This window comes from Pyrgilauda ruficollis, unplaced genomic scaffold, assembly GCF_017590135.1.
Source record: "Pyrgilauda ruficollis isolate IOZ18807 unplaced genomic scaffold, ASM1759013v1 scaffold1, whole genome shotgun sequence".
Taxonomy (NCBI): Eukaryota; Metazoa; Chordata; class Aves; order Passeriformes; family Passeridae; genus Pyrgilauda; species Pyrgilauda ruficollis.
The window spans coordinates 8,796,301-8,868,389 of NW_024508100.1; the positions used below are offsets into that span (position 1 = coordinate 8,796,301).

Genomic DNA, 72,089 nt, shown 5'->3' on the forward strand with positions numbered 1-72,089 from the left:
GTGGAAAAGTAATTTGAACATGTGTCTCAGATTTTTTTTTCCCCACAAAAATCCACGAAATTCAGCATATTCTTGTATTATAGTGATTCCAGCCATGCAAGGTACTCTACTAATTAAGTTTACTTTTTAATAGATCTAGACTTGAAGCACAATTCTACAAACAGAAGTAAAACGTAACACCTGCCAGTCTCCCCTGTTACTCTTCTGGTAACTTCAGTCAGTGCTGATATCATCAGTGATGTCAGTGGGAAGACATAAAACTCTAGTGAGCTGAATCACAAAACTTCTTTCATATGATAGTGTCCCTTTAAACTACGTCTAATTATTTTAACTGTGGTAACAAGACATTATATTTTTCAAAAACAGATTTCAAAACTGAGTGCTAATACAATGTATTTTCTTTTTGCAGATGATACTGAATCTGAATCCTACTTGAATGGCATCATGTACTGCATTCACATTGTGAATAGAGAAACTAATTCCATATGAAGTACACTTACTGCAGATGCCTTCCCATTGAAACTGAGACACTCTGCATTTGCAGTTTTGTGAAATGTTCTAGTTTCAAATTAATTATAAAGGGGAACAAAGAAGTCCATCTACAGGAAAAGTAGTCCATTGTTGTGAAGACTCTCTCCAACATAGCAGCAACTCCATTTGAACAAGTAATCACTGATTCCTTTAGGGATACAGCAACTCCTGCCAAGATATGTAGCAGGACTGAAGGAAGCTGACAGGACAAACCGAAACGCAGTGGCTGTTTATATAAATAGAAAAGGATTATATAAATGCTAGTGGACATTAAATAAAGTCATGATCAGCCAATTTGTCTACACGTTAGGACACAAACTGACCACACTTGTTGGGGTTTTTTGCCCCAAGTGAAAAAACCCATAAGGCTCATTACTTTACATACAAAATCTGTGAAGTTATACTGGCATGCTCGGGACATCCCACCAGGCATCAGTGTTGATTAGTGGCTTGGTCCATGGACTGATATTCAGAGAATCCAGGTCTAAGTCCAAGATAAATTGGTGTCTTGTACAGTCATATAGCATTGTTGGCTCAGTTTCTTTTTCTTTCAAAGAGGGAAATAATACTGTTTATCTTGTACGGTACTTAAAGTATTCAGGACCCATGTGAGAAAGCAAGCTATGCATGCGGCTTTGTATTTTTATCACATCTTTGCATGCATTTTAAAGTGTGTGGGTTGTTGTTGGTTTTTTTTTTTTTTAATCAAGCCCAACATGGTAAAATACTCCCTCAGTAAGAAGGTACTTTTAAAGGATTGGGGGATTTCATCCTCCCCAAGATCCCAGCAATACAAATTGGTTATTAACATTAGACCAAGGCTGTTCTTATTTGGCATCTGATTTTCCAAATCTCAATTTGAGTAGACAGCTTATTAGCATATTGCTTCAAAGTGAGCCTTTACAACTTCTCCACTTTTGGGTCTTATGTCTTTGTTAGTCCAATTGATATTTGAAAATTGATACTCTTCAACAATCATTAATCACTTGTAACTTAAAACCTCTCATCTCCACATAAATATTTTTTTCATGATAAAGCATGGTGTGCATCTCTTGGCGTGAAAATGGGAATTCTAGAAGAATATAGTAACAATGCTAGTAAAAATAAGCTAGTTCATAATAATTTTTTTGTATTAAAAAGCAGTTCAGAATTTCAGAGATCTTTTTTGGCCTATTCTCAGACCTGCCCTGGTCTGAGAATACAAGATTCTCGCTGAGGTAGAAAGTGTTTCTTGACTCTTTGCATACCTTTGCAAAGGGATTGTGTCTCCACCTTCTCTAAATCCTTGCATTAGGCAGTAGCTGCGCATAGCAAGGAGATGTCCCCTAGGCTTTCTCTCTCTAATGCTGAAAAAACACAGCTCTTTCAGCTTCTCATAAATCACATGTTCCAACTCCCTGTCTATTTAGTGTCTTATCTCCTGTACTAGTTGCAGCATAACAACATCTTTCTTATCTCAAGTAACCCAAAACTCAATTGCAGTACTACAGATGCAGTCTCACAAGTGTCAGCTCAATGAGAATTGTCAATTCCCAGGACCTGTTGTCCACACTCTTGATAACACAATCTGATATGCAATTGAGCGTCTTCTCTGCAAGGGCAAATTTTTGTTCCATTTTTGTGTTCATGTTTGTTTCAGAACTGAAGTTTAATGAGCCAAGCTCACATGAATTGCAGATTTATTTCAGCATTAAAAAAACCAACAAAACCAACTCCATGACAAAAAAAAAAAACCCCGACACAATAATCTTTGATAAGCTCTAGATGGCAGGGTGGCTATCGTATAGGGATTACGTGTTATCTTGTTATTTGCAGACCTTTTGAGATGAATGGGAAGTAGATGCTGTGTTTTAAAAACAACAGATGAAATTTGAAGTAACTGAGAGGTTGTGTTTCACGATTCATGTATCGGTAATCTCAAGATAAAATGTCATCTGTTTGTTCATGTCAGCTACTGGAGAATAACTGAATCAGAATCTCTGGGTTAGTCAGTCCAACATGTTATTCTATTCCTGACCACAGCACTAACAAGTTCAATCCTGAGATGCAAACTGAAACAGAAAACCTGAGATGCAGCAACACCACACAAATATTTTTAGCCCTGGATTTTGCAGAACTGCTCAAGCATTTACGACATAAAAATGTCAATTTTTAAATCAAGCCTGAAGTTGAGAGCTGGTCTTGACATATCTCAAGAAATTTGGCAACCAGCAATAAATTCAGCTTATAGAATGCCGAACTGTACTTAATATATTTAAATTCAGTATTTTAATGACCTTAGAATTTATTGCTCAACTTCCAGTGCAAGTAACATTTAGCATAACTCACAAGCTTTTTTATCACAGAGGCCTGATTCAGATGGCAACTCTAGTTTACTCTTTAATATCTCTCTGACTATATTCTTGCCCTCTTTTTACTTATTATTTAAAATTTGTGCAAGAGACAGCAGAACTCTATAATTTCCCCTGTTCTTGTTTGGCAGCTTCCCATTCATTTTCCCAATAACAACGTGTTAGGTTGTTCTTGGCTAGGTTCCAGTTGCTCACCAAAGCCCCTCCATCATTGCCTTCATCAGCAGGACAGAGGAGATAAAATGCAACAAAAAACCTCTTGGGTCAAGAAAAAAGAGAGTTTTCACTCACCAGGTGCTGTCATGAGCAAAATGGGCTTGACTTGGGGAAAAAAAATGATTTAATCTTTTTTCTAATCAAATCAGAATGGAATAATTCTTATCCCTTCCTTCCTGGGTTCAGCTGCATTCCTGAATTCTCTGCCTCATCCCCTCAGTGGTGCAGGTGGATGGGAAATAGGGGTTGTAGTCACTTCATCATATGCTGTCTGTGCTGCTCCTTCCTCCACAGGGACAGGACTTCCACTCTCTTTCCCTTCTCCACAGTGGAGTCCTTTCCACAGGAGACAGTCTGCTGTGGGCTTCTCCAACATGAGTCCTTTCCATGGGCTACAGTTCTTGAGGAACTGCTGCAGTGTGGGTCAGTTCCCATGGGGTGCAGTCCTTCAGGAACAGGCTGCTCCATGGGGGTCTCCCGCATGGTCACAAGCCCAGCCACAAAACCTGCTCCAGCACGGGCTTCTCTTTCCATGTGGCCACAGATCATGTCAGGACCTTCCTCCAGCACAGGCTTCCCCTGGGGTCACAGCCTCCTTCAGGCACCACCTGCTCCAGCGTGGGCTCCAGGGGCTGCAGGCCCTCGCCATGGTCTTCATCACGGGCTGCAGGAACTCCTCTGCTCCAGCGTTCAGAGCTGCCCCTGCCTCTTCACTGACCAGGATCCCAGCACGGCTGTTCCTCTCACATGTTCTCAGTGCTCTCTAGAGTTTCAGTTTTGCAGCTTTTCTCCCTTCTTAACTCTGCTATCCCAGGGCAGCTGCCAGCATCTCCAATGGGATCAACCTTGGCCACTGGTGGATCCATCCTAGAGCCAGCTGGCTCTGTCAGACACAGGGAAAACTTCTGTCAGCTCCTCACAGAAGTCCCTCCTGTAGCCCTCCTGCTACCAAATCCTAACCATACAAACACAACAAACCCCCAAAATGTTATTAAATTTATTTGAGTAAGAAACTTCCAAGTTTTCACTAAATATTTCTGTATTTCTTATATTAGCAGTGTATACACTGGAATGTATTCATAACACTGGACCAGAAGTCCATTTCATCAAGTATATCTTCTCTGCTTGACTACATATTGCACTGAGAGGTGTAAAAATAAATTATATAGGATATTGTTCTGGTCAAATTTTAATCCTAAATCTGGGAAGGTAGCTAAGTGAAAATTTTTATGGTATCATAGATTTTATAAATGCCATCAAATTTTGAGGTAATTTGACTAAATCCCTATTGTCTTTTTGTGCATCTAAATTTTCTTCAGTTTTAACTTTTCTAAATGCAATTAATGCAAATTTCTGTCCTCTGCAAGCTTTGTTATTTATTCCTTTTTAACACTATTTTGAAATAAACTGCATCATTGAATCTTTCCCAAACTGTTAACACTTACTGTGCTAACCCTATAATTTGTCATTAAAATCCCACAGGAAAAATGATTCCATCAGTTTAATTTTCTGAGTATCTTCTCCTAGGCTTTTAAAATATTCAAGTAGATTTTTTCCATTCCTTTTTGTACATTCAACTGATAATTCTTCAAAAGTTCTAAATAATTAAGAGAGACATGAGTTTCCACTAGCAAAGCCATCTGACTTCAGGAGAAATTATCTCATTCTACATATTTAATACTCAGAAACATGATTTAAAAATTTATACAACACTGAAGTAACAGTCACAGTTCTGTTATTCTAGACATCAGCCACATGTCAGAAGTAAGAGAAATGTGATTATACATAAGCTTTGGCACGCTGATATGGTTACAGATTTTCAAAACATCTCTGATAGTAGGTTTGTGTGTATCACTTAATTCTGTTACATTTAGGGTTCATATATTCCCAGTGACAGTCAATAGGTTGTCCACTGTCTGCAAGGCACAGTGTCTGTGTACCTACCCTTCTCTTGTGCTGTACACAAGTATCTACATGTCTTTATCATAGATGCAGTGCAGTAAAAATAATTTTTTTCATTACTAGTAAAATGTTTAGGAATGTGGCATCTTAGACCTTGTCTGGGCTTGTCTTAGCCTAATCTGATTTTAGCTTGTTTTAGAAATGTGTAGATGTATTTGGTAACAAACACCACCCTTTTCTATTAATTGGTAAAAATAAGTAAAATTTATTTCAAGCTTCTTTGAATAAGGCTCTCATATTGCCTCACTTCTTAGAGAAGCCTCAAACTGTTTGCTTTAGGACCTAGAGGAGCATTATAAAAGTGCAAGTAACATTAGAGAAAAAGGGTAGGTACTAGGAAGACATTATCTAATTTCTAGGAGTATTATCCTGTAATACTTATAACTGAATGCAGGATTTTGATTACACACTAAAATATAATTGGATGAACAATTCATACCTGTATATATTCATGATAAATTCATACCTGTATATAAAGCATGATTTCTGATATCAATATTTTAGTATAAAACTTGAACAAGCTTGTCAGAAGCTCACTATGTATGTGCTAAACTTTGCAACCTGAAACATTTTCATTGACACTAGAAGGGACAATCCATGTTCAGTTACACAGGTGCTGAAGTTTGGGTTTTATTTACTGAATCTTAAAGGATACATCTTCATTCTTGATGCTAACTCTTCATGGAAAATATGCTTTAACTTGTTGCCAATGCAAATGTTATTGTTCAGAATGCTGAAGTAGCCCTAATGAATATTATCTGAGCTTAATCACTTGACAAATTGCAAGTGCTATTTTTCTACTGAAGTCCTAACAATTCTATCAGTGTTGTTTCCTCTTTTTATCTTTGTTTTTTTTATTCTTCTGTTTTTTTCTCAGGTATTTATTCAATTATTTGCACTCCTTACCCTGATATTCTTTGATGTGTGATCATTAAAAATCGTGGGCAGTTTTGTAAAGTTCTGAAGTTCTTTTTCCATTATACTGCAGTTAATATCTCATTACAAATACTATATCAGATCCCTTGTATAGGCAAAGGATGGTTTCATTCAGAGCTGTGGAAATGGTAGGAACAGAAGGGACTTTTCATCATCAGTCAGAAGGAGCGAGCTGAGATTGCATCATGCTATTGAATCAGTAAGCAAAACCTGCCTTGCTGTTGTTATTACTGTGATATTTATTTTGTTGTGGTTACTGAACCCTAGTTGAGGATCAGCAAGGATCAGCAGTTACCTGAAGCACCACACCAGATTACAGAAGATGTTTAGAAAGATCATATAATTCACTGTGACCCAACAGCAAAATATGTGGAATTTTCCTCTGAAATTGTGGGGAAGGAAAAGTTGCAAACACCACTTCTCCATTTTTTCTTTATTAAAGAGACATCTTTTGCTACAGAGAGGAATTCCATCAGTGAGTATTTTTTATCCTAAGGATGTTAAATGTTTTACATATGCCCAGTTTCTTCCTTACTCATGGATTTTTTCCCAGTGAGATTATTTGCCAGGCAGATGTAAATACTCAAAAGAGACAAGCAGGAAATGTAGTGATGAAATTGAGGGTAAGTTACAATGGCACTGAATTTACACATTGAATACACATTGAATTTAGAATCATTGCACAGTGAGAATGCTGTGGTTGTTTTGGAGGCCTTCTAATTCAAATGTTGCTGTTGTAAGGGAGCCCAGTGATGCTGCTGCATATAATACCCACTTTTATCAGTATTATGTGCATGTTGTGTTTACACCATGCACAGAGATCATATTGAATTTAATCACAGGAAATATGGCAGCATGCAGAGCATTGGGTCTAGAAGACTTCTGAATGCTTTTATCTAATTAACCAGGAACAGACACTTGTTTTACTGAACTTTATTTCTTCATCTGTTTTAGAAAACTTCTGTCAGTACTGAAGACTGTCTTCCATTTATGGCCAAGTACATCTCATGACTTCATAATTCCTGAGCAATTATTTATAAATTCTTCATAATTTTAATGAAACTGTCCTTGTTTTAGTACTTGGAATTTTCAAAATGTAAAGAGAAATGGGTTCATGTCTTCAAACTTCAAACCAAATCCAAACCCTCCATGCAACATCATTATGAGAGGCAATCCATGCATGCTCTTCCACATGGATGTTAAATCTCATTTCATCTTCTTACTCTGGTGAAGATTTCTCATCTTCTTTCGTGGTTTTGGGTTGTCTCAGCTTGCCTAGTTGGTACTTTTTTTGTGATCAGTGCCTGTTACTGTCATGTAATTTATTTGGTAACTTCTCCTTAGACAAAGTTTCTGGATTCCAAAAGCCTGCAGCATGCCTTTTTTTCTTTTTTTTTTCTTTTTTTTTTTTTTTTAATTGTTGACAGAAGACAACAAATGAGGCAATTTTTTTTTTTTTAATGTCACTGATACATTCACCAAACACACTCTAGGAATTGTCTTTTTAGATTTGCACCAACTAGGCCCCCAGGGGAATTCTATAACAGAAAGTAAGCTGTGAGGTGTAAGCACCTTCTAAATATGTATTTATTTTTATATAATGGAAAACATTAGTGAATCTATTTTTTTTTTTTTTTTTGCCAATTTAGGTAAAGGCAGAGCTTGAGTATGTGTTTGTTGGGCTGGCTAGTTGTATCTGTTTCAGAGTTGAAAATGAAGTTTAAAAGAAAATCAGTGAAGGAGATTGTATGTCTACTCCCCAGGACCTTTCTCTTTTTTAATGCTCTTCTTAAGTTGAGCAGAAAATAAGAAATATGAGATTTCCTGTACAGTGGAAGTATTTGAAATACTGTACCTTAGGAAACTCCCACATGGAGCTCTTAAAACATTTATGAGCACTCTCTGTCAGCCTTACTGTGGGTTTCTCTGTGGCACGGCCGGCGTGTGCAGGCAGCTCCCACTGGAGCTACGGGAAGAATAGCAGGGAAGTCTGGCAGCACAGTTAAGGGTAAAACAATAGTTAAGGAGAGCTCTGTTTTTTTGGTGGGCTGCCAAAGGAATAGGGAAGTGACATTACAGCAGCACAAATTCCTGAGCTGTCTGCTAGCTGGAATGATGTGAGGTGGAGTGTTTAGTAGTGGAATGACTTGAACATCTGCAGCAAGCTTTTTCTCCAAGAAAATGACAGTTTACTTGAAAGAACTCCAGTTCTTGAAGGAAGTGTACAGTCTTCAGCAACTTACTTCCTTCCCCCTCTCCATTCCCCAGAAATATTTTTATTCTCCAAGATAAAATTATGTATTAAAAAGTCATATATGTTCTCTTCTATACTCTCAGGTGTGTGACCTACATGCTGATTTATTTAGTCCAATGTACAATAAATATTTAATTATTTTTATAAAGTGGAAGACCTTCATGTGGAGGTAAAAAGAAATAGCACCTCTTGAAGTTCCAGTTCCCAGAAGGAGAACAGAAGTTCCGTGTATGACAGGAGGAATAAGCAGATCATATATATGGAATTAAATATTTCCTGTTCTGTGTAGGCCCTGTAGCTTTAATGGTATAAGCAGTTCTAAAAAACTCTTGTTCAATTTAATAAGTTTATTGTATTCAGAGGTTTGGGGTTTTTCTTCTTCTTTGCTAGATTTTTTTTCCAGGGCTTGCTGCTCCTAGCTAACTATAGACTGCAAGACACACAGATGTTAATAAGAGAGGTTGATCTTCTGCCTCATGTGCAGTCCCAACACCTTGATCCAGTCTTAGAACTTTGTTGTACAAAATTTCCTGTTGAAACAGCAAAGTTGCAAATATGTATTAAATTCTGTAGGTTAATAATTTGCCTGCTTGCACTTTCCGTTTTCTACAGACCTTTCTCCAATAAAAGGTTAATTTTCTGAAGCCATTTCCAGGCCCAAACTAGCAAAGACATTGAAGCTTCACAGATTCTCAGGATATTTAATGTTATGGTTGGGTGCCCACGTGCTGAGGCTCATTGCAATACGTAATTACCTTCAGTAGGAGACAGAAGATTTTAAAAATCTTTCTGCATTTGAATAAATGAAACTCATTTCTCCTAGAAAAAAATGTGTTGAACTCTTGTCTTTCAGATGAAATAAAACCACAAAGAATCATATATAGATTTCTCAAAAGCAAAATATTGATGAATATTGACGATTAAGCTCTCTGGACACCACAGAAGTGCTGGTTTACAAATCCCTGTGCACATCCAGCCAGCACAGCCATCTTGTCTTCACTCAATTTTCACGACCAAAACATTTCCAACTCCCTTGCAGGGAGCTGTAAAGAGCTGCTGCTTGTGGCTTCTTCAGTTGTTATTCTGCAGTTGCCAGAATTGTAGCTATGTTTAGCTTTTCTGACACACTGCTGAGAAACTGGGTGACCTGCCAGTAAATGTGCTCTCCTCTGTAGGAAACCTACCTGCTTCTGTCCACACCCTGTTCTTCTAGAACATTTCTACACTGATGTAACAGTCCAGTGTCCAGCTTCCTAACTCTGCCAGGAATGGGAAGATCACTAAAAGGCGTTTTGTCAGTGCTTCAGCCCAGCTCAATCTTCTGGTAATTTGCAGGGATAGACATTAAGTCAGGGTCCCTCTCTTTTGGCCAAACCAGAAGCAAAGAAGTAAATCTCCTGGACAGAAGGACCATCCCCTTTCAGGCTTAAACAGTGTTTAAACTTCTCACACCCAGGAGTTTCAAGGTACCAGGACACACAGCATTAGTCGCCATGAGTTCAGCCAGTGGGAGTTAGATGAGACTGAAGAAATTTATATAATTGTTGTGTTAAGATCATAAAAAAGTATTGTCCTTCCTGAATATGTTTGTGTTCCTCAGATTTGCAGACAGGACTGATCCTTTCAGTGTATTTATACTCACTGTATACATGTGAAAACTCTAGTGAGATTATTAACACTGGTGTTGCTTTTGCAAGGAGAATGAAGACCTGTTTCTCATGAAAAGGAACTTTCTTCAACTGCTCTTGTTTCATCTTACACTTTTTGAGCTGCAACAGTCAGAGCTATTTTAAGCTTGTCACAAATTAGCAGAGAATTTTGTAACCCTGTGTTACAAATGGAACTAATGGGTCAGGCCAGGTTCAGTACCGATGTTAATTGCTCCATCTCTGTTTGAAGTCAATGGCACGGAATTATTTCCTGATAACAGAGGATTCAACCTTTCATTTTTCTTTTGACACACAAGCGTTGGTTTTGCTGAGTGGAAATCTCATTTGTGAAGTTTTATAGACCTGGGCTGAGCTGCTTTGTATGCTAACACTAGAGATCTTATCTTGTATCCTTTTCTGTGGCTTTCAACGCAAAGTATAACCTCCTATTTCTATTATAGCCTCACACAGTTTTTTGGAAAAAAAATCAACAAGTTTTTAGAAAGGAGTGGGCGTCTCTTTCCCTCATCTTTTGTCCCCATCCTTCACATGTAGTTTTCCTCATCAGACCTCTATTTCTAGTGTGAAATCCTTTGTACTCCTATTTGAATTTTCCATCTTCTTTATTTTCCTCTCTGATTCTCTTTCTAGACTCTTAACAGCAACCACATTCTCTGCTTTGCTGCTCAATGATTAGAGTTTTATTTCTAGTTATTATCTTGCTATGTAAATTTTCTGAAAATATCTATCATCTGGAATTGCATCTAGTAATTTAAAATATTTCCATTTTTGTGCCTTCCCTTCTACCCTCTCTCTGTCCACCTTTGTCATAAAGATTCAGAAATATTTGTTGATAAGAACTGAATTTTTCTCGTACTTTTACACACTCAGTTATTTGCTTTATGTACATCAGGAATTTCACTGATAACTGATTATTGAAGTTATACTTTTCACTTAATATATGGCAATAAATTAATGAAGAATGTATTATTCTGTTTGGCATTTACATGTGGATTTTTTCTGCCTTTAAAACTGAGGTTTAATTGAAATTCAATTTTGTCTGCTAAATTCTTGTAAGTTCTTTGAATTATCATTGAAGATTAGTAATTGTCTAATTATAATAATGATCTTAATACAAGCAGTTTTCTGAAGGAGGATTTCCGTAGGAGTTTGGTTAGGGCAGTCTTATCTGGGACACCTGCTTCATGAAAATATTCTGGATTTAAAATACCCAGATATTTGATAGATATGGATAGAAAAAAAATATTAGATATATTTCTAGATATATTTCTATAGATATATAGATATTTCTATAGATAGAAAAAATATTATAGATTGATAGAAAAAATTATACTCAAAATATTTCTAAGGGGACATAAAAGATTTAGATAATTTTAGTGATCTAATTAATAGAAATGGTCTGCAACAGACATATTGGCACATACTATGTAAGGATAAAGGAGAAGGTCCCTGAAGGGAGAGTAAACTTCAGTGCTGAGGTAGGGACAAGAGGCCTAAGTGGCACAGGACAGAATAGGCATGGAAATTCCTTAAGTTCACATTATTTTCAGCACAAAAAATAAACATGTCTTGAATGTGTAAATCTACTCCTAGCATGTCTGTACCCTCTAGAGTGTGTGGCGCTTGGTGTGCTTTAGTGTGGTATTCACATTCTCTGAACAGAGACAGACATAATTCTCTCTCCCAGGATTTTTCCTGGGGAAGGCAGTGAGAAGCACAGAAGTAGAAGAGAAAACAATTCTCATCTCTACTTGCTGCTCCTGTTGTTTGGCACATGTGGAATGTGTTATGGGGATTGTTTACTGAGAGTGATTTGTTAATTGGACACCGGTGATGGTTGTTTGGATTGATTGGCCAATTGGATCAAAGCTGTGTCGTGACTGTCTAGAGACAGTCACAGATTTTTCTGTAGTATCTTTTTAGTATATCTTTCATTTAGTATATTATTAGTGTAACATAACTTAGCTTAATAAATTGTTCAGGCTTCTGAATCATGGAGTCAGAGCACATTATTTGCTGCATGGGGGTTGCCCTGAATCGATACTTAAGCACTCTTGGTAGCTTGGGACACCATCATGCCTATCCAGACTGCATGGCAGCAGTGAGGTCCAACATTCACACACTCAGCCTTTCAGTTCTGCTTGGTGCTCAAGCCTCAGCTGTTGTGTAATATCCACCTTTGATGATGTGTTCACTACTGAATAAGTACAAAGACAACCAAGTGCTTGTGGTCTTCCAATACCTTCCCATAATGGATACTCAGAGATACAGTTCACTGCAAGAGTTATGGAGAAGTTCAGACTATAAAACTGCAAGAAAATTTAAATTATGGACTTGTATATGCTGATACTTACATGATTATGATCACATAAACTTGGGCAACATCAGTGAAATAAATTTCATTTATTGTGGCTTCTTGCGTTTTAACAATGTTTAAATAATAGCTGACCCAGATGAACTAAACATCAAAAATTATCACTGCCTAGAAATCAAACCATGAAAATTATCTGTTCCTAATAACTAGGACTTTTTCAAAGAAAGTACTAGTCCATAATCTTTTTATTTGCATGTCTCTTCTTAAGCTGTACAACAAATTTGGAAAGCATGTAGGCAAATACAAACATACTTTTGTAGGCAAATGTGAGGGAATCGTCTTTGGTACTTGACAGCCATGGTTTCATGAAGGGGTCAAAATGTGACAGAACCTAGTGCAGAAATAGCACAGTGCATGGAAGAGAGGCAGCCCAGTCCCAGTAATGACAGCCTCATCCTCAGATAAACGTCTCTTACTGACGAAAGCATGCTTGTTTTCTCCTCATGTTTTCAAATTTATGAATGTATGACCCGCTCGTTTATTTCCAAGTAATTGTCACCCAGATTCCTGCTTCAAGCATTACCTTGTCACTTATATTTTAATTTTAGAGGGAAACTGATCTTTTAACAGTGAATGGAGATTAATTATTTTTCCAGTTTTTATTTTTCCATAGGTTTTGATCCAGGAAAGCTGCACATCAATAGAATTGGTCCTGGTTCCCCAACTGGAGGAGAGGTGAATATCTCCCGTTTAGTAATCCTAGAAAGGAGATGGACTGGCAAGTAGAGCAGTGAGTTACTAGAAAGTGAGTTCTATCTGCTGCACAATGTTGAGAATGGGACGGTCTTCAGTAGTAGAAAAAATAATTTATTTTTGAAAAAGTTATACTTCTGCTTCATTTAAATCCCTCCCATTTTTTGTAATTTCACATGTCTTTTTGTGTCTGAGTGGTGGCTAGACTTCTTCTCTCCTTTCTTTACTATTTTTTATTGTTCACTCTTTGTTTTTTGCTGTTATTTTCCTCCCTGAAATTCAGTAAATTTAGAGTCGTAGTAAGGGAAATAGGTTCTAATGAAGTGAATTTGGTCACTGACTGTGGTATGCCATACATTGTTTAATACAGAAGTAATAGAAGGTGACCAATGTGATACTAAACCTTCTGAAGAAACAAAAAGGATCTGAAGAAACCAAGGGTCAATTAACCTGGTTTTATTTACTAGACAGATATGTGGATTCATGCAGCCTTTTTGTCTAATTAGCTTAATAACCATCTAAACGGCAATATCCTTTTGAATATTAAATATATGTTAAGCATTCTCTCAGAGAAAATGTAGAAATATGAAATCATCACTTAACCAAGTAAACACACTTGATAGTGAGTGATGAGTATCCTGTGTACTGGAGTTAGTGGAGAAATGGTGAGAGGTTATCTAAGGGAAGAGTTGCTCTATAGGGAGAACTCCTCATCAACACATCTGCTAGGGGTCTTCTGAAGTCAACTGCATATCAGTAGGGATGATAAAACTAATATTGCTGGAGAAATGAAGCTGTCACAGGAAATAAAGAAAAGTCCCCTTATAGGTCAGCAACTGTTTAAAAGGTATGAAATAGAAGGTAGAGTATATACTTGGTTGTGACAATAGAAGACAGAACTGAGATCCAAGTGCTATGTAGCATAATTTTAAAAAATCTGGAACAAGTATTAATAGAGAAATAAGAGAGTTTGTTTATGATTTTTATTATATCATATTTAATCCAGAAATATTTAGGGTGGCTGTCAAAAGTCACAGAAAATTCTCATGCTAACTAAATTCTACAGTGGAAAAAATGCAGTGACATTAACTGTCATAGATGCAAAGCAATGTAAATGAATAATAATAGTCACTGGTAGTATCCAGGTAACTATGGCTAAAGCTATTATGAATTAAAAGATCTTCATATTTTTAAAAAAGCCTAGAAGAGGGATGAAGTGAAGCACATATGTCTCATTAAAATTTTCAGTGCTTAAGAGAATCTCAACTGAAACTAAAAAGCTGGAGAGAAGTTTTCTCTTTAGTAAGAGTTCAACTCCAAGGACAGACAAGAAGCTTTTCAAAGCTGCATAAGCAGAAGCTGGACTCCAAATTCACTGACTTCCAGCAGAGATGAAGTGCCATATAAACATATGTGTCTTTATTTATCTCCTCCCTGTAACCACCTACACACAAACTAGCCTAGTTTCTTATCCACACCATGTGGGCAGAGGATGGGAAAACAGCTCCTGGGAGATGCTCCTGCTCTCTCCTTGCAAGGAAGAGGGAAGTCTAGGTTGTTCCTAAGGTGCTCTGACTGCAGCTGCTCAGTAACCAACCAAGACTACCCTGGCAGGAGAGTTACTCCTCCCACTCCTGTCACAAGTGAAAACCTGGGTCAAATATCTGGGTGCCAGCACAACCACAAATATCAGCCTCTCCTGACAAGACCTGTTATCTTTACTTAGCTAATGAATATAGCTGAGGTTTAGCACTTTCTCTCTTCGCTCTTTACGCCACACCCAGACTGTCAGACTTCAGATGGCTAAATTACCTTCCCCAAGTTAAAAAACTCACAATTTTGAGTTAAGCATTATCAAAACTATCTTCAAGGATATTGCCTAGCTTTCCATAACAGTAAAATATCGTTTTATTCAACAAAATGTATTTATACCTATCCAAAGATGAATAACCGTTTCCTTTGGTTATCTAGAGTCCATGGAAAAGAAACATTTCATTTATATAAAACAATTATATTGAACAGCAAATACTTTATTTCAAGTATTTTTAATGAGGAAATGGTATCAGCAGGATCAAAGGATGTGACAATACAAAAACATGAAAATCAGTGATTTCATTTTGAAATTATTTTGCAGGTTTTTTTCAGATATTTTTAGAGTGTAAAATTTGAATGACTACCCAATGTTATCAAATATTTTGCTCAGGAAAAGAAAGCAGTGGTTGTAAAAATCTCACTATATTTCAAACAGCCTCTCATCCTTAGAATCTACCATTAATAATAATTTTAAGAAGATGAGATTTTAGACCAAGCTTCCACCTTGGGGGAGTTTTCTTTTTATCTTGGCATTGCAAACCTTTGAAAAGCATTTCGAATGGAAGGCATGACAGATATTTTAAATGGAACATACAGCTACTAAGCTCCACACTATAATTACTGTCATACTGAAGAAGGTTAAATATTTATGAAGAATGTGCTTTTTATCAGTCAGTCTAATTTTTAAACCTGAATTCTGTAATTGCATTGATATGCCAATAATCAAAGGGGGGTTCTTTCTTGGCAGGCATAAGATTTTCACCAGCCTCATTTATTTGTGAACTGTGGCCAATATAAACAAATTCTGTGTATTTTTTTTTCATTTTGGATCAAAATTAAATTGAAACCAGTTATGCTAGATAACATCTTAGGCAATTCCTGACTGGTTTTTGTTTTTTTTTTTTTCCTCCAGAGATCAGAAATTGGACTTAATGTGTACTGAGCCTTTTTTTTTTGTTACCAATTTTGGTTAGGCTGAATAGCAAATTAGTGTCTTAGTAGCATATTTTGCTGTATTGAAATCATGCAGTAAAGTTCTGAATATTTTCATGCCAAAATTTACTTCATGACCCAAATTTCCCTGATGCTTGCACTTTAATAAGTTTGTTGAAAATATGTTCCAAATTCTAGTTTTACCAAGGTTATTACAGGTAACTTTTACCTCATATTGAAATCCTATAATCAAAATACTAATAAAACAAAGAGGTGAAAATATTTATTTAATAATTTGATTGATTCACATCAAGCCCCACTATTTTCATGTGACTGTTTTGTGTGAATTAATCTAGAACACTGGTCTGAAGAGACATACTAGAAAACATGCCCTAAAGGGTGTACAGATTGTGATTTTATAATTAATCAGGCTTTTAAAACTCCTGATGGGTTCTCCATGTGGAGAAGCAATGCATGGTGCTGAGCCCACTCAGTCTAGAGAGGATCCTCATGAAGTGCTCAAGTTCAGGGAGGAGGTGAGGGGTGCCTGCTTTTGAGGTGGAAACTACATCAACTACCTAAGCAGCACCTTCAGGATGTGATTAATAGAATAACAATAAATGTCTACAGAATGTCAGGTCAGCCAACCTTCCAATGTTTTCCTCTCTTCTGAAGAAAACTCCATGTTTTCTTCTTTCTATGAACTGGAAAGGAACAGACCCAGCCATTTGAAGTTGTATGAAAAGAATGCTACCCCTTTGTATTCATAGGAATCCTGACACAGCACAGCTGTTCTTGGAAAGAAAGCAAGTCCTGCTCAGTTGTGTGAGAGGTATACTCTTGTCCTTGGGAGGAGGTCCTGGACCCTGGTCCCAGGAGAGCTGCAAAGACCATCCCCAGGGTAATAGAAGTGAGCACCCTGTAGTGCAGTGTTCTCTCATGGGTACTCAGAGAAACTTTCCATTTACAGTGCAGGATTCTGTGGGATAAATCTCATTGTGCACCAGGGTAGGGAAGCTAAGGGACAAAATTCTGGTGTGAGTTCCATGAAGTAGAGCATTTTTCATCCTAAGGAGTCCTGGTTTTTCACAACTTCCAGAAAATATTGTAAAGGGCTAAAAGTGTCAGTAAAGCTGAGTCATGAAGCATCTTGTACTTAAAATAAATTTGCTCTTTTTAATTTCATTACAATTTAAGTAACAACTTAGAATTAAAAAAAAAAAAATTGGCATTTACAGAATTCATTTTCTTCTATTCAAGCTATAAAGCTTGGAATATATACTTTCAGAATTTGTTATGAATTTAGTAATTATTTCTGACTCTTTCAGGGTTCAGTTTTGTTTGGTTGCCAATCTGAATGCAAAGAGTTAAATCCTGGGAAATGGCAACAAGGTTGTTAAAAGAGTGCCTTAGAAGGTAGAACAATGACACAGATAAGGCAGCCTAAGGTATATTACTTCAAAGAATTTTAGATATGAGTGGCTTCTGGGCTGTTGGGATACAAACTGGCTCTGTGTAGGCTGCAATGGGGTACTCTTCCCAGGGCTATGCCTGGGTTCAGCAGAGATCTGAAACTTCAAAGACTTTAGGAAAGGGGAGGGGGCATTAATAGATTAGGAAAGGCTATGAGGGATGAATCAGTGGAAAGCTGACAGATTGCAAGAGACATGGGAAAATATCAAGAGTGGTGAGCTGAGTGGGGTGTTGGGGTTTTTTCTTTGTTTCGTTTTGCTTTTACTTCCGGAAATGAGGTTAGTTCAGCTCATGAGAAAACAAAAGTTTCACACAGTTCTGTGTATGTTCCAGAATTCATGTTTCAGTTCTCGTTTCCCAGGTGCAATCATATAACTGTGACTCTGTACATATGTTTAAGAAACAATTATGTCAAATGTTTTATTGTTACTCAGATAAATCCTGGGAGAGGTTAAGCTGCAAATCCCACTAAAGAGAGATGAAATAAAGGACTAGCATCTCTGATATACATTCTTGAAGACCCAAAAAAAGAGATTCTCATATGTCTATTGGCTGTGACTGTGATGTTCATAATTGTTTCTCCAACATTACATTAAAATAATTGTATAAATCTGATTCTTCCCCTCAACAAAGGCAGACTGAGGACAGTCAAGATCATCACAGACTAGTAAGATTGTGTCTGTTTTGTCCAGAGTGACCTTGTACAGAAGTTATCTGTGTTGGTAATACAGAAAATGAAAATATTACATCCTTTAACCTTTGTTATCTACTGCTATCTAGATCTCTGTTATTTTTTTTAATCTATTCTCTGTTAAGTAAAAATGTTTCTTACAAAACTATTCTTCTGCATCATTTGCTGCTTTATATTCACAGATGCATAAGGGATAACTTTTAACTCCTTTTATATTGTGTTAATAGAATTGCATTATATATATTGCTGATCAGCTTCTAGCAGGTGCAAATGCCTTTAGGTGTTTTCTTGTGGATTTTTTTTTATTCCCTTAGGTTTTAGTTGAAGATGATTTAAAGGGGCAATAAATGTTGGACAAGGTTGCTACATTCAGGAAAGTACAGTCAGAGTAGAAGGGTCTGGAAGGAAAGCTTTATGAGGAGCAGCTGAGGGCACTTGTTCTGCTCAGCCTGGGGAAGAGGAGACTGAGGGGAGAGCTCACTGCAGTTACAGCTTCCTCGTGAGAGGAAGAGGAGGGGCAGGTACAGCTCTTTTCCCTCTCTGATCAGTGACAGAACTGGAGTAAATGGCCTGAAGTTGCGTCAGGAGAACTTTTGGATAACAGGAAAAAGTTTTTGACCAGAGTGTGTTTGGGCACTGGAACAGGCTCCCTAGGGAAGTGGTGACAGCACCAAACCTTTCTGAGTTCCAGAAGCATTTGAACAATGCTCTCAGGCACATGGTGTGATTTTTGGGGCGTCCTAGGTGCAGGCCTAGGAGTTGGACTCAATGGTCTTTATGGATCCCTTCCAACTCAGTATATTCTGTGAGTCTAGGATTCCATTATGTTATTTCTAATAAGACAATATTGGTTTTGCTTAAAATATGCTAGCCTGATCTCTTTGTTCTTCAAAACTATTTTAGTGTCCTTGAAAATATTGGGCTTATATGAAAATGGTATAATAGTTGAGGAATTCTGAATACATAAATCATTAAATACAAGTTTTAGCATTCGAGTGGAGTCTCTGTTATACCTCTAGCAAGTAGCTCATGTGAAGTCTTTAACTTCAGTTACATTCCTTCAAGTATCAGTGATTCGAAAGGCACTGGGAGTTAGGGGCAAATTGCAGGAATGATAAACATTATGAATTATGTTATTTAAGGGGTATAATTTAACAATCTGAAGAAAAGCTGTTTGTTTCCAAAAATATCTCCATAGGAATCCTTATGGAAATTCTATTGTTCCCTTTCCAGAATCACAATCTTATGTAATATTTAAGTACTCAAACAATTTTAAAGGATGATGGTGAGGTACCTGTAGGTTTTTAAATTCTGTTTGGGAATCTTGCCTGACAACATTCGTGCAAGGATGTTCTAAATTACACTTAGCAGAAAACATAGCAGAAAAAAATCAGCTTTATGTGACTGATTTTGCAAATGAAGCTGTAAAGGTTTTTGTTGTACATCATCTGGATATCTGAGGTAATGTTGTCACAAACATTCAGATGTTGTTTAAATCCTGTTCATGATTTTTACAGCCAATCAGGCAGAACAGCAATAGAACATAATTTTTGCAAACAGTACTGTAAATGGTATAACACATTGCATTGCATACTTCTTGAAAGAAGACATGAGGTACATCTTACTACCAGGTGTATAAATATTTAAACAATTTGCTGCCAGTTTATTTAGGTGAAAAATTAACTTCCGTTCTGATATTCACCTACAAGAATCAATCAGAAAAAGGCTTTGCTTATGTTATAGGACTATTACTAAAGAATGGCAATTTACATTTCCTGTTTTAGTCTGCAGAACAGCAGTCTATGGCCAGATATATCCAATTACTCTCAATGACTTAAGGAAACATTGTTGCCTCCTGCAAATGAAACATCTATATGGGCACTTCAAAAATATTGAAAATCTTGATTCTATTGGCAGGTTTGGTTTTTTTTTTTTTTTAACAAACATTTTAAATTTTGTTATGTTTTATGCATTTTTTCTTTCTTGTGTTTATTAGAAAAGAATGTAGTCCTATATTTAATTTAGCTTAGGTAAATCTATAAATCTAAAAGTCATCGACCTCATTGCTGCAGCACCTTTTTCTTCCTGCCTGCTGTTTTCTTCTTTTCATAATTTCTACAGAAGTAGGGCAATACAGCCCTTTTCCAGTGACACCAGAGTTCACTTAAACCTACACTTTCTTTCATGAATCTTGTTTCTTTCCCAGATGACCGTCAAGACAAGTGACCTGAGCATACACTCAGCATACAAACAGCACCACTGTGTCTCAATAAATCTGTATTCTAATGATTTTGAGGCAAACTATCTCTTGATGTATGCAGCCAATAAAGCCATCTCAAGAAAGGAATTAATTTAAATGCCAGTTTGTTTTAGGAGACGTACTGAATGACCAATTCTGAAGCTCGTGCTTTCACCTTTTGCTCCTCAGCTCATCTCCATTTGATGGTAACTTCATGTGCTCTTTTGAGGCCACCTCTTGATCTAGACCATATTGAGAGAAAACAGTTAGAGATTCCACAGTATTCCTCTGGGTGTGTTCTAGAGCTGGTTGTCTTTCTCCTGTGAACATGTACATGAATTATATAATTAAAAAAAAGGAAGAAAAAGGCTTAGCAACTTCACATTTCTCTGACCTCTTATCTAAATTACAGCTGACATCTGAGCATAGTCATGACCTTGCTTTGCAGTTTATGAAAGTCTTTGTTCACCATGGCCATTGTGTGAGAGACCTCTCTTACCAGATCAGCACGATCCTGCAGACATTTCATTCAGTGAAATGAAAGAAAGTGGTTGTGGTTGTGGCAGTGGTGGTGGCTTCTTCTGCTTTTCAAACCAGCATTTTAGCCTGCAAGCCCAGATTGCAAGGCATAGCTTTTTCTTGATTGTCTGTGGAGACTAATAAATTGTTAGGAGATGAATAATGATTAACAATTTCAAGGGAATGATGATTGTCTTTATGGTTCACATCTCATCAACCAATCTGCTCTTGCCTGCTTTATCTTGTCTGCTTATCTTGCCTGCATGAGCAAGCTGGAATCTGCCTCGGTAACCACTTTTGCATAGTCTTTTTGTTTTATTTTGAAGTATTAAATGGAGAGAAGGAAACTGGCATTTTCTTTTCTTGAGGCATTCACTAAATATACTAGAAAAGGCAAAGAAGCCTGGTAACTCCTTTACTGCTGTACAAGCTCCAAGAAAGCCAGAAGAAAAATCTGTTTTCATTCTCTCCCTTATACTTGAATTACAGGTGTCAAAATATGGGTAATTTAGTAGAATTTTCTAGGGATATAAAAGAAAAATAGCTTGATCCACCATAAGACTTTAGTTTGAGCTGCAGAATACACTATCAATGAACCATAACTGCTGGGACTGTCTGCATCCTTCTGCTGCATTTAACTTAATTGTCTGTTTTAAGATAAATTGTAAAGCAACATATCAAGTTAGCAGCTTATTGACTGTCCTGCTGGAAAATATGTAGAGCAGGCATGTTTTTAAATTATTTCTGTAAAGGAGTGAACAAGTCTGTCTGTACAAGACAAGCAAGCATATGTCTGTACATAGCAAGCATTGGACTGATAGGCAGTAACTGATAGGCAGTAAAAATGAACTGAACTTATTTGGGTGGAGGGGATTTTATTACACATGGGTTGTTTCCATGAACACTTTGATTATAAATAATTTCTACATGATTTCTTGTTCTTTGAAAGATATCTGGCTCTATACAACTCTGCTTGTAATTTAAAAGAAACCTTTTTTCTCTCATGCTGTTTGGCTAGTTTAAGAAGGATAGCTATATAACCTTGGTATTCTTTTCCGGGACCAGAGAGGTAGGAATTTAGTTTCATTTTAATAAAGTCCTTTACATCATTTCAGAAATTAAGAGGCACTGTGGAACCACTACAGTTAATTTTTCTTAACATCTGTTTTCTTAACATCTTTTCCAATGGTAAAAAATTTTATGATATCAAAGTGTGTAGGGTTTAATGAACCTATGTTAATTTAAACAATATGAAAGTTTGGCTTACCATCTGTAAAATTCTAGTGCATGTCTAATGTGTGTATTTTATTTGATTATTTGGGTTTCTTCCATTATTTAACTTGATAGAATGCTAAATTCCAGTGATACATTTACAACTGTTCCATAGAAAGCAGAGCTGAGGTGGGTCTCCCTTTCCTTCTGGTTGGTTCTCTTTAACTTTTGCCTATGGAGAAAGCAAAACTTCAGAAAAAGTTACCTAAGCTAAGGGGGGTTTATCACTGGAGATAGCATAAAGAGAAAAATGAAACTACCTAACTGAGATGGTTTTAAGTGTTTTTAAAGATGAGATTTTATTTTCATCACTTCAGTTTGTAGACATTTAAAATGTAGTGTTTTTTCTTCAGTTGTGGACTCCTTGTATTGGGTTTTGGTTTTTTTCTGTGTGTAGTTTTGGCTTGGTGGGGTTTTTTTAGAAGGTGGAGGCTATTTCCCTGTGACAATATTCACAAAGCCTTCAGGAGGCTATCAGAGCTGCCATAAAAGAATACAGTACTTCTGGAAATTGCTTTTCAAAATGCCAAAGGTTATTTTTCTGCATTTTCTGAATAAACTGTAGTTTATGTCTATGGACCTAAAGAATTGTCTCCCTTTCCACAGATGATTGTATGGAGGACAGCACATTTAATCAATGCATCTGAGAGCAGAGCAAGATAACAATCCTGCTGATTAGAATAAAGGTTTTCCCAATTACTGATATTTTGTTTAAAATTGATCAATAATTTTATATTCTTTTAGAAAAGGAAAGACTTTTTCTTGTCATTATTTTTCTGATTTGTTGCATTCACCAAATATTCAGTTATAAATATACAAAATTGTGGCACAATTGCCTTGTGAAATTGGCTGAGGGTGGTACTAAAAGTGCCTCCTTCAAAACCAGGAATTATCTTAGACCCTCTACCCTTTGTTGGCAGACAGACAAAATGTTAAGGATTGAATGGAAAGGCAAAAATTGAATGGAAAACACAACCCATTGAAAGATGAACATTTTGAGAGGTGTGGGGAATTCTGCACTTCCACAGCTGCAGTGTCCTCACAGACAGGTTGGGGGGTCTTTTACCAATGCCCCCTCTTCACCCAGAGTGTTTGAACACTATTACATCTAACATCAGTCAAGTAGAAAAAATGAGCCCTAGGCATTCATTCAGTTTAAATGTTTTTATCAAAAGCATTTATCAGTTCATGGATTGGTCTGAACTAGAGGAGCCAGTGTGTGAAGATAGGTCATGCTGAAATGTACATACATACAAAGGCTGTGGTGGCACACCACAAAGTGTTCCATGGAACAATTCACAGCAACCTCCACAATGGCCACTGCGTGCCACTTGCCTAGTTCTCTTTGCATGACTGGTGCTTTAAAGCAAATGTATAAAAAGACACATCAGTTCCCTGATCCAGTTCAAAGGATAACTGCCCACAAAGTTGTACCAGCCCTAAGACAGTAAAAATAGAGGGCAGGAATATCTCAAAGTACTGCAATACCTGAAGACATTTTGTAGTTTAATGGACTAGTTTTTGGTGGCAGTGTTGGAATGAAAGGCTGTCTCACATTCAGGTCTGCTCAGGGATGCTTCTGTTTGCAGAACTGTGATAACCTGAATCAGGGACCTGATGCAGCTGAAAAAACAAGTTTTGTTTGAGTTCCTTTTCAGCTGAATTCACTCCTGTTCTGGCACAGCTCTGAACAGCTTTGGCCAGAATAAGCAATATCTCTGAGTGTTCAACCATGGCTTGTATCTGCTGAAATCACATTCTGAATTGCTGGTTTGGGGAATAGGAAATTCAGGGGCATCATTCCTAGCAAGTATTTATTACTAGACAATCAAACACAAGGCATAATGGCCTGTGTGCCAAAGAAATGGATGCAATTTGAAAGGCTGAGGTCCTTCACTTAGTAGGAACAACAACAAAGCTGTCTCCTGAATAAGGCAATGAAGAGTTTAGCAGCAATACCAGTGAAATGTGTTCCTTCTGTCTGCACTGGGCACATTGTCCTCCCAGCTGGTTCAGCTAACTGTTTATAAGGCAAGCAGTTATGTGGGTGGAGTAGAGAGCTGCTTCTACTAAGCCACTTTCTCCTTTATGTTTACACTGTTATTTCCAGTATACTCACAGCTAAACAGTCCAATTTAAGGCTGGTAATCTGGAACACAGGGGAAGAAAAGGAATCTTTTTGAGGTGACAAATGAGAGGCAGAAAAACTCTCATGCTTGTGCTAAGGTGGAGGAAACACACCAGAACTCTGCAAGTCCTCACAGAGGCTCTGACACCATTTTATCCTTGCTCTGAGAACAAGAAAGGATTTCCTTTTCATTTTCACGAGCTGTCAATCTCTGTACAATGACATGAACAGTTAATGCGCTTCCTAAAATCCATTTTTCATGCATTGCCATCTTTTTAAGGGAGAGTAAATCCTTTCCTTTACTTACCATGCTTGAAATTTAACTTTCTTGCATAAGGCTGTAGAAAAAAAGTTTTTCTGTGAGTCACAGAAAGGAGCATTAGAGGCAGTTCAACTTTTACTTTTTTTCCCCCAGTTTATGAATGTCTGAGAATGAAATGATGCAAGTTTATTGTCAAAAAATGGCATTAGGATTTTAATATCATTTGATGTTAAATAATTAAGTTAGAAAACAAATGCCAACATCATAAACCATCATATGCACCATATTCAACATGTAGTTACATTCAATAATAAATATCTTATGGAATTCATACAACAGAAGCCCACACAAGAATAAGGAAGCTGCCAAAATAGTATCATATCCAGTTGGCTTAGTCAGCAAGAAACCAACTGGTCCACAGATGCTCTTTTTTCTATGAGAAAATATCCTCTTTTGCAAGTCTCTTGTCTGCAAAATGTTTCATGTGAACTCTTCTCCTCCTGCAGGCTGTAAATAATTTATTCATCAAACCTTTTTATTTGTAGCAGATGGAAAACTCAGTACAAATTTAAAAACAAAAAAGGGGAAGATTAGAAACTGAGGTGAATAACTCTAATTGCATTATAGTGTGCTAACTTGTAAAAAATGCCTTAAGGCATGGGAATCAACGGACACCCAGATGGATTTGGATGCCTTTTCTCTGGCACAGACAAGAACTGGAAAAGAAGTTGTTCTGAGAATTGAGAGTTGAGAGTGCTTGTTCATCATATGTAAGGATATGAACAGAAGTAATGAGGTTACGACAAGATGTTCACCTGTATCCAGTGTTCCCTTTCTATCCACTTTCCTTTATTCATGCAGCTGCCTAGCTGAGGTCCAGCCAGTGCCACTGTAAAATAGAGTAGGTGCTCTATTTCTGTAGCACGTGTCCTTTTTTTCCCTCTATTATTCCCTTTGGCACAGGAACACATATATTTTGGCAGAAAATTATAAGACATTAAAACAAAAAACACCTGCTATGGTTCCAATTCCTTTTCTTTCAGAACATGCACACTTTTGATACCTTAGGTTTAGCAAAACTTCACCAACTGTTGTTAATTGACTATAGAACATAATTCATATTCCTGCACTTTGTATTTTACATAAGGTCACACAGGGAACAAAGATCCTATTCCTGCATGCATTAAGAGAATGGTTCTCAAAATGCTTTTATCACTTCCAAAGAAACAGAGATACCATTTGTATAATGGGGGAAAGTCTCGTAATATGTCAAATAACATAGTTGCTATTGTAGCAACAAGAAAGTTTTGTTACTTTGATTACACATTTCTATTTATAACATATCATTTACCATTAGATAACTACGTACATGTGATGATGGTGTGACAATAGCTCCTCCTCTAATGCAATGACACAGACCAAATAAGCTGAATTTTATTCAATTAAAGTTTAAAACATACCAGAACAAACACAAATAAAGTATTTTTTGAGCTTCATAATGCTTTCACATTCATTTGAATAGTATTCTGCAAGCTGAATTTTATTCAATTAAAGTTTAAAACATACCAGAACAAACAAAAATAAAGTATTTTTAAGCTTCATAATGCTGTGATTTCACATTCATTTGAATAGTATTCTATAAAAACACCATCAGATAATGGATCTATTTCTGATAGGGTGATAATATAATAGTTAACAGCACAGATGTGACAGGACAGTAGCACACAGGGGAGGAAAGAAGAATTACACAAACTACACAGATAGGAGATACTCTGAAAAGTGTTTGGTTAAGAATTACTGCAAGAACTCTTTATTTTGAGAGTTATCTGTACTGAACTGTGATGGATCCTGAAAGCTGGCCTGATCTTTATTGATGAAATACTGCTGACTGATTGATTGTAAACCAAGGAGGGGAGGGCATATTAGTAGTTCTGTTTTTTGTGAATGTATAAATATCCCTGCTTCTGTAATCTTGATACAAATTAAGAAAACAAAAATTTTGCCATCAGTTTCAGAATACTCCTTTGTGTAAGGCAATGTGCCGTTGTAATTGAAGCCATGTGTCAGAGTTGTATTACAATTTTTTTTCTTATACTAAGGGATGCACCTGCTATCTGGGATTTGGCTCTTAAAATATGTTTTGACAGAGAATAATATAAATACTGAGTAGAAAGGTGATGTAATTGTGATAGGGTTATTGACTTGGAAGTTAAATGAAGACATTGCTTTCATAGACAACATAAAGTTATCTCCAAGCCAAAAATTTCACGTTCCTTACCATAAAAAAAAAAAAAGTTTTCTCAGACCAATGAGATCAGATGTTCCTGTGCATCCAGCTGCTCCCCACCCTGACTTGCACATTTTATACCTCCCAGAAGGCATTTAAAATCTGCAGCATCACTGTTGAGTTTATTGCACTATTAACTTAAAAACTGCATCAACTGTTGTGTCGTATTTAAGTAGAAAATTTATTGTGGATGGGTTATTGTTGCAGGAAAAGAGTACTGTTCTCTGCTAAAATTCTGGAAGACATAAATGCAATCTCCTTTATTTATAAAAATAAATGTAAGGAAATTATTAATGATTTTTTTTCCATTCACATCATATTTGCATGGCTTCCACCCATAACTGGCCTCTCCAATCAATTGAAAAATGAAGGAATTAATATTGAAAATACAATATTTTGAGCATAACTGGGCACTGGACAGAGTCGTATAAATAAAAGTTGCTGGGATAAGAATGAGAAAATATTGTTACAGCTGTAGAGGCACATACTTGCAACTATTTCAGCAGGTATATACCTAGTACCAAGTTCAACGCATTTTGTTGACTTAGCTTAGTTTAACTTAATGCTTTTGCCTTATTTTACTTTTATTACTTTGTTACTGTATTTGAAAACATCTAATAACATACTCCTGCAAAATTTCGTTCACAATGTGGTCTGAATTAGGACTTTCAAGTCACAGACTTCAGAAAAAATAATGGAGAAGGAATATTCCTACAAGAAATAGTTTTGATGTACAGTCTCTTACTTATAGAGTACATGTGTGATATTTTTTAAATATGTGGTCAGCCATGATATATAAACAGAAGATACATGGAAATATGCTATATGCCATATTCCATAACCCATATTTCTCTTTGGCGTTTGAAATCTGTTTGAATGACAACAGAGAATGAAATCCTGGCTTTCTGCAGACTCTGAAAATAGCAGTAGACAAGGAAACATAAAATTATCAGCTTTGAGAACCAAACTAAAAAAGTTTTGATCTAAAATATTCTATAGTGTTAAGTTTCACACACTCATCAATGAATGCAGCAAGATTTAAAAATTAATAGATTTTTTCTGATATGTTCCAAAGAAATGTTGATTTATTCAAGCACAGTAGATGTTTTTTCACCTCTAAAAGCAGGAAAAATACAAGGAAGCGCAAAGCACATGTAACAAGATCATGCAGCATCACCAGTACATGTAGAAATACTCTTGATGAAATAATAGCCTTGGTGTTCTTTTCCCTTTCCATAATCTTCCAGCAGTGTTCCCGGGATAATCATTATAGTCTAATCTTTGTCCTCTGCAGGTACAATATCTGGCTTTCAAAGTCTCACACTAATCTATATCGTGACGTAAAGGGCAAGACACAGTCCTGCAGTGCCACCCTGAATAATTATTTGTTTGGCATTTCTTTTTGTACTCAAGGGGAGTGCCCAGCTTTGAATTCTCATAAAGTCTTGTATTTATTTTAGTTTTCAAGAGTGATCACAGGCTTGGCTAGGTGCCCTGAGAAAACAGGTCTCTGGAGCAACACCCAAGTGGCTGTACTTTAAACCTGAGCTAGTAGAGCTTTACAGAAATAAATACCTGTGTTGCATAACACTGAAAAGGTATTTCAAGGATTTTTTTCTTTTATGAACAGATATGACATGCCTTCAAAGGTCATTATTAATTTTTCTAGAGTGCCAAATGGAATGTGCTATGGCCTTCTTCTTTCATTTTCTCTTCACTTTCTGATGGTTTTTGTTATTGTATAACACCTCTTTAGAAACAGCCTAGTAAATATATTTAAGTACAGTAATTAGTGTGGAAAATGAATGTTGCTCTGATTAAACAGAACATTCACACTCAGAACAGTTTTCAGAATTGGAACTCTTGAACTGTTGAACCTATGGTAGGTAAACATTACTGTTATTATTAGTGTGGGTGTGATTTATTGTTCATCACCATCACAGCTAACAGAGAGCTATCTCCAGGATAACATATTGTACGGTCATGCCATCCCTGCACAAGTTGTAAGCATTGGGTATGATATACTTTCTGTGAGACCCTCTGGACTTGGTGTTGAGGATGTGAGTCATGTGATGTTCTGCTTCAAAATGTCCCCTGAAGTGGTCACTTCACCTCTGGATCCTGCAGACAATGCTCTGTGAGCACTAGAGCATTAATAGTGACCTAATGCTTCATGCTGCACTTCTCTTTCTACAGACAAGCCATACTGTGTGTGGGGAAATGTGCGCCTGTGTCCTGCCTAGAGACAGGCAAAATACTGGTACCAAGCAGCACTAGGCACTAAAAGCATCCTCAGTACCCAATCAGCTGTCAGTATTGCACAGGCATTTCCAATTCAACACTGACGCCCTACGCTGCCCTGTTCAACCTGCTGCAGGTGGACTTGTTGCAGCCCTGCCTACATGTACTCCTCCAAGTCCTGGTCACATGCCTGCTAGAATTTTTCCTTTCTCAGCAAAACGCTGGTGAATTTGCTGAGCTTAATCTGAGACTGCAGGAAGGCACTAATGGAAGTCTTTTGGCTGGGCCAAAATCTCTTTGGTCCAGCTGGCTCCTGCAGAGATAACATTACCAAGGCAATGGGGTAAGTGTAGGAAAAAATACTGTCCCACCTTACTCAAAATCACTTGAATTTCTCTTTTCTAAAACTTTAATAGAAACATGATGTTACTATGATTCTGTTGTTTTTGGCATCTGCCTCATGTAAGATTTGACATTACTGCCACCAGAAACTTTCCTTCCTTGTTGTATACTCTGGGTCAGCAGTGGACCATTCAGGCACAACCCAGCAGCAAACAACTGCTTTCATATCAATAGCAACAGGCTGCAGCTAAGCTCTTAAGTAACATTTAGCTGAAATCTAAATTGGAGTTGAATCCTAAATTCTGGTCTTCCAAACTAGAAACTTAAGAAAAAAAAAAACCAGAAAGGAAAAATGCAATTCAGAAAATATTTTATTGAGTACAATACCATTTCATTGTAGGTTTTATAAAACACCACCAACCTCTCTGAGGTTGAATACAGCTTGGGCAGGTGCACAAGGAGTGGGAGAGAGAGGGACAGCATCTGCAAATTTTCATGCAAGAGGCATAATATGAGATATTTGCATCCAGACGATACCTTGTCATAGTGCCCAAGTTTGCACTAGCTCACCAGAAAAAAAAGAATCTACATTTAAATTTTATAAAGGATTGTAACAATCAGCTACAAGTTCAAATTTACTGGGTGTTGCCATTGCACATTCAACAACTAAACTCAAGACCATGAAATAAAAATCAGTAGCTTGGATTGAAAGTACTGCGAGAACCCTCGTGTGGAAACTGGATTAACTCTAACTCCAGAAACTGATAGCTAACAAGACATCATAACCACTGTAGATAAGGACAACTGCAGTTTTTACCAATGTACTAACATCTAACTTCCATTTTCAGCAGATGGAAAACAAGGCAAGTTCCTGGAATTTGGGTTAATCCCACAACACACATCTAATCAAGACCTGGCTTCGTGGTTCTTGGAAGGAGATTAAACAAACAGTAGTCCATAGGCAATTTTCAGTTGCATGAAGCAACTGAAAACTCATAGAAAGCAGCCTTAAGTAGGGAACAAATGTGGTAATATTTATATGAATGAAGTTGCTGCTTACTGGAATGCAGACCAACTAATTTTTCTGGTGTGTTTATTTTCAGTGATGGTAAAGCATAAATGTGCTATGAAATGTAGGAACAGTCACAAGCAGCCTTGAAAAAGTCTCTATATTGCTTAAATTCTCTCAACCATACCTTTTTATGAAGTATGCATACATTCAGAGACTGGAAGTGTTCATATTGACCATATTTCCACAGCTAACTGTATTTTATGAGCTGGTCCCCACAGAATCTTTAAAAATCTGCCATGAAACCTGCACTGTACTGCCAAAGAATTGAGGAGCACTTGTTATAACAGTGAATATGAATGTTAAGTATAGCAGTTAATATATCAAATTACACAGAGACTTCCATTGTCCTTTGGGTGTGCACTTCCCAACATGTGTAAGTACCACCACTTTGACAGGAAATAATTTCATAAAGCAGGATTGAACAATTTGTTAACTACAACAGTATTTTCAAATGGAAAAGAGATTATCAATCCACATTTTAAACTAAGAAAAATGGAAAGGTAAAATTTAGCATATTCATTAGCAATTAGAGAAAATAGTCCAGGAAGGCCAAAATATTCAAATAATTCAGAAATGTTCCGTCAAAATGAATTTCTTATTTATTAAAAAGACAACACATTCTCAAGAGAGCACCTTCTGCAATGAAATAATTTAGTTTCTTCATATAGACACATCATACACAATGTTAACAACCATGAAAAACAATACAAAATGCTTTCAAATTTAACAAGTAGAAAAATATAACTAGTATATATGGCAATTGTGAATCTAATACTGTACAGAAGTATTTATGGATTTTACAAATAAATAATAGCTTAAATGCCCTTTTTAAATCTTCTAACTGTACACTGGAACACAGGTTCTGAAGCTTACCACTAACTTGCCACAAACGTGTGCCAGTCAAATGTTCTGCCCACAAGCTCAAAAAACTTCTTGTTGGGTTCATGGAAATATTCCTGCAGTTTCCCGAGTAACCGGGTATCTACTTGTGGGTGTGCTCGTCCTTTGGACTCATGTAAACAGCGCTCTCTACCACTGTCCCTCAGGCAATAGAATCCCTTAGTTTTATTGAAATAAAAGTTTGAAGCATTTATCTGTGGTGATAACTTCAGAAATCTCTCTACCTTTTCTATTTCTGGAAAGGGATCTTTGATTAGTTTATCCCCGTCTACAATGTGGATATGATCAAGAGGAAAATACTTCAGCCAGTTCTGCATGTGAATGTAGTATAAGCTTCTGTTTATTGCCTTGTAGTCCACATTGAGTTCGCCATTTTTTATCAGGAATTGCTCAATGGATGGGTACGGCTTGTGCTTCTGCATGTGGTTGTAGAACACTTGGGTATAATCTGACAGTACTCTTTCGCTTGGGTCTCTTAAAATAAGGAGTAGTCTCATGGATTGGTTCATGTTATAAACTCTTTCAGGCACTTTAGGTGATGTGAAATATGCTGGAGTCTTTTCCACGGTGATCTGATGGGGATACGAGAATGGCATTTGATTAATATACCACTGCAATCCATTCCTGTAATGATCTTCCCAGTCAAAGAAGTGAACTTCACTTTCTGCTGCTGCAATGTCTGGATGGAGACTCAACATCTCTAACAAAGCTCTTGTTCCACCTTTTCTCACTCCAATAATAATAGTCTGTGGCAGCTGCTGACATGATCCGTTAGAATGAATGTTTTCCTTGAAGTCATTTTTCTGAGAGGTTTTCTTTAAAAGCTCTCTCTGAACAGACTGAGAAGAAGTCTCAGCATTTGAATTTATAGCTGGTCTGGAAGGCACTATCTGAGGTTGAACAATAAGCAACACAGCTCCCAGCAGAAAAGCTGCCATGACAGAAGTTCTTAGTCTGGTTTCACTCAAGCAGGTAATAGGGCATAGAGCGATTTCCACCAAGACAACTTTTAAGAGTGGTTTTTGTTTTGCTGAGCAAATGTGTATTTCTCAAGCAAAAACTTCGCTGAAAGAGGGAAAAGAAAAAGCACATTATCTTATATTCAGCCATACTGCAAATATCTTTTTCTTTTCAAAACTGAACAAACTTTAGCTTTCCCAACTTCAGGCTCATAGATAATTCAGTGTAATTAAATGTCTTGAAAGACAGGCATATGCAACAATGCCATAAGAAAATTATTTCCAGTCATCAGGAGACATTAATATTATGAATCTTTCATTTGCACACAGGGTATTATTAGTTGCTATTTTTTAAAAAATCTGATTTCCTTGGAGTTGAACCACAATCACAGGAGAATTCTTTTTTTAGTCTATGAGAACAGGTTTGTCTTAGAAACAAAACATAAAAAGGAAAAGGTGTGGAGGAGGGGACCAAAAAAGCATGGCTAAAAGCTGAGGGTCTTGTAGGAAATTACAGCCTCTCAAAGAACCATGTAATAGCAACCTTAGAAATCAAGCCTCCTGGGAAAAGGGCTCATGCAAAGTTGATAGAACTGTCCACCGTGAGAAGGCAACACTCTCCTAGAAAGGAATTAGGAAGACCTCTAGGTAAACAGCACACTAAGGAAAAGTTGAATTTTGTGTCATTTTTGAGTGAAGTTAACTTTTGCTTTGTGCTTACTGTTTCTAAGGATAAAATAGGTGGCTTGCACACTGACCCTGCAAAAAGGTAAGATAATGAAACCACAGACTATAGTATGACTGAATCAACAAAACACTAGAAGACCTGTGGTTCTCGACTCCATACTCAGGAAAGAAAATACACAATGGATACTTCTGAAGGTCATTCAAGAGTTAGCCAGCAGGCTGCTGTGATGTAAAGAACTAACTTTAGGCTTTATCAAAAGACTACTAAATACCACCATTGAACACCCTTTAAAGGTCAGGGTATTTTTAATGCAATGTTTGAAGTGGAATTGTAGCGGTTTCACACATCGTAGAGCTATTAGATTGTTGCAGTATGAGCAGGCTGTGTACACAAGCTCCCTGAATTACAATGTCTTCCAAAGACTCTATACCCTCAGTGAAGGGCTGGTGTGGATTTCAGTATTGTCTAACTCCACTTAGAAGCAGAAGCCATGACAGCTGAGTACCTGATTGCTTTGCCTTAGTAGGCTACTGTAATTATGAATTTAAACCTGGAACAGCACATACTGTGCCAGCTAACAAGGGCTGAAATATGAAATTACATATGAACAACCTGAGGAAATGCAAGGGCTAGGGTTTGGAAATGCTCCAGAGAATTTGAAAAGAAACTAATGACTTTTCCACAATAACCTAAGTCCCAGTGCAACAAGGACTAATGATGTGTTTCTAAGTAATCTACAGTTGTGTTTGATAGCTTTGCATTTACAGAGGTCATGACTCCATCCTGAACGGAACAGGTCTGCTTCCTGATGTTTTCCACTGATTATCACTTCATTGCTTTCCCTTTTTCCATTTTTAATGGGCTATAAGGCAGCAATATTGTTAGGAAGCAGAAATCGAGGCTGCAAAAAAGGGAAGCAAAGTGTCACAATACATGTGAAGTTAAGAGAGGGCCTCCTTGTATGCCCACAGGCTTTGAGCTTGTGAGCATACCTTGTCTCAGGCTATTCTGCAATGTCTGATGTGAGGCAATTCTGCAGAGGAATTTGGGGTTTTTTTTTTTCCATTTTTGGCCACTGTTAAGTTTTCTCTGTCTGGAAGAGTTCCATTTCATCTGTCATCATTAGTCTTCTACTCTCTTCCCCTGTCCCCACCATTCCTCCTAAACATTCTCAGCTTAATCTATATCACTTTTAACAAGAAATAGTATTAATAGCCCCACAGCGTGGATGTTGATGGGGGAAGACACTGGGGGACAGAAAATTTGATATAGGTAAATTCACTGAGCTATGCAGCCACAATATTCAGCAGCAATGGGAGCACAGGATTCATCAGCCAGATTGGATCAGCGACTGATGGGCAGCTCAGTACATAAGAACAACAAAACATCAACTCTGTTGAATTTTAAGGTCACAGATTAAAGGAATAGCCACTTACTTCACAGTATATTTTAAGTCACTGGCTCCATAAATAGTAAGCCGGAGCAGTTGTCTTAACACCTTATTGGAAAAGCATAATAGGATTCTAGCAAGGAACAGGTTGAACTGTGTGGAAAGAAGTGAATTTAAAGCCTTCTGGTAAGAGCACTTATTTCTTAATAGTCAGGTTGAAATATGCTATGCTAACAGCCAAGTTCTGCAACAGACTATCACTGGAAAAATTAAATTTTAGCTGCTGCTGGTCTCATAGCGACAACACACCGCTGGATTGGAAAGGGGGGGCATGTTGATTTTTTTCCCCTGCTGTTGTTGGGGGACTTTTAGGGTGTTTTGTTTTCTCTTTGAAAAAGAAAATTAATGCTATATATTAATTCATTTGGATTCTTAATTTGTAACTCATAGTTTGCATACTAGTCAGTTGCCAACTTCTTTATTCAAGCCTTCTTGTAGCTGAATATAACACAGGAACTTTTGAGAAAAAGACAAAGCAAGGTGTCTCTTCATTCTAGCTCTAGTCTTGTCTTAGCCAGCATCTTTGAAATCAGAATACGTGGGATATTAGGTGTGGTACCAGGGGCCCCACCTCAGGCAGGTTTTTGAGCCTCAGTGGAGCTCTGCCTCAATGTCTTCCCATTGTTAAAGACTTCTGTGGGGCACAGCTTTTTCTAAATGCAAAAAAGCAACTCTTTCCTGTTCCAATATGAAATCTCATTGAAACGTAGGAATATCTTTTGTTTCAGACATACAGAATTTCACTGTTCCTCCTCAGCTATTTGTTCAGGTGCACATCCTCCAGTGCAGAACACCTCTACTGTATTGGTAGCATTTATTTTGTGCACTTCCAAAAACCCATATCAGTAACTATGTCCTTCAGAGTACCTATATGCTATTGTTGTTTTGTTTGCAAGCAATAAAGCTTTGTCTGCCTTTTCTTTCCATTCTATTTTGTTTCTCCCAACCTGTAAAGGCCTGATGTCTGGATCAATTAGTTTGTTTTGTTAGACTAATGCAACACAATTGACACGATTGTGCCTCCAAATTCAGCATAAAATACACAGTGTGTGAGAAGAGAGGTCTTCAGGAATAAAGCAGCATATAAATTGGTTGTCATTCAGCTCTTATGTCCTACATTCTCTTTAATGCTTTAGGTCAATCTGTAGTTTGGTGTCTAGAATTACAGTGGTTTATTAAAATGATGCAAACACCTATTCCATAGCTTTATAATCTGTGGGTCTGAAAAACTCTTTCAACAATAAGAAGCATGCACTGAGGAGTTTAAAGCAGGCACTTTGCCAAGTTACTTTTCTGCTTTAAGAATTCTCTTCACTGCATCCACAAGTCATGCAGAGCATACATGACTTCACTTGATGACTCTGTATTGCAGATTAGTTCAAAAAGTTTAACTGACAGCCATTACTTTTCTATTTGCTACAAATAAATGAACAAGTTGTAAAAGAAACACAGTTTATGTTAAATGGTGCTGTGAAGATTATACCAAGATTTTCAAAAACTCTGATTGCTTTTGCTTAATCTTTTCTTCAGCTTTCTCAAATTAATTAGTGAAATGTGCCATCCTGTTTATTTAACCAGATTCAATGTGGACTTTATTATTAAAACTTCTTCAACAGTAACTTGGAAATAAATAGAAAATTTAATCAGTAAATGCAGAATGAGGGCCAGAGGCTGTCGTATGTCATTGACCTTTAAGCATGTTTCAGTACTCATTGAAACATGTATTACTATTTTGTAATTTCTGATATTTCTAACTATTTTACAAAGGCTTTTTAATGTCTCCATATGTGTGTCATCAGTGACATTGCCTAAACCATCTAGATTATACAGACTTCTTAGTTTAACATGCATTAACAAAATAAGGTCATTTCTTCCTGGACTGATAACTTCATTTTTGCTGGGAATTGGATAGGATTAGATTTAGCTCTGAACTTTCACAAGAACCTCTGAGTTAGCTGCCCAAGTGGGTAGGAAGAGGCATAAGGAGTGTCTGTAGGGCAGTCAGTAAGCACCAGGCAGAGCCTGACCTCACAAAAAAAGCCCACAGCAACACACTGAGAGGTTCAGCAGAGCTAATGGGACCCAGGTACTACCAGGACAGTCACTAGGAGAGGTAAGACAAATCCTTCCATCAGCATGCAAGCGACTTCACCTTCATTAAAGAGAAGTTGTGTTTTCCTGCTTCCTTAGGGACTGTGGACAAACACGTTAAATTTCAGATGGCCTCACTTTATCTCCTTGCAGAACTGAATCCCTTCACTGGAGAGATCTCTGCACAGCCACCTAAAAATACAGTCTGGACTGAATGAGAACTATACTTCACTTGCTGAAGTTTGTCTGTAGAGGGAGATTAGAGCTGAAAATCTGAGCGAGACATTCTGTTCTTACAAAGAATAAGTTTTGCTGATGTGATAGAACCTCAGGACAGTTTGTGGACTGCATTTTCCCTTGCACATATTTGGGCACACAGTACTGCAAAATATAAGACTAACATTGCTGGTAAAACCAAGCTGTGCAGTACAACCCACACATCTGCTATGCTGGCTTCTCTCAGTAAAAAAAATTCCCCTAACTGAGATAACCGACTTCCTAAACTGATAAAGACTCAGTGTTCTGAACATTTGTATTCAGTGATGTGCTTTAAAAAACTGAACTAGAGCAATTGCAGTGTACTTGAAATCCTTCAAGAACTCATTGATATGAACAGTATATTCCTATCCTCTAATAGTAGACTGTCCACCATAAGATGTATTGCTTAGTTGTTTATATTAGCTCAAGTGCCACTTTGTACCCTGATAAAATAAAAATTCCCAGTACAGCTATCACTTAAAGCTCAGCCAAGAGCAGGAAAGGAAAGGGAGCTGGTTTTTTTTTGTTTTGTTTGTTTTTTGGGTTTTTTTAAATTTAATTCAATTTATGAAATGTGTTTTTTCTTGAAAATATATTCTGATTTTTTTTTATTTTTATCTATCTGTATCACAATGGCCTCTCCAAGAAGAAATTCTTCCTATACTTCCTACTGCACACACTTGTGGTTTTTAATCCCATTTTAACAAAAGTTTTAAACAACATTTGCTAATGAAATGCTTGAATTCTAGTTTCCAGTAATTAACTACAAATACTTTCCTACATTAGTGAGTGCTACAGAGATAAGAGTAAGGAAAGAGAACTACATACTACCGAAGGTCTCTAAAACCACAAACTATTGATCACCCCATGATGTATCAACAAAGTCATTTGCACATTGAGAAGGGACATGAAACTACATGCAACTGTATAAACCTATCTTACAGTGTCTAGATGATATGTACATTCCCCAAATTATATTAAAACTGCTGCACAACCAGAGAAGATTAAACCATGGCTTTAACTTTTATAGTCAGATGTTAAGAAATCTAATAATAATTTCAGTGCTGTTGAGATGAGATACTGTCTATCAGCACTACAACTTCAGAAATACACTTTAAAAGGTTGTTAAATTTTGGGAAGTGGAACTTCACAAAATGAGAAAGGCTGACTTGGTAGGAAGTATTTTTGGCTGAAATCTGCTGTATTCTGCACCTGCTGTGATAAATACAGTTTATGCAAATTAGATAGGCCACCAGTTCATGACTTCTAAAGGAGTTCAGCTCCAGTGTGAGCAGTAAGGTAGCAAATTTACAATAGACTGTGGTTATATATAACATGCTCTCTTTCTTAAGGCCAGAAGGGACCATTCCAGTCTTTCATGGCAAGAGATCATAAAAACTGTTAGAAGAGAAAATACCCTAGATTTCAGAAAACCTCATGCAGGTAAAAAAAAAAAATAAAAAATGGGACATTACACCAGAATAAAAATAACTTGAAAAGCTGAGGATGCACAAAATTTTTTTGTGCTGAATAGTAACATGGAATCCCCTTAACCCCTTCTAGCAATTTTTAAAATACCTGTCAGGATTCAATTTTTTTAGTAAAGAGGGTACACTGTACTGCCTCCTCTACCCCCTCCATAAACCCAAATGCTCAATTCAAAATCCAGAAATTACTTCCCACCCCACTTTCCAAGCAAAATGGGTCACATTCTAATTAGGAAGCAGAAATCTATTGCACAGCTAATAGAGTTGCTTTTTAATTCATCAAAGCTGTCCCCAAGAAAATAGTGTGTGTGAAAAGAGGCTCTGTCCTGTCTTGCCCCTTTCAGTACAAAGGCTCACCTTAACTGGATGCATTAAAATAGGGAACACAGGAGACTAAGCAATCCCATTCTCATTTCCTCTGCCAAGCAATTTCTTGCCTCATACACAGAGATGTGGGTCCTGTTTCAAATACCAGTATTCAAAGAAAAATAAAAACAAAAAAAAACCCAAACAAACAAACAAACAAAAAAAAAAATCTCCACACCTCAAAACAGTCATTTAGTTCGTATTCCAAGTAGTCTTCTGTGTCTTCCACTCTCCTGCCTTCAGAATAACACTGGAGCAGGGTGAATACTGGTGAGGTCATCACTGTATTAGACTCAGCTAAACCAATCAATTTACTAAGCAAAGCACTACACAGTGACCTGGAGGGAACCCTCATGTTCTGGACTGACAAATGAGATGATCAGCAGGATCTCCCATCTTGGTCTGCCTTAGCATACTGCAGTTTTGTTCTTCTCATTATCAAAAGTTTTCATGGAAATCCATCAGCTCTGACATATTTTTGAGGTCTAATATCTTATACGTTGTGAGGGGCATTTCTAGATGAGGGGAGAGATCCCAGGTTAGTGAGACTAATAAAAACTTTTTTTTTTATTTCCTCTAATGAAAAGCAGAAGAGTTGTTTTTATCCATACATACACGCATGTACTGGAAAGTGTTTTCCACCCTTCTGTTTTCTGTAATGCCTGTGTAAGCATATGGCTAGTTCAGAATAACCAAGGTAATATCCTGACAAGAGGGACACGGACAGGAACCTGGCAACCCTGAGGCTGGAATTTGCTCTATCAAATTAGGGTCTCTCCACTGCAACAAACAGCTGGCCTTGCTTCAGATGCATAACCTTCCTGCTGACCTGCCAGAGGTAACTTTGGTTATGTAGTATCAAAACCCTCTGCATTTTTGAAAGAGGAGAAAAAAAGAGGATGGATCCTGAAAGCAGAGAGAGTGCAAGAGAGAGCTGAAGTTGGTGTCAGTGACTGTGCTCTTACTGTGAGGTGCTCGTTTCTGAGCAATGTGAGAAATTCACTTATTCGAGAGTGTAGCAAATGCTGACAGATGTAAATTGCAACAGTTACTATATTTATACTTACAAATTAAGTTTGATAGCCAGAGAATATATAAGCATTCACCAAACTGAATGTGTTCTACTATGATCCATTTGCCATATACACTGCAGAGGCTCTCGCTCTGTGGGAGTGGGCACTGCATGGATCTCTCATGCCAGAAAGATGCTCCCTGCAGATGTTCTATCCCCATGCCATTTAAGCATAATATTCCTAGAACTTCACAGGTATTTTTTTTCCTCACACTAAAATCCGAAGAGGAACAGTCTTGAAACTGGAAAAGCCCTTAACCCACTACACTGACAGAGAAAGGAAGGAGAATAATGTACTTTAATTCCCAGTCAGCTGAGGTGATCGAACTGCCTGTACTCAGCTGTGTGCCCCCTCCTGATCTTTTGCATGTCTGGCTGGAAGATGAGACCAAACCCAAACTCTTCCATCTGAAGGCTACCACCCCCTCCTCTCAGCATCCTTTTACCCTCAAAAGATTTGAGCTGCACACACCTTTATCCTAGGAAAGCACACCAAGAACTGCAGTAACCAAGCCTTTGCTGTACTACTCTAGGGTGACAGTCCTTCAAAACAGAAGCGAGCTCCAATTAAGGCTTTGTGCCCTCCTGCCGAGCCCCAAGGACCACTGTGCCCCCAGCCCTACGCAGCTCGCCAGGTTCCAGTTCAGCGCGCTGCATCCCGCCGGCTCCAGCATTACGAGAGGGAGCGAGCGGATCGAAGATGCTCAGCAGAGCTCTTGCAAGTGTTCTCCCGTCAGGCAGGCGCCCCGCTTCCAGATGCCTGCCACTCTGCCCTTACTTGCGCTTCTCATTTTGCCACAAGAGAAAGAAGATGAAGAAAGTGCCCAGAAACCGCACCTGGCCAGGTGTTGCCGTACACCTTCCTTCGCCCCCCGCTTTCTCTCCTACCCCACCATCAGCGCTGCCTCCCAGAGCCTGACCCGCTGAGTCCGGAGGGCTGAGGCAGCGTCCCCGCCGAGGCTGGGGACAGCTCTCAGGTACCGCCCGGCCGGGCAGACGCTCCCCAGCCCCACAGCGGCGCTCGCCTGCCGCGGGGCTCCCACCTGCCGGCAGCAGGTGCCGGCCGGGCGGCGGCGCCGGGCGGCAGCGCCAGCGCGTCCCGGGGGCGGCAGAGCCCATCCACGACCGCCCGCACCCTCGCCCACCCCCAACTTCCCACGCTGCCGGCGCAGCACCCGGCGCGCCGCTCCCCTCCGCGTCACTCACCGCCGGGGCGCGGAGCCGGGGGGCAGCGCTCGCCCCGCTCGGGCTGCGAGCGGCGGCGCCGGGTGCGGGCAGCGGCCCCTCCGCCCGCGTGCGTGCCCGCGGACAGCGCGCGGGGTAAACGGGGCTCGCCCAAATAATGCCGCAGCCCCGGGGAAACGAATGGCTGTCCGCAGCAAACGCACCTGCCCCCGCCTCCATAAAGTCGTAGAATATCTTGGTGTGGAAGGGACGCACAAGGATCAGGCAGTCCAGAAGGGACGCACGAGGATCAAGGAGTCCAAGTCCTTAGATTGCCTCCTTCCTGTTCTTATAAAAATACCACCCATGCGAGGTTGCATGAATAACAGACTTATAGTGCTTGTATTTACTTCCTCTACTTCTTGTTTACTTTCTTGGGACTTTACAAAATGGCTCTTTTTTTTTTTTTTTTTTTTTTTCCTACTGAGATGCTGTCTGTTCAGCCAGATGAATTTGAAGCAGTATGGATGTCTGGAATGACTGAGATACTCCTCCTTCAGAGCAGTGGGGAAAAGACCTTCTGGGGATTTAAATCCTAGGGTTAATTTATTGAAATAAATCTTTATTTACCATAAACTTAACTGTGTGGTTTTTTTTTTTTTTTAAGACAAAATGAGTTTAAACTGGCATTAGCAAACTGCATCCATTATTTCAACAGCCAGACTCTTGAAATTTACTGTGAGCAAAATACAGGCCCAAATAAATTTAAAAAAAATAATTCTCAGTTGATTTCGATAAATTCCTTGTAGTTTAACACATCTGACACAGGTAGGGTGTTCCCAAAGAAAGTCTATTAGCATGGGTTGCGCACAGGTTTTAGGTTTTTTGCCTGAAGTGATGAAGTTCAGACAATCCTATTAGGACTCTGGGATGTATCTCATCAGGTTCCACAAAGTTGTGTATGCTCAGGTTCTTCAAGTGGTCACAAATGTGATCTGTACTTACAGTGGGAGGTACTTTGTTCCCCCAGTCCCCATCCTGCTGTCCATCCATGATAGAAGTGTGGGAAGAGTGGTTGCCATTGAAGGCTGAGGCAAAAAAGTGGTTTGGTCCCTCAATCCCCTCATCCATTGCCCAGGGTTGTTTATCAGGTATTTACATCTTCCTGAGCCTCTCAGAAGGGCTTCTTTAACCATGGGCTGTGACCTGCTCACTCTTTGTTCACTCCTTGAGTGCTGGGCTGTGGGAATGCTGGCTCACACCTACATACTGCCCCAAAAACCAAAGTAGTGCACTGGTGTTACGCACAAGTATTCATGCTGTAAATTTTCTTACATCCTTTACCTTCAGCCTTGGCCTGCACTGATAATATAACAGGAGGCAAAGCTACCAATTACGGAACTCCGTTTTCTAAGCATGACTTCTGTTGAGGGAAGCAGAACAAAGATGATATGTTTATTAAAGTATCACCAGCAATTTCAAGGATTAGAGGAAGTAGCTGTGTTTATGGAGTTTTGTTTACAACCATTTACCTGCAGCCTTGAAATATGTAACAGAACGTCTGAGGAGTGAAGAGTACTCAATTATGTTCTATAAAAGACTATCTCCAAGTAGAATTTTGTTAAAGGCTTTCAAGAAACAAATGTAAGTTCTTAAGGAAAAATAGGATGGTATAACTATAAACATATTTTATTTTATGGTTTTTCATATTTAACATTTAAGATGTTTTCTGTATTTAAGTGTACTATATCATTGCAGTGTAGTTGCTTTAGCACTAATAGATATGTACAAATACTTTACTTTTAATTTTTTAAAATAGAACATTTCTCAAGAGTGTTTACTGAAAAAAACCCAAAACAATAACTCTGTCTTTTTACTTTGTATTTTATACCTTTCTGTATGTTTTATTCTTAATCTGAGAGTCTAGTAGAGAAATACATTAATTTGTGATTAGCTCTGCTGTTTAACCCTGATATTTATGTCATGATTGTGGGTTTTGATTATCTTGGAAACAGGTTAAAACCAAAAAACTTTAATGTTGTTCGGCTATAACCTGCATAGTTCAGTCACAAGGGATCACTGTTTCTTCCATGTAATCTATACATCAGATATCATAATACTCATTTCATGTTTAACACCCAGTCTTGATATAAAATAATCAAAAGAAGAAAAATTCATAATTTCTTTATTGTTCCAATCATGTACTATCTTTGGTGTCAAAATAATAAGAGAAAACCTCTGTGTACCTTTTTATCTGAAGATATCTAAGTGTAACTTCAAGCCACTGCTTGCTTTATATTATCACCTTCCCAGGTAGATTAAAGATATGTTTTGCCCAAAAACATACTTTCTTATTCTAATTAGGTCATTTCTCAGTATTCTTTTTCTCTTTTTAATAAGCTAAACAATGTGATCTCTTGCAGTGTCTCACAGAAAGGCTCAAGAAAGTTTAGATTTAATTACTTTTCTTCACTTTTCACAAGGTCTCATCAGTGATTACAATACTGAAGTTTAATATTGACAGTGATGCATTTTCACAATGCTTTGATAATGAATCCCCATTGCCAATAAGGTTTCGAGATTTGCTGGTTGCACAGCTCTTTAGCTATTTCAAGTACCTTTCATTGTTATATAATCCTTACTTTTTAAATTCACATGTTCCAAGCTACTAAATCTGGTGCCTTATGAGAGTATTTCGCCTTCATACTTCTCTTTATTGAGCAGATTTGTAATTTCCTCGAAGGAGATTTATTTGATATGATGGTGGTTATTTTTCTTCAACTGTGGGTAAGAGAGAGTGACATTGAGTCAACAGTGCCATATTTTTGTTTTGCTAATTGAGTAATGACTAATTTAGAAAAAGGAAATGAGACTTGAAGCCAAAAGAATGAGAAAGGAAATGAAAATTATCAATGCAACATTGCCAATACTTATTTATGCTTCCCTCATTAGTCCAAAAATGAAGATGTGAAAAATGGGGTTACCGAAGTTCTAGCATATCCTGAATGACTGACATGTGCCATACAGGCAAAAGGAAGGCTGTTCTGCCCAAAGGTTAAATTAAATGGAAGCCTGCTTAGAGGAAAAAAACTCTGCTGGAGGAGATGGCAAATGATTCTTAGCCAAGACCAAATAATTTGGGGATTGAGCTGAGGACAGGACCTGTGTTAGAGACAGGAGAACAGCAGAGGTGGGATGGCTGCTCAGCAGGGAAGGAGAAGTGTCTCTTCATTGTCAGTGTCTCTCAGCCAGCACTGGAGGTGGCTTTAGTGCTGGCTCAGCCCTGGAGCTGGCTGAAGTAGCTCCCAGTGCAGCCTGGGGAGCACTGGATTCATGCTGTCATAAGCATCAGAGGGATTTGGAAACTTTATTTCAAACATTGTGCTTCTCACAATAGGTGCTTTGGAGATGCAGAGGTGGAAAGTAGCTGAAAGAGCAAAGACATGAAAAATTTTTAATTGAAGAAATAGTTAGAGCTTTCTGTGTACGGTCTATGTTGGAGCTGCCTGTTACACAACAAAATTTACGTTTGCCAGGTTGAAGTAATGCAGATATGACTTAAGAATTCAGACTCAGAGATTTCTATTTTGTCACCGGGAAATACTCTGGGGAAATCAGGGAGGAATTAGTGGTGTTATCCAGTCAGCTAATGGAATTTAGGTGTAGAATTGTAAAATACAATTAAATAGGTATATATTGTAATGTTATTTTAAATTCAGGAAATAAAAGGTGTGTTACTTCAGGTCTAAAATTTACAGAAAATGTGTCTAACTTAGGGCAAGAGTGTAAAGACATGAATAAGGTGCCATTTTGACTAGAAAAGCAAAGGAAGTGAAAAGGGTAGGGAAGTATGGAAAGAGGTTTGTGGTTGGGAGTGTGAGGTTATAAGGCAGCCTTTGCATGGGTGAAGTACCTCTGAAGAGAAGAGCCGTCCATGAGGTGGAAAAAGCAGGTTGGTTGTTGACAGTAGAAGGCACAATTGAAATAGGGAAACAAACTGTGGGAATGAGACTAATTCGGAATGGGTAGCATTGAACAAAAATTCAAAAGGCTAATCTGTAAACTTTTTGACAGCTGAGTTTGCTTGTCAGGTGTCCAGTGCTGTCGATAGCCAGCTCTACTTCTCAGAAGCAGTGATGGTGCATTTAGTAATAGTAATATTGAGGAAATGTAATATTGTGGTCCAGGCTGGGAGCCACCACTACCATATATCCTCTCTATGGTCCAGTATATTCTAAAATTAAGTTCACACCTTAGATTAAGCAATAAAATGCAGAAAAAAGAATGAAAATGTAGCAGATGGAAAGGAACTGTGTGAGAAGGACCAGACTAGTCTAGGTACAATACTGAAGGAGGTGCAAGGAAAATCTAAAAAGCCTAATCTCCTAAAAATATTTTCATGGATGATTTAACTCCAGAGAATGAGTGAGAGCTTGCAGTGTAGATGGGCTTATGAAAGCAAGGTGGAAGTGAAGCATGCAGAGAGGAACCTTACAGTGAAAAGAGAGGATAAATGATAATTAAGTGATAATATTGAACATTTCCAGAGAAATAAATAAAGGCTTAGTCTGAAGATTCCTCACAGCCCTGCCTCCTAGCTCAGTTTAGACTTTTATTTAAAATTATCTCTGTGAAGCATGCAGTGGTACCGTGGCCTTCTAATTCATTTTCTTTAGTCAGACATTCTCAGGTTGGTACTTTTAAACTCCAGGAGTTGAATATTGAGCATGGAGGTTTATACTGCTGTAAGAAAGAGGCCTGTCAAAATTCTGTAGTTCAGCATAAACTTTTAAGACTTTTCCTTTCCCTAACTGTAGTGGAAACAGATTGTCACTTGTTGACTCAAGACTCTGAATCATGGCTTTTACATGATCTGAAGAATGCTGGTTTTAACAAAGTAAAGGAAGGAAAAGATTAGTAGTAACTTGAAAAGGATAAGATTTAAATTCCAGTTCCATGTCAGACTTGTCATAGCTTTGCAAGCAATTAAGACTCTTTCTTTGAGGATGTAGGGTACCCCTTTCAAGGTATTGCTATATAGAGAGAAGGTAATAGGTACAAAATGATAATTTTTGCAATGTCATCTTCCCAAACAGCTGTGTGAGTCCAGCAGAGTTGCAGCTGCACAGGGTTTCCCACCTTTCTGTTCTGGGTGACATCCTTAGTCTAGCAGAGCCTTGCAAAGGCAGCAGAGCTTGCAGGTGCTGAAAAGGCAGGCACATGACTTTCCTCATCCTCACCTTGCTGCTGCTGGACTCATTCATTAGGCAGCTGAGTTTGCTAAAGCAGGAGAAAACCACCAGCAAAGAGAATCTTTTCTTGATGGTTTTGTGCAAGCCAAAACCCTACCCTGGGAAGACTCCCTTGTGGCTGGGAGCTGGTGACAAAAGGTTAGGATCCATATCCACCATTTTCAATGGTACTTAGCCACTTGAAATCAGAAGGGAAAAGTCAAATGCTGTAATATCCATTGGAAATTGGTAGCAGCACACAGACCCTTTCGCTCAGAGCAGGTGACAGCAATCCATGCATCTGTGCCCTGCTGTGCAGTTTCAAATCCAGAAAAAGGCTAAAGATGGTGGAAGGAGGCAGTGTAAACAACGGGTTGCTTTCCCATTCAACCGTTATTATGCTTCCAGACTTGCAATTTCAGACATCTCTCAATGTCAAAAAGCCTCTTGTATTATTTGGGTTTATTATACCTTCAGCCTGAGAGCTGATTTTTTTTTTTTTTTCCTACTCACAGCCTTGTACAAATGTAAAGAAATAGCCAGAAGGTCTTTATAAGAAAAGTTAGTCCATTGCTCAGTCTTCAGGCTACTCCAAATTAGGAATGATTGGCCTCGGGTTATTTTAAGAGAAAGATATCAATGATAGATACTTGTGAACTTCAGAATTACAGTTTCCCCTCAGTTTTTAGAGGGTATTACTGTGATTGAAAGAGCTGTTCTGCATTTGTTCTATCCCTCTTTGTTTTTCTGTACATGCTACCTGATGGAATATATTATACCAGATGGATTTTTTGATTTTGTTGGTTTGTTTGGGTTTTTTGTTTGGTTTGTATTGGGTTTGATACTTTTTGTGTGTGTGTGTATATCTATTGCTTTCTTTACAAGCAAATCCCTGTTGTGCCAAAGTTACATGGTTTGTGAGAACTTAATAGTAATAGGCCAGAACTGATCTCTATGCTCTATTTGAATTGTTCTCTACTGGATTTCTTGCTTAGGTGAAGAAACAACTTTCTGTTGAATTTATACTCTGCAACTCAAATGAAAACCTGCATGAGGTAGTAAATACAGACATATTTTTTCTAGAACCGTAGTGTATTGTTGAGGTCTAGTCTTTACTCACCCTTTAGTGTGACATGGGCAGTGAATCAGGAATCAAAATGTGTGCTCACACAGCTCACTCCTAGATGGAGCCTCATAGCACTGCAGCTCTCTGGGATGTCTGCTGGCTTTAAAGGGATTCAAGAGAGGCAAGGCTCACTTTTCTTTCACACAATCAGCAGGAGGTGAATCATACCATGTGTTTTCAGGAGCAGAAGGAGGTGATGGGACACTTTGAAGCCATCCTTCCATGGACAGTGTGAAGTGTTTACCTGCTCAGGGCCAAGACTGGGACCCACTGTGTGGTCGTTTGTCCCCTTGGTTTATGCTACAGGAAAAATGCCTTTTGACTGCAGGGTCTTTTCTTATTTCAAATAGAATGTAACATCACTAAATGGACTAGAAGCCTAAAAAAAGCTGTCATTGCTCTTAACACCAAAAAATGTTCAAGCTGCTTGTGATAGCTCCAGTAGAGGTGTGATTACCTTAGACAAAAAGAATATATCCAGACACACAGATGCTTTGTAGCCTTTATTAGACAGAGTTCAAGGTTGAATGCTTTCACCTACCAGATGATATCCAGTATGACTGTGTTCCTTGAAGGCCACTGTTGCTTTGAAAGGAATTTGTTGTTTGGTTATTTTTTTTTTTTTTTTTTCTGTGGTGGACTCTAAATCTGAACACCCGGCTGTGGCACTATGATTCAAAGTGCTGCCTATGTTTGCAAGTGATTCAGTGGAAATCAACTGACCTTGCAGAGCAAAGTACATTTAACAGAGAAAAAGAAAGCATGATCCAGGCTTTCATCAAAGGCCACTCATGCAATGTGGGCTGGTCTGTGTTTGCCTTTGTTGCATGTAACTGCCAGTAGCACCATCAGGATTTCCAGGCACAGACCAGCTGGGCTGTGAAACCTGAAATACAGAGTGAAGTCCGAGGAAATTAGATGACCCATGTTGCAGACAGAATGCAAGTTCAGTGTAAAATATTTATTGCTCCAAATTATCGTTGAAAGAGTAATAAAATGAAGCCATATTTGTAGGCTTCAAAGTGATATATTTTTATGAGCTTAGAGCTGCTGCTTGTGTAAATTCAATAGAGAAGCTGTTTGGACTTGTTTCAAATTTCTGTAGCTACGGGGGAAGAACGTTTATTCCCTATTTCACTTGTTAGAAACAATGAAAAGCAAATCTTTTATCTGTTTACTAGAAAATACAGCTTTAATGAAACTCATTGCCTTTCTGAGTCTGGTTCTTTGACTTCTCCAGAGATGGATCCAGGTTACCTAAACACTGAGGGATAGGACTGACACCAATTCTTTATGGGCCTTTTTAGAAGGTACAGATGCAAACTTTTTAGATAGATTCAGCTGAAGTACTGCCCCAAATAATGTAGTCAAATTAGAATATTTCAATTGGTTTTGCTGGAGATTGAAGGAAACAGTTATTTGTGAAATTCTGCCTAGACCTTCCTGGTTTCTTGGATTGATTTTTCCCGCAGGTCCTCAGCATCCTGGGGGCTGGCTGCACTGATGGGGTCCCTAAATTATCCTGGCTCCCTGGCTGCAAGAGTCTTCATTCTTAGGCAGAATTCCTCTGAATTGTTAAATATTGAATGGTAGTTGGTAGAACCTTTTGTTTGGAAGTATCAAAATCATCACAAAGATGGAGTGACCCTTATCTGCCTAAGCCCGTAGCAGTATGCCTTTCATGGGGCTGTCCTGACTGAAAGGCAGTCCCAGTGGATGGGTGAAAGAGCTGTTATTGTATGCTGTGGGTTACTGCCATTCAGACTTCCTTTATGGTGTGGGAAAGGAACCCAAACCCACAACTGCTTCATGCTCAGTCGCTTAGGGTAACACTTGATTTTTCTGTCCTAAGTCAGGTATTGATCTGATTCTGATTGGGACCAATTTCAATATTATTAAGGTTGTTAGAGGTGGTATTGCCCTTGGGTTGTGCACTGCTGTGTAAGAAAGCTGTTCTGGGATCCTCCTTGGGGATGTCCCTGGATTCCTACAGAAGCCTTATCGTATGAGCCAGTTCAGTTCTTTCAGTGACAGAAAAGAGGGCTGATCCCAAATTCATAATTAAAAGCAAAATCTAACATGATTGAATATAAAATATATATATATATGTATATATATATATATATGTAAAAGCATTTAGTACAAAATAACCTGCCGCTTTTCCTGAAAAGTCTTTTCCTCCCCTGCCATTGTTGTTCTTGCTTCTCTGTTGCATATGTCTCAGATTAATGATTAGTATAGAAAAAGAGAGAAAATGTATTTTAATTCAAGTAATTCAGTGGGTTTTTCTGGACAAAAAATTTTTCAAAGAAGAAATAGATTATTTGTTATCTCCTTCTGTATTTTCTTCCTTCCAGCTTCTCTCCCTCGGTGGAAGAGGCGTAAGATATATTGTACTGATTGTAAGATAGGTTTTTCAAATAGCTGTTTGTGTATGAATAGTAACCAGTTTGCTCCAAGACAGTGTTTGATAAGATATGGTAGTTTTAAAATTCAGCTGCCTTTTTAGACACTTGTGTCTTTGTGTAAACACGTGAAACCTCTCATTCCACCTACTGTTCTTCAATACAGACAAGACAGAAGCATCTCAACTTACATAGTTCAGGAAAAGAAGTGACCAGTGGCACAGACTCATCATGGGCCTTCCGCAGCAGCCACCAGCAAATAAAGGTATCTGTGTCTGACTAATATAATTTTTACGTCTCTTAACACATTTATAGGTCTACTGTTTGAAAAGTTCTGTGCTAGAATAATTGTTTCATATGTCTTTGAGTTTTGCAATTCAAAGAAACTAATTTTGTCCTTATGTCGCAGCAGAGCCCTAGTAAAGGAAGGGTGACAAATGAGGTAAACACACGCAAATGTTGTGAGTTGCTGCTTCTGATATCATTTCCTCTAAAGAGCAGGGGCTGAATTTCAGAGCTGTGGAATGAGCAGGAGACAGCACAGATCAGAGGTGGAAGGTGAAAGCACAAGAAGAGTGTGGGCATCAGGGTGCCCAGGGATATATTTTTAGCAGAAGTAAGCCTTGAGTCATCCAAATCTTACTATGATCCAGACTGTACTTTTGAGAATACAAGGTTCCACCTCTTCATCCTTCATCCTGCTAATCACCAAATAGATTGATGAAGGGGACTATATAATAAAAACAATAACAACTTGATTTATAAGTCATTTTTCTACAAATACTGTGGGTTTGGGACATTGTCATTGACATGAATTCCCATGTAGATCAATAGCAGCTCAGGTTGAGAGGAATCTTGTGTAATCCAGTGCAGCCTGCCCAAAGCCAGAGCCTGGTCAACTGCCACATTCTTCTACTAATTATTGTGATTTTAGTTGTTTGCATACAAACTATTATAGGGAAGATTGTGCTATGGCTACCTTGACTTATTTGGCATTCTGTCACCTACCTGATTTCTGTGATTTCCTTTCCATTGACATTTTTTCAGGTACAATCAGTTCTCCGCTTGACCTATTGCTTCACTATACGATCCTCCTTTCCTATCTTCCTTTATTGTAGGAACCCTTTCTGTCGCGTTAGTCTGCCATATTTCTTTCTTAAACCCCTGCTTAGATTTTTTTTTCAGCAGAAAAGTATTCTGTACTTAAAATATTCATTCTTAAGGCTGCTTTTTTTACCCACAGAGGTAAAGCCTATTTTAATTTCTCACTCAAAGTCGTAGATGTTTTTAAAAAATGGATCTAATTACATATTTCTTATTTCTGCTAAGAATATTTTCTAGTATTTACATTTTCTAGGTTGCTTTATCTGTCCACAGGTCCTGGTGTGTACTGCAGTATATTTCATTACTAAAATGTGCCTGGCTAATATGTCCATATGTAAATAATTGCACATATAAATATTTATATTTTATGTAAATTCCTGAATAATGAAAATATTATTAGAAAGACATGAGTTTTTTAAGAGATAAAATCTATTTTTGTTTGTTTGTATATTTGTTTAAAAAGTTGCAAGAAAAGAAACTTCTTGATTTGTGAGCATCAGCTCACATGATCTTTTTTTAAAATCAAGAGAAGAGTAAGCAGAAATTACCTGGAGTTAATTAAAGTGTACTTTTAAGCAGTCTCACTACAAAAGCTAAAAATACCCCTCTATTAATGAGGTGCAACTTGGTTAGAAAGTTGCTTTAAACCCATTGCCTGTTTTCAGTTCTCTGGGAGAACAGCAGAAAGAATTGTTGAGTACCATTGTATAGAACTCATTAATAAAAGAGTGCTAATGCACATTTGCTACCCCGGTAAGCTGTGTCTTATATAAGTCTGATTCAGCTAGACAAATGACCTGCTTTTAAAAGGAGATGGAAACATTTGCAGTAAAACTGTGCTGTCAAATGTGCAGAGGGTATATAGCTCCTACAGAAAAGACATTTATTCAAATTCTTTAGACACAGAAGGTCAAACAAGCCTAGTTAAAAGTCAAGAAAATGAAATCAGCATTTGGGACTAAATCCTTGTCTCAATGCATAGGTTAAATGTCCTGTCCTGTCCTCTTGGGATGTCAGTGGTCTCTGGCCTGCATTGCTCAGTCAGTCCTGGCATGGTGCAGAAGTAATCTGTGGTGACTACACAGCTGCTGTGCAGAAAAGATTGATCTATTAGCTCAGGTGTGTGCCATTTCTAGTTCTAGCAGAATTCAGCTCCTTAGGATAGAAATAGGTGCCTTTGTTATGAAATAACGTAGGACATAAACAGCACCAGAGAAGAATAACAAGAGATAAAGACCACCAGAGAAGGTTCTGTATTTTTCTTAGTGGGGTGAGTAGTCTCCCAGAATACATATTTCAACACTGCCATTGATACTAGAGGAAGAAACCAATTTTATGCATTAGTGATAACTGTAGACTTTAAAACATGCAAATATCTTGCAAATATCATTGATCATTTATTCAGGCAATTGCTTTACAATTTTTTGAACTTGACTACTAGTCTAATACAATGGAACAACAACATACAGCCTGGTTCTGATCTTTTTTTCCCATGTAGTTCGTTGACTGCAGGGAAATTATTTCTAAATTGTTCCACCAAGCCAAGATTTTTAAATGCAGATTTAAGAAATAGATTTCCTTTACATTTGTCACAGAATCATAGAATACTTGAATTTGGAAGGAACCTCTGGAGGTCATCTGGTCCGCATACCCTGCTCAAGCAGAGCCACGTACAGACAGTTGCCCAGGACTATATCCAGACAGCTTTTGAGTATCTGCAAGGCTGGGGACTCCACAAGCTCTTTGAGCAACCTGTTCAGTGCTCAGTCACCCTCACAGCAAAAAAAGTATTTCCTGATGTTCAGAGGAAACCTCCTATATTAAATCATTCCTGTCATTGGTCACCACTGTAAATAACCTGGTTCTGTCTTCTTTTCCCTTTAGGTATAATGCTTTGACCTGCTGGCACCCCATAATAGCTACCTTGTAAGCACTTCCTTGCTTGCTTTTGGAAAGAGGAATAGAAAAACTTGTGCTCAGTTTTGTTCTTCATCTATTGTCGTCCTCATGCTGACGTGTTCCTTCTGTATCACATCTTTGAACAATGCTGAAGATAGCAGAGTTTCAGATTTTGTTGAGTCATCCCGCATCTAAGGAAAAGCAAAGGAAGCATTTTCTTATAACTTTCTGAAAAATGGAAAAATGACACAGTAGAATAATGGAATCCTTTTCTTCTTCGAATACCTGCCAATGCACCCATTTTCCATATTATACCCATGCTGCAGAGGAGAGACCTAATGCGTGATCTTCACATTTGTGTGGTTCTCCTTCAGCTCCAGGCTTCCATACAATTATGCAGGTTTGTGACTATATGAAATAAAACAATTTCATATACCTTATTAGAATACCTTCAGGAATTGTGGTAGACTGGATCCTAACAGAAGATGTCACTTTTTTCCACTCTTACGATTTCTTATGCTGGACAAATTGCGTGCCAGAGAATGAAGAGGGCTCCACCCACATGTGGCTTTAGGCAGGCCACGCAAAAAATTGCAAAGTGGGTTTTATCTGTACCCAAAGTGATATTCTCAGCTGCCTGCAAGATCCAGGCAATGCAGCTTTGGGCATGTGGTGCAAGAGGAAATGGAATAGTTCAGCTCTAGTGCCCAAAGCAGAACAAAACTGCTGTGAAATATGAAACACATTTCAATGATCTGATTATTTATCTGTACCTCCTTAGTTACAATCAAGGAATCATGATGACCAGCTAGCATTTGTGTTTGTGTTTCTGAACTGTGATTCTTCAGTGAAGATACATAGGTCTGTCCTTTTCAGCTGTCTGTATTTGACTCTGTTTGACTTAGAGCTCTTGAAGCCTGTTTCCCCAGTTCTGTAGATTACTTCCACTAGAATACGACTGGAAAAAACATTCTGTCATTTCTGCTAGTAGCTGAATGAATGTGTGCTACTGTTGAGTGATTATGAATTTGACCCAAAGGCAAGTGTCATGTGACCTTTTAGGAATGAAGCATAAAATGTGAAGAACTACAGTAGACAGTGGAATTTACTGAGAGGAGATGCCACAAAATGTTATGAAATACTCCTAGCTTAGTTTAATATTTCTTCTGTGTTCTCCCACACAGTGTTCAGAAGTTAAGTGACATGAAGAATATTACACATTTTAAAAAACAGATGGAGGACATCACTTTTATAGATTTGAACAATTCATTAAAAGTTAGTTTATGTTAAGATTCACCCTGCTGTGATTTTTCTCACATCTTTTCTGACTAGTCCAGGTTCATCCTAATCCAAACAGGGGACTGAGGGAGTCCTCTCACTCATTCACCAGTTGATGTCTGAACCACCCTCTGTTCAGCAGACAAATAAGAAGACTTTGCAGAAGGAACATAAACTGTGTTCCCACTGTGCCTAGTGCTGCAGTTGGTGGAGGAGATGTGATGCTGTTGCATGAGGGAGCAGATAGGCCACATCCATTCAGGTGTTGTAGAAATGTGTTTTCATCCTCAACATTCCTCACATTAATGGGAGATTTGAGCATAATGGGTTAATGCACATGTATTTTAGACAATGAGAACTGTCTCTGGAAGGACTTAGCAAAGCCCATTCAGGATTAGGAAGGACTGTTGGGTGTATAACAGCAGGATGGGGCACCACAGGCTATATGTGCCAGTCCAGGCAGTTTGTTTCTGCTTGGCCATGCAATGCTTTCCCTCCAGAGACTTGTCATCTTTCCCTCTGTAACCAGTCCTTTCCAGTATATGCCCTTGTGTATCCATAACATGGCCAGAATGTTATGCTGTGTCCTTGACAAGGCATTCTTCTGCACTTCAGACATGTAAGGCTGGGTGCCCCAAGGCCGTTTGCTTCCCTGTTAATGAGTGGGGGCAGGTCTGTCTCATGACAGTGGGACCCCTGCTTTTGCAGAGAAACAAGAGGTACATGAAAGTGCACACTGTTCACGTGACTTTGCACATGCCTGCAGACTGATGGCAGGCACCTGCAGTTTGGTTACAGGGTGGGTGCACACAGGGATGCACAGGGATAAGCCATGGTGTACAGGAGTCCCACACCTTCATGAGAGCTTTATTAACATGAAAACTTGGATACTTGTGTTCTAGGTCACTCATGACAAAAAATCTCCACATCAGGTCATTTATGTGGTAACAATCCTTTGTCTGAAAGTGTTGTCTGAGACTATAGATAAAATTGATGAAGAAGTGATTTAAGACCAAAATGACTATTCAGAAACAAAATGGATTGGATGCCAAAAGACTTTTATCACAGATGTAAGTAATTTTACAAATTATGTGACTTGCCTGTCCCCTGGGAAAGTCAGTGCAATAGAGGAGCCAGGAGAGAGTCAAAGTAGTGGTTCTAGCTGCGGGTACATGGTCGTGGAGCAGGGCTGTGAGGTTCCTTTCCATTCTTCAGTGGCTTTGGACCTCAAAAGTTGTAGCACTGGGTAGAGAAAGTTTTGGTCAGCCTTCCTCAGCACCCAAGTCTCTGATGCTGGTGCTCACGATCAGCCCATCTCAAAGGCTTTCCAGAAAGACTTGTTCACAATATTTGATACATATTTTACACTCAATGTACTCATCTATTTCTGGGACTAAGTTACTCCCTTATCCTGCGGGATTAACTAAAGTTCATGTGCCAACAGTTCTTGTCAACAAAGTACCCTATTCCAATAGACAGAAGGAGCAACTTTTTAGGCTTGAATTATTTTGTGCTGAGGTTGGTAAGTTGCTTCCATGTCAGATCCAAAGCAACAGTGCCAAAATCTAATGCCCTTTAATACTTGCACTGAAACTCAGCTGTGGTATGTCTGCAAATTTTTTGCAGTTTATTATTTTTCTAATATATGAGCTTATGCATGCAACACACGTGTTTGTAGTGCTATAAAGAAATACTGCTGGACAACTTGATTCAGTTTTCTCACTGATTTTATTTTCTTTGGACTTCAATGGCATTTTGTTGTGTCTCTGCTGATCAGCTTGATGTTTAGCTCCATGCAGTGTTATGTTTTATCTTGGCTCCAAATATGTTCTCAAATTAACATGATGGTACAGATGGATTCTTGTCTCAGAGCCATATGATTGATTTCATCTCTGATATTCTGCTCCATCAACATGCAAGGAATTAGTCCTGACATCAAAGGGCAATCTGTTTACATTCAAAGTGCAAAATATTGCGCTAAGCAATGCAAAACAGATTAAAAAAGAGAATGGCACTGCCACTGCTGTTTTGAAACAAAACACAAACTTATTAGGAAAGCCATATCCTCTCTTCTCTAAAGCAATTATCTTAAATACTGAGAACATAAGAACATCTGTAATGAGTCAAACTGAAGGTCTGTTTGGACTGCTGTGCATGTACACTAGTGGGCAATTTAGGATGCTAGAGAAATGAATGGGACAAGCAAATGGTGATATACTTCCCCTCTTGAAGTCTTTCCAAAACAAAAATTCTAGAGGATTTCCAGGAAGTGGACCAGCAATAATCACGGTAAATTTACATGGGTTATAATTTATCAGCCACTCAGAATAGATTTTTAAATATTTTAGCATTAACAAAAATTGCACTAGAGCTTGTGAATTAATGCAGATTTAGGATATATTTTTTCAAATCAGAGAAATTCTGGCAGAAAGAATTGTTATCTTCCATTTTGTTTTGGAGGATAAATAGTGATGCATTAATTTTGCTTCAGAAGGTTGTCTTTTGTACTTGTCAGTGTAAAGGATGAAAATAAATAACTAAACAAAATGTAATTCTGACCTTGACACTTGCAGTCAAAAAGGGTTTTTTCATGTTTGAGACAGAAAAGATTTTATTTGATGACATAAATTACTTACTCTCTTACACTCCTCTTTTTAATATAGTTTCTTTTGATTGATGTAAAATACTTATAATAATAACATCCCTTGAAAAAATCCCAAAGACTTAAATGGTGAATGTGAACTAGACTGACAGAGAAAGAATACAGCAATAGGCTGGACAATGCATAATTCCTTTGGGTAATATATAGCCCTTTGTCATGCCCATCACTTTTTTTGCATTGAAGACCTTTCTTTTGTGTTTTACATTCCTCACAAATAATGAATAATCTCTTTTAGTCAGCTCTTAGTACTGAGTTGTTAATGAAAATTCAGTTTCAGAAGTAGAAAATGTTGTAGAGGGAAATATTAGAAACCATAGTAGAAACCATAGAAGTGTCTTGACAGGCTGAGAGAGTTGAAGCTGTTCAGCCTGGAAAAGAGCAGCTTTTGTGGAGACCTTATAGCACCTTCCAGTATTTCAAAGGGGCCACAAGAGAGCTGGTGTGGAAGATTTTACAAGGGCATGTAGTGATAGCACAAGGGGGAATGGCATTAAACTGTAAGAGTAGGTTTAGATTGGTTATTATTTGTTATTCTTTACTGTGAGGGTGGTGAGGTAGTGGAACAGGTTGCCCAGAGAAGCTGTGGATGTCTCATCCCTGGAAATGTTCAAGGCCAGACTGGGTGGAGCTCTGAGCAGCCTGGTCTAGTGGAAGGTTGGAAGGTCTTTCCAGAGCAAGGGGGTTGGAACTAGATGACCTCTGAGGTTTCTTCCAGTTCAAAACATTCTATGATAAACTTTGTTTCTTTGTTTCTTTTATTTGTTTCTTTGTGTGTACTGGCTCCAGCTTCCTTGAGAAGTTAATTCTGTTTCAGGGGCTTTGCGGAAAGCAGTTAGAGTTCCAGGGGACCACCATGAGGATGGAGAAGGGCCTTGAGTGGAAGCGTGTGAGGAGCAGCTCAGATCACTTGGTCTGTTCAGCCTGGAGGAGACTGAGGGAAGGCCTCATTGTCTTCAAAAGTCTTCAACATCCTCATGTGTGGAAGAGGATGGGCAGGTACTTATCTCTTCACTCTCATGACCTGTGACAGGACTCAAGGAAGTGACATGAAGCTGAGTTGGGGGGAGGTTTAGTTTGGATATCAGGAAAAAGTTTTTCACCCAGCAGATGATTGGGCATGACACAGGCTCCCTGGGGAAGTTCTCACAGCACCAAGCCTGACAGAGCTCAAGGAACCTTTGGACAATGCCCTCAGGCACATGATGTGACTCTTGGTGGTGCCCTGTGCAGGATCAGGAGTTAGGCTTCATTATCCTGATGGGTCTCTTCCAACTCACATATTCTATGATTCTCTGACATTTAGAAACTAGTATTTAGATTAAAACCAGAAATAAAAAACTGCTAAAACCCAGGTAACATCTAAATATTTATAGAAATACAAATACATTGCATTTAGGTGGCCTCACATTAGTTACAAATGGTTTCTGCCAGGATGGGTTTCCTCTGGAGAGATTTCGGTTTGCATCTTTGATTTTGAGTGAGGATCTATAAGGCTTTGTCTAAGGAAAGATGTCAATTTTTCCTCAGTAAACCATCACTGCATATACACTGCAGGTGTAGCAAATGCAGGAATGTGCTGCACAGGTGCAGGTCAGGTACAAGGTTGAAGTCTCCACAGACTTCAGACACAGCTTGTGGGAGTCTGGTCACCCTCAGTGTCAGGATATGCCTTCTTCTGTTCGGATGTTCTGTGGCTTTTTTTCCAGTGGTAAATTGAGCTTGAACAGACTGCACACCATGAAATGGCCCCTTCACTTTTCCACAAAATGGCAATGATTTAAGTTAATTCAAAGGCCCAAGAAAAACCTCAGCTTTTTCTCACACCATCCCAGAAAACCCAGTAGGAGATCTGCCCACTCTCCCTTCTTAGGCCAGGGTCATGAGCAGAGTTTGCAGCAGACATTCTGGGAGCTGGTATTGGGAGTGTTTGTGTTTTCCTGAGGCACCTTTCATCTGCCAGAAATACAGCTGTTTTGCATCACAGTGGTTCCTTATTTCCAGCAGTGAGCACATCTGAACTGTACCTTTAAAGCCTTTGCATTAAAACAAGGCCTCCTACTCAGAGTAGCTAATAGTTCAGGCTATAACATGATCAGTCAAACAAAAGATTTTTAAAAGCTTTCCTGTATAATGTGACCTAGGGAAGTGCATTAGCTGAGTAAATATATTGTTGATTTGTTTTTCCATTAGCAATGAGTGATTTCTCTCTAAGTGACCTATAGTCCTGCTTTCTGGGAATAAAGCTGTATTGATAAAGAGAACAGAAGGTAAAGGAAATATTTTTTTTCTTTAGAGAAAGCTTGTACACAAAACCAGTGTACACTGGTTTCTGTGGTTTTATATCCTTTAGATATGACATGGCTTTGTTGCTTTTTCTTCCTTTATCTCCAGGTCAAAGGAGTCATGCTGTACATTATAACAGAGGTACTGTTTTCATTTTCTCAGCATCTATACTCAGCTATGCCTTTAAAAAAGGCAAATTCATCTTGTGACTGTCTGCTGTGTGACATGTTATATAATTTGATGTATATTTATTTATATCCCTCCATTGCAAGGAATGGCAGTTTTCACCAAAAGAAAACAAGACATTCATTCTCATTTGTTTGGAGATCCAAGATGTATCTGAGCAAACAATCTCCCACACTGTTTGCTTCAAGATTGAGAACAGGAAATATAGAATTGGGATGGAGAATATGAAAAAGCATGTGGCACTGCAAGATAAATCTTTTAGAATCGAGTTTGCCCCATGATAGGCAGTGCCTGAAATTTCCATGCATTTATGCTTTTCTGATATGTTAAGAAGTAAGTATATATGCACTGCAAATTGATATTCAGCAGATTTGTTAGTATGCAGATCTTTGCAAGATAATCAAGAGAGCGCTTAGAAAGTATTGCGATAATAAATTTCATAGAGCAGATGTTCCTTAGCAGATTTTATCTGTGTCATTTCAATGATAAATCCTTCTGACTTCTTAACCTTTAACTACAGTTGCACACTTACATTTGATTGTGAGAAATAAAAGAAACTGAAAAGAATTTTATAAAATGAGTGTAATTTATCTGGAGGTCACTGAGTCTATGATAATGAAAAAAAATTGCCCTTAAAACTTACCATTAGGAGGAAAAAATGGTTAGAAACTGTGGAAAACTGTTAGTGAAATGACTGCATCTTATATTTTGAATTATAGAAGTTCTTGCTAAAATTTCTTTTAAGTTATTATGCCAAAGATCTAAATCTAACCTTCCTAAGTTATACTGTCCCCTGCACACTCTTTATTGAGTTTTGGATTTTGTTTCTCAGATGGATTAGGTGTGGGATTCTTCTCTAATTTTAACTTTCTAAAAGTAAGGTATTTACCAAAATAGTCATCAAGGCTGTCTTCATAATTAGTAGAGAAAACTTAAACTAAAGGAAGACTTTATGTACTTCAGAGACCTGTCTTGGCATGTGATTAGTCATATCTGGAGTTGCTTAAGTACCCCATTTGCTGTGGGTTAGTGTTGGCACAACCATAGCCATTAATCAGTTTTGGCATTAATCCTAGCTGCAGGCTTTGTCCACAGGAAAAAAATTTGTTCTGTTTGCTTGGATTCTGAGCTATGGTGAGTTCAAATCCCTTTCTGCCCATGGATGTCCTTGGTGAATAAAGTTAGACCTACCTTGATCTTTGAAGTAATGAGAATTACTTACCAAAATACTACTGGGAAAGCAAGCATTATTGTCCTTGTGCCTTGGCCAAGTGCAAATTGTAACAATATTTATTCCCTTCCTCCCACCTTAAGCTGAAGCTCAGTAGATGAAGCATTGAGAGTTACCTAGACACTGTTACTACATATTTGCTAAAAAATTAAACAATGTCAGGTAATATTATTAGTGCTCATGTCAAGTGGTCTGGTCTGGTCATGAACTTAAGGTTAAACTGTTTCCGTCTTGAACAGAGTGGCAAATGGGCTGCCTGTCCTTGGCTTGTGTTACCCAACCTTTGCTGATAATTCCTTGGGAGGCTGTAGTTGGACCTGGACAGAACCATGCTAGAGATGATTCAAATGGCATAGAAAATGGCATTTTTCATGTCAGGAACATTCTCTGGTGAAGTGGTTAGAACCCAAATAGCAACTCAGACCCACAGAGCTGCTCACTCCACCCTGGTGGGATGGGGGAGAAAACTGTAAGAATAAAAGTGTGAAAACTCATGAGTTGAGATAAAGACAGTTTAATAGGGAAAGCACAAGCTATACACACAAACAAAGTGAATCATTAATTCCCTCAGTTTTACATACTGAGCATGATGCCTCGTGGTGTGGGATATCACTGTGGTCAAGTGAGGTCAGCTGTGTCCCCTCCCAGCTCCTTGTTCACCCCCACCCTCCTCACTGGTGAGGTGGGTGAAAAGCAGAAAAGACCTCAACTCTGCATAAGCACTGCCCAGCAATAACTAAAACATCTCTGTTTTATCAACACTTTCTAACACAAATCCAAAGCACAGCCACATACTAGCTACAGTGAAGAAAATTAACTCTACCCCAGCCAAAACCAGCACATCTGGTGGTGTTTTATTCAAACAGTTGCTTGTGGTCATGGAGTACATATAAGTCCTTAAAAAATAGGAGCTTGTTTATACTCATATTGGCAAGTAGAGCTATGGGAACTTCTTACTTGAAAAATAAAACTCTGAGGGGCATCATCTAAATGATGAGATATTGATGAAACTTTGTTCAGTCTTTTGTGTGACACCAGGAGTCGTTAAGTGTAGCTTGTAGTGTTCCACAGTCCGGGAGCTTGTCCACTGTACACTGTGAAAAGTGGAAAAATAAGCAGAAAGATGTGCAGTGTTACTTCTTCCACCACTTCAGGATAATGATGCCTGAATGATGGAGAAAGAAAAAAACAGTAGGAAATCAGGTAGAAAATGTTAGGGTTTTCCAGGCTTCTGCCTCTCTTTAGCTTAGAAAATCCTTGGAGTGAGCAAGAACTGGACTACAGCCATTATACAATGGTTGCAGTGATGTTGCTAAAACAAAATATAGCTGCCAAGTGAATATCGAAATTTTCTCGTCTGCATTCCACAGACACAGCTGAGCTAATGTGAAATATATACCTTACAGTCTTTGTTCTTTCCCAGCAAATGCATATATCAGGAAATGTAGGACTGGGAAATAGAGTTTTCTTGGGGAAAATAATTTGAAACCATGGTGGCTATTTGTTAACAATGTTGAAAGAAAGGGATACTTATAAGGAAAAGGACAGTGTGGACAAGTTCATATCTGTCCTGTCCTCAGAAGGTGTTTTAGACAACCAAGGCAGAAAAGAATATAGACATGCCTGAAGTTATTTGGTGTCTCTCACTGGATATTTCAAGGTTTCACTCTGAATGAACCTGAAATGCAGTCAAAACTTGTTTACCATCAGACCCAGAAACAAACCCTGTCAACAGCCTGAGCTGCTTCAAACAAACAGCACCAGTTTATAGGTTCATAAATATCAGACTCAGTGCTTTGAAAACTCTATTGAGCAGTCCCAAATGCCATGGTGGCAGCTGAGAAAAGATTAAATGAGTAATGGGGAAAATTCCAAGTGCTTTATGGGGAGAAATCCCTTGGGCAGCAAAACCAGAAGACAATCTAAGCATAGTTTGTCCATAGTATGTTAAGGAACACTATAACCCACACCTAGATTTCTTTCTGTTCTGAGAGAATGAGGTGACTCCCTGATAATAAAGTTGCTGAAATAGAGGAGGCAGCCAACACATTAGGGTGTAAATAAATGCTCATCCAAAGAATTAATACATTTTTCTAAGCTTCAGGGCTTATTTTCAATCTTGTTAATAATGCAAGCAATATGCCTTTTTTTTTGGCTGTGCAGCAGAGCTGAAAATAAGAGCAAATTGTACATCAAGATACAATCCAAGCTAGGATGGGTGCAGGAATGGTTGGTTTGTGCCTGTTCCTGAATAGTGCTTTGGCAGGCTGTGCTTCTCTAAGTGCTGGTGCTGTCACTGCCATGTGACCTTTCCTTCTGGCTTGATACTTGTGATAGTAAATCAGGGTATCAGAAGTCCAGGAAGAACCTTCCTTCTCTGTCATGACCACACTGAATTATGGTCATTTGGCTACTTCCATATCTAACAGCTTTCACAACATAATTTTTGTACATAGATATTTTACAAGCTCTTCTGAGAAAAGTTTACAATCTGGAGAGGTCTTTTTTTGTCTGCTATCAGGTAACTGCAGTTTCATGCCATAATTTTCATTGGTTTTATTGTCTGTGGGGAATTGTTTGTTTTTAAATTTAAATTTGTTTTTTAAATTTTACTTGCACATTAAATTTTATTGTATGGTTTCCCCAGGTAGCTATGGTAGCTTGCTGGTAGCTATGCCATAAGTAGAACTAGGGGCTGGACTCAGATCTTGGGTTAATTTTAGAGACAAAGAGTCTGGGGAAGGGTGAGGTAGAAGCCATGTCCTGTTTTGCAGAGACAGTGGAAGTTACTCTCTGAATTACTTCCCCTGTTAAAATTCTTCAGCCTGGTGAGATTCATGGGTGTCATAAACTGAAGTATGCTGCACTCAGCATGCTTTCACTGTAGTCTGTGGGGCTATTCAGTATGAATAAAGGCAACTGACTGATTTTGTGTAACTCATAAGCAATTATAGCAGTGAAGGTAAGAGTGGGGCTGTAAATAGTCAAAGTAAATGAGAAGGCAAAATGCTCTAGAGCTTTTCTCACCAAGCAACACAGAAGTGAAGGGCAAGGGTAAAGCAGTTTACCACTTCTGGAAACTCATTAACTTATTCATTGAGAAGCAAAAGCAAGTGAAAGGACACCTTCCACATCAGTATTTGAAGCAGGTTGTAAAGGTATTCTTAATGAGGATGAGACCTAGGTAGAAATAAGCTTCATTTTTCATGAGAAATCATCAAGCAGGATTGCACGGCTCATCACATAGCGCAAAGAGAGTTCTTTAGGCAGGAGGCAAGCTTGCATGACTCCTTGCAGAGATGCAGACACGAGCCAGGCACAGATTTGTCACTGTTCTGCATGTCACAGCTTCCTTTGAACGAGCTGGTCTTAGCAGGAAAAAAAAGTTTGTCCATCTAAAGCAGGACTGCTATTTTGGGCAGCACTTAAACCCTACCTTGGGTCATGTAGTTGTGGTGCAGTCTAGCCTGCCAGCTGTAATGCCATCCTACCAATGTCTTTTAGTGTGATCCAAGAACGCTTTGGCATCCTGCTTGAGCTCTGACCTGATTGTAAACTAGAGATAAAATAACATACCCTCTGTGCAGTCAATCATTCATGTTTTTAAAATACCGCTTAAATATTGCTAGGGGCAGTATATATGGCAAAATTGTGATAAAAATCATCTCGTGATAACTACCAGTTCCTGTTCTAGTAGTGGCTGCAAACTTCTGATTCGTTAATCTGTTTGAAAATGTTTGTTTGCATTCCTGTGTGTGTCAGAATAGTGCAAGGGTGAGGGTTTGGCTCAGAAGCTTGCTTTTTCCTCGTGCATGAGCAAGACAGGATGCCAGGAGAAAGGGAGAGGGAGATTTTAAGTTAGGAATATAACTACCAACACATCATATCAAATGGGTAGTTCAGAGGTTCCTAAGCTAAGGTGCCTCAGTCTTGATGTGACTTAGAATCAGTTATAGATATCTCAACCTCAACTGTGTTGCTTATAGTTTGTTTTGGATAAAATTTGATATTGCAGCCTCACACTGACCTGTGAGAAATTTGCTGTGGTCTGTGAAGGACTCTGATACATGACTAAAGTCTGTTACAGAACTGCACCAAATTTGAAATTCCTGGTCTTCTGTAGATATTTTCTTTGCTATTAATAGTGTGTGCTGAAAAGCATTGTACAGATCCGTTTTTTATGGAACGTGTCACAAACACATTTAAAATGCATTCCCAAAATAATCTAATTTTGAAGTATTCAGATGTTGTTTTGTTTCACTTTAAAAGTTTAGCACCAAATTTCTAACAGTTTTAGAAGTAAAATAATCAGTGTATGTAAAAAGTAAAATTTATTCTTTTCAAGTGCTCTGTGATAAGTCACCTGCTGTTACTCAGCTACCACAGCACAACTTGCTCATTCCTGTTCTATTTTTTCGCTTTTTTTCCCCAGCCAACATTATGCAACAATCAAGTATCTAATAAATAAGGTGGCTGATTGAGGGTATATGAGTGAATTTGAGCCTCTGTGGCCTCACCTTCACATCTGCAATTACTTTAAACTTTTCCCTGGTAGTGCGCATATATCCCAGGAAGAGATTTGTTAGACTTGTCACTCAGGTAAGCTTCCAGATCCAGTGCCTGTTAGGAGTCACGGGAATTTATCATTTCCTGTACACCTTAAGTAAAGATAATGCAATATTGCTAAGGAGTGTTGATTGTACAGCAAACATTCCAGCTTGCATTGAATCAGATTAGCCTATACAGTTTCACTAGATTTCAAACTGGTTTTCTTGCATAATGAAAAGAAATTGCTCAATGAGTTAATCCAGTGGTGTATCTGTGAATGCCCACATTTATTTCTGATTTAGTTCCACTGACATTGCCAGGCTCACACTATGGAAGAATTTGGCTTTTTCAGTGTAGTCCATCACTATTTTTCACACAAATTAATTTCAATGGAATTGCCACAACATCTTGCTTTGTCTTCTTGCATTATAGCAATGCACTCAAAGAATAAAATATAGCATTGCTGGGATAAACAACTGGGATTTGTATGTGCATCCAGTGTATCCATTTCGCTGTGATTGCATGGGAAAAAATTTATAATACATGAGTAACTGCAGGATTTCATTCTTTAGTTTTACTTTTGGCTTTTTGTATGATACCATGTAAAAAATATTTAAATCTATACTCCAGGAAAAACAGGTCTACAGACTTGAGCCAGTCTAGAATGCAAAAAGGAGAGTAATGTCAATATTTATATTTTAATCAATGTTTTGGGGGAGGGGAAAATATATGGAGAGTTGCCAAACTGTGTTCTATTTATTCTCTCCTTTGACAAAATCAGTTTTATGCTTTCTCAAAATTAAATGTACAACATTGCTAAAACTGTGACTCCCACTGTGAGCACTGCAAAGTAACATCTTTTACAGATCATGAAGGCATGGAGAACAGGAAGAAAACTTCCCAGTGCAGAACCTTTGGTTTCGCTCAACTCAGGGGTTAAAGGTGAACTTTAAAAGGTGAATGCTCAGCCTGGCCTTTTTGAATCATTACCCACACTGACAACATTTTATACTCTTAGCAGAGGGGTAAATGGAAGGCAATAAATATTCTGGCCTGTTTTCTATAATATTTAGATCAATACTGGACTCAGATGGACTATGAGGACCTGTTTCATGGACATTGTGCTTTCACATACATAAGATAACAATAGCTATCATGTCTCCACCATTTTCATTCACTAGCTGGGTGAATGTGGTCTCTGTCATTAAAACTGTCCATTTCTTACTTAATCAGCTTTGGAACTTCAGCTCCTCTTATTCATTCCATGACAATGTAAAGCAGTTTAGCTGCAGCAGCTTGCAAGGTAATCAGAGTCATCTGGCAGTCACTTTGGCATTTGGTCCAAAATGTGTCCGTCAGTGTTGTTGACTAATAAGTGCTGCAAATTACATTATATTAGAGAAATACATGTTTAGCTTTGAGACCTTTTTAAGTACAAATTTTATTGGTTGCTTATTTAATTTTTCTTCCATGGAGTTCATAAAAATGTTGGCAAAAGGACAAGATAGGACATGACCACAGGGAGATGAGATAGCTTAATTTTTTGAATTGAGAAATATGAATGTTTTTATGCAGCCATATGTATTATACCATCCTCCTCATGAAAAGGGTGCAATAATAGAGAATGATTAATCACAGGGAAAACAGGATTCCGTCATCCTTCTCCCAAGAGGTACTTTTCAGAGTTTGTGCAATACAGCATTCAAAACCAAACCATCAGTATTTATTTTCTGTTATCTCACTTAACGACAGAATGAATAACCGTCACATGAACAAAGAGCAATTTGTTTGCTTTATAAATGACATAGTTTCAGCTGCTTGTGAAATAATGAAATCTAACACCTAACAGTAACATCAAGTGAATATGACAAACTACATTTTTGAGCAGTGTGTGAGAAGGAAAAAGTAAACTGCAGATTGCACGTCAATTCCTATTGTAAAGATGAATACTGTTTGCTTCATAGTGATGATTCATGAGACCCTAGAGTTGTGTACACCTGAGATGTGTGATGCTCCTGTACTTCAGTCAGTTGAGGCACAGGTAGTCTTTTCCTGCCTTCTTCACTCTGCTTTTATGTGTCTGGTCTGTTCTCTACTTGCTCACAAAGGCAACTCACACTGTATGCCATCCTGTGGGCTCACATACTGTGCAAAATAACACAGAGACTGCATTTGTAACAAATTTGTTTTTCCCTCTCAAAATAAGTACTCGCATAGCTACTCTTACTGCAGTTTCTTTGTGCACATGTGCGCAATGAGATTCCTATGGACACCTTGTTGATCTTTCTTACAGTAAATCTTGTGCCTTCCTCTGATTTTCATGGAGGGTATTACAGTGCTCATTCCCATTTCTTCCTCCATTGCAACTCTAAAAACAATCAGCCATGAAAGTAGCTATTGAGCTTTATTGTTACCAGCACAGTGAGATTAATAAGTGGTGAATATACTGAATCTCACTAAAAGGATGCCTTAAATTGACACATCTCCCAGGACAGTCAGGGAGTTCTGAGAAACCCCAGTGTTTCCTGTTACTCCTTCGATGGGTCTGCATTGATTTTTCCAGCAGTCTGTGCCAAACAGGAACAATTTACCTCATATGGAGGTAATAAAATAATCTTTACAGGCAGTTAATAGAGTAACACAAGTCAGAAACTGAATTTGTGTTTGTGGGAGAGAGAGGATATGACAGCATAGTATCTTTCAGTGAAATTCTACATTTAAAAAAATACTATAATTTGGAACATCTGAAGGATTTAATTTTTGTTTATCCCCTGCTTTTGTTTCAAGATTTTATTTATTATTATTTACATATGGTAGAAATATTTCAATTCAACATTTTCCTTTGCTTATCTCTGACTTTTAATAGAATAGAACACAGCCTAATGTAAATTAAGAATGAAAACAGCATGAACTGTTTTTAACATTGTTAAAATAAAATTGCTTCCCATTTCTGGTGTGCTTTGAGAAAGTTGAGATTTTTTTTCAACTTCTTATTAAACATGTAATTGAAAATAATCCATTCTTATGAAAATGATCAGACTATTAGTTTTATTAGTGGAAATAATTCTCAGGGTTGTGATCCACACTTGAGACTATCCAAGGCATCAATGTTTGAAATCTGTCTTCTAGGTGGCAGGCTATACTGCATTTTCTGTCACAATATTAATCTTAAATTAGGTGTACATGCCATCACAATATTTTTTTGCTCTCAACCTTTAAAAAAATGGACACAGAAAAGATAGCAGGTATGACCTAGGTTTATATGCTCAATTCTCCAGTGGCTATGTATCTGCTCTATTTCTTTTTACTGGTTTGTCAAGAAAAACTGCATCAAAATTCCAGCTAGGTGAAGAATTTGTCTTTAGTTCCTGAGCTGCTTTTTCTTTTCCTGTGTTTGTGAAGATTTAACTCTTCTAAAAAAAAATTGTAGGAGACTTCAAACTGGAGACTAAGTGAAAAGTGTTGAGGTGAATAATTAATTTTCTAAGAAAATATGAACACAGAAACATTTTCAGATGTTAACTAATAAAAGCAATAAACCCTTCTGTTTGCTCAAGATATGGTTAAATCTAATTTTATTGACAGTGGTAGCAGTATTATTACAAGAGGGCTATGAGTTCCTGGAATTGGATTAATTCCTTTGCTGTCATAAAAGTATATTTAAATGACAGGAGACTGCACTGCCTCTGTTAGTGTAATTGTTAGTGTATTTTGAGTGTGAGTGGCATTGGAAAGAAGCAAGAAAGTCAGCTGAAGAACTCTCAGTGTGAAGAAGAAACAGAGCATTAATCAATTTTCTGATTTCTTTGTTAAAATCCAGTAGAAAATACTCTGTGAAAGCCATGCCTGGAAAGCAGTGTGTCAGGCCTCCCAAAAGAAAAGTATGTGTGGCATCTTATCCACATCTAATACCTTATTAAGGCTGTTGCATGTCCATGCAACATGTCCATCTCCCATGTTGCATGGCAGACGATGAAAAGATATCATTTGCTAGATTTCCTTCATGGACTCTTGGAGTTCGTTTCTTTTTGGTTTTTATGGGTTTTTAAAAAGTAACTGAGTTTATGTGTCCTCTCTTGAGTGGGTGGATTGGCTTTGTTACTAAGTTGCATAACTCTAGACCCAATTGCAGCTGGATTTGAAGGTATGGCTGAGAAATCATATTGCTCTTGTGATTTATTACGAGTCATGTGCAATTGCAGTGCCCTCGATACCTTACCTTTTCATGTAAATTGAAAACATTTTTGCAACTCTTTTCAGGAATGAAGGTATTAAGAGACAAGATGTGCATGAAAGGCAGCTCTCATATGAACATTCCAGTACTGCTCACATGATTTTTTCATCTGGACATAAAATCCTTCTATAGCACAAAGGCTCTGCAGGTCAATGTAATTGTAGAAAGGATTAAGCAAAATAGTTTTACCCTTCCTAATCTATTTCATACACCTGATTACAGAAAATAACCTGTATTAAATGGTCCATGGTCACAATGCCAAGTGTTCAGCTAAAAATCAGCTTCAGTTTGTATGTGTAGACATGGCTACATTTAATCTACTGAATATGTATAACTTTACTTCAGTAGAGGCTGTTACAAGTATCTATAAGCACACTCTATGCTGAAGAAGAGGCAGAAAAGAGTTATTAGTTTTTCTTCCAGAAGACATTTTCTGATAATATTGCAGTGTCTAAGACCTGTGAAGTCACCCACTGTTAAGTTTTTCACAATGACCTTTTCCATGCTATTCTCACTGTGTCTCACAAGTGTTTGGGACAGGTTGAAAACATTTTTTTACACTTGTAAGTATTATTGGGTTGTACAAGTAATAAGGTATTAAAGGACTCGGTTCATCAAGAATTTCCATGGAGCTGGTGTTCTGTCTCAGCTGAAAGGTGGATTCTGTCCAAATACTTCTGAGGAAAAGGAAATCATGTTCAAGTGAAATTTTTCCACAACTAGTTCATACCCCGCTGAGTTAGGTGGCTGTGATTCATAGGTTGCTGGTGGTGTATGACAGGAAATTCTATTACTGTGCTCAGTAGTAGGATAAATGCAAATAATGATGATGATAGAATTCGTGGATGGCTTTTTATCAAAGAACATTTGCAAATGTTGCGTCAAACCTTAAGATGGATTGGCTGCATGTGGACAAGCCATAAAAAAAGGGAGGGGACACAGGAGGTTGGCAGTGTGCCACAAAAGAGTCTTCAGTTGTTTGAACTTCTAGCCCTCATTTCCACCATCTCCATCCACCTCTATGACAGCTGAAGGGAAACTTCTTGTATCTAAAGGCCTGAAGCTCAACAGGCTGATTGTACAACAAGGTCTGCCCTTAGCCTTAGCTGAAAGGGTGGATGGAAAATGAGATTTTAAATGCTTGTAAAATATTTTAATACCTCAATACCTTTGTTAAAAGAAAGGTGTATATATCTGTGTAAGCAATTGTGCACATATCCTGATGTGAAGTCATGCATGGCCTTTTTGGTTTTATTCTAGGGTAATGAATAATTATTGTGGAGACCTGAAACCTCTTACAGAAATCCATTCAGAGTTAGTTCTTCTGATCAAACAGAATTCACAGAAGTCTTTTAGAAGTAACAACAACAATTTGAAGACAATAATGGGCATAACAGAATCTTGATTAAAGAAACAAAATCTTAATTGAGGACTGTCATCTAACAAATAAACTAATGAAATCAGCAGTCACTGAGCTTACCAAGCAGTAGGTTCTAAAACACACAAGATATTTTAGTGTTTAAACTTGCACATATTTTGCCCATGTAAAGAAAACTTGATTGATGTAAAATTAAGTATTTCCTTGGAAATCCATTTAAATGCCACCATGGATGTCAGATCAATGTCTCAATGTTCAGGAGAAGATATAGGCTGCAAAGAGTCTTCTTCTTACCCTGCCATGGATGACACTGAACAATCTTCAGCCTAATGTCTTTCTATTAATGTCTCCTCTTTAACCCATCACTTTGACCTCCAGTACTTGGCCTGTGGCTCTGAAGAAGAGTTTTTTGAGGAAGTGTTTTGTGGGAAATGTGCTTGAGTGATATATTCCTGCATTTAAAATTTCAAAAAGCTATTATATGTCCCAACTGCTAGTGGAGTTTGCCACTGCTTTAAGTCTTAGTTCTAGTTGAGCTCGGGAAGTGTTGGCTGATGTGGAACATCATGATATTCCTGACAGAAAGAACAACAGAGCTGTGGAAAGGCCCATTCTGGGCTGCTGCCAGAAACAATATAGCCACATTTCTGCTGCACTCTGTACAGATTAATTAGCTCTGTCGAGAAGGAAAAGTCACACTGTGCTAACATGGCTACCTTTGCTCTGCAGCTTAAACTAACTCATTTAGATCTGATGTAGGTACCTTTAGATAAAGTGCGGTTTCTTTATCTTTGGACTACATCAAGGTAAAATGACTCATTCTACACTACTAATTATTTCTGCCAAGTTATGGTCAGTGTTAATAAGTGACACATAGCAGATGCTTTGTGATGGTATCATCTTGCTCTTGTATCCACCTGTTCAGAGGAAAACAGCTGACCTGTAAAGTCATTTCCCAGCTCTGCTGAAGCGCATATGGAGCCTTGCTACTCATTTCTCAACTGCAATAGTGGTAACTCTTTCAGTCTCAGGAGTTGCAAAGAGCAGGATAACTGCTAAGTCACTAATCCAAACAAGATCACTCTGGTCAGGGCCTGCTCTCTTTTCCCTGAGGATCTGCATTCTTGTGTGTATACTTGTCAACTTGCACAGACTCTTTCAGTCTCAGGAGTTGCAAAGAACAGGATAACTGCTAAATGGGGAATATTTACTCACTTTGTTGTTTCTTGAATTGTCTTCTTTCTATTACCAGGGGGACTATTACAGCCATTTAAATATTTGGCTTTAGAACTAAGCTGATTTTAGACACAATCACTGTGGAATCCAGTTTCTCTGTGGTGCTCACATGATGAAGCTTATTAAGTATTTTTTATTGCTGTACATATACCAAGCCTGTACATATAATCCTGATACAAGGACCAGATTTGTGATGCTGTGCCAGATAAAGCCATTAATATCTGTAAAGGAGAGAGAAAGCACATCACTTGGCAAGTCACAGTTAAGCACGAACTCTGATGGTACAATGGTAATTGCTAATTGGATGTTATGAGGTAAATGCCTAAGGGAAGCTGCCCTCACCAAACAAGTAAGTCAAGAGGCCGATCCTTGTTGGCAGGGAAGTTCTAAGTATTAGTACTCATGTGAAACAGCCTTAGGGAAATGAATCATACAACTGAAGGTTGCTTGAAAATGTCCTGTCACTGGGTGCACTACTCTGAGTTTGTGTGCATCACAGCGAGCAAATTTCATTTCAAGTTACTGGACTAAGAGGAAATTTTTGAATAATCATCACTGTATAATGACCTAGATGACAATGGGTAGGTTAAAAATA

General features: G+C 38.2%; 1 protein-coding gene across 2 annotated transcripts; it reads right to left on the reverse strand.

Moving 5' to 3' along the window:
• Window positions 1–29,539: 29,539 nt before the first annotated feature.
• HS3ST1 (heparan sulfate-glucosamine 3-sulfotransferase 1) lies at window positions 29,540–40,775 on the reverse strand. 2 transcript variants are annotated; one of them, XM_041490515.1, is made up of 2 exons: window positions 40,736–40,775; window positions 29,540–32,223 (listed from the first exon to the last, which is right to left on the reverse strand). In XM_041490515.1, the coding sequence occupies exon 2, from the start codon at window positions 32,094–32,096 to the stop codon at window positions 31,134–31,136; it is 963 nt and encodes a 320-aa protein (XP_041346449.1). In that variant the 5' UTR covers window positions 32,097–32,223; window positions 40,736–40,775; the 3' UTR covers window positions 29,540–31,133. The 2 variants fall into 2 exon arrangements, with proteins under 2 accessions (XP_041346449.1, XP_041346458.1); XM_041490524.1 differs by lacking the exon at window positions 40,736–40,775 and adding an exon at window positions 38,449–38,467.
• Window positions 40,776–72,089: the final 31,314 nt, after the last annotated feature.

Excerpts from the sequence above, each read along its gene's own strand:
- HS3ST1 (XM_041490515.1), bottom strand. The coding sequence starts at position 32,096 with ATGGCAGCTTTTCTGCTGGGAGCTGTGTTGCTTATTGTTCAACCTCAG.